Below are 60,948 nucleotides of genomic sequence, written 5' to 3'. Positions count from 1 at the left end.
CAATGATCTATCTATCTAGGAAAGTTTAGGGTTAGTTTGTTTATCTAAAACTCGGACTACGAAACACTAATGAACCGTTAACTTAAAGTTCTCAAGCTAACCGTCTAAGATCCCTACACCCCGTTACTCAACTGTCGCAGGCAACGACGCATAGATCAAAGCATTTAAAACAGGTTTGATTCTAATCCATGGAATTCCATAGGTAAGGGGTATGTGCTTCCTATGTCTCCCCATACATCTAAGCTAGGTCAAGCACACATGCAAGCTTTTGGAAAATCACACACACTTTAGATCATAGTTAGTTCATGAGGCTAACTTAAAGCATCAAGCAAAGACTTATAATTAAAGCATAGAATAAACAGGAATTTAAATCTAACAAACCCTAAAAATTGCCACCTAAACTAAGATCATCTGCCCCCTTTGATTATCCCTTTAAACCCAACTAGAAAACTACTCTAGCATGTTTAAGGGAATCATCAAAGCAAAGTTTAAACAATTCATAAACATAAAAGAATAAATAGAGAGAAAGGATTTAGATATTACTTCAATGATTGTCAAACAAAGTTGTAGAATCTTCTTCCTTTTGAAACAAAGTACAAAGCAAATAGAATAGAAAGAGTTGGTGGATCTTCAAAGCTTCAAAAGATGGAACGAGAGAGGGCTCTGTTCGTGGCTTCTTCTCTGGTCGTCGGCTCCTAGGGGCTGCTTTGAGGCACTTTGAAGGCACACTCTAAACCCTAGATTTAGAAGAGTATTTATAGAGTTTTGTCTAGGTTTAGGGTTTTGTAAGGGTAGAAACGTCTTTTCTTTTTAAGTGCATGGCAAGGGGCGGCGTATGAAGCTTCTAGAACGTGGTGAAGACTTGGACTGGGCCGCCGTGGTGGTTGCTGGTCAGGCCTCCAATAAAAAGCCCATTGGCTTGATGGTTCTCCTTACGTCGGTTTGTAACACGTCTCGATAAATCAGGCATAACTTCCTGATGAGTGAATGGATTGACTTGATTTCACTTCGAGGAGAAAGATGACTCTTTCAAATTTCCATAGACACCAAGTACGTCGAAATGTGAGTTCTGAAAGTTCTTCAAACGTTGCCCGTACTGTAAAGTTCTGAAACTTTCCTAAAACGTATTTTCCTTGTCTTTTGGTCCTTTTTGTTATAAAACCTGTAAAACCTTCTTGAAACCTAAAATACTTGATAATAGACAATAAAGCATTGGAATCATACTAAACTCTTCCTAAATGCATACTAAAACTATAGCTAAAATGGGTAAAATAATGATGTTATCAGTTGGTTTAATGATGAATGGTGGTTTGGTTGGTTTAATTAAGTAGTATGGGATGCTTTATTATATGTTGTTATTATTTAAAAAAAAAAGGTCGGGTTGTGTCAATTTCTATGGTGTTTTGCAACATATATTAGAAGTTGAATATCCAGGCCTTCTCAATCTGAGATGCGTACTTTTCAAGTGTAACTGGTATGATCCATCGCCCCGAGTAAGCGTGCGAGTAAATAATTGGGAGGTTGTCGTATGCAAAATTTGAACCTTTCATCCTAGCATCACAAGCACAGCAAGTGAGCTTTCTTTCCTATCCTCGTTTGAGGCCAAGACGTGAAATGTGGTTATCAGTCATCAAAGTTAATCCTCGAGACCGTATAATCGGGTTAGTTGATGATCAAGTCGTGTTGCAAAAAGAAAGAGTAGATGAAATTTTCATTCCAAACATATCAACAGAAGATGTTATCCACATTGATCCACAAAACCGACAAGTAGAAGATGTTGGTGATGTCTCTCAAGAAGAGGTTGAATTATACGAATTCGAAGAGCCCGATGTTGGAGTAGATTCTAATGATTATAACGTACTTTCTAGTAATTCAGAAAATGAATCTGATTGAGTAATTCTAGTTTTTGTTTCTTTTTTAGGACTAGGTAAATTTTTATTACCCGATGATAAAATAGATTCTAATGAGGATAATGAACTTTATAATGAATCATAAAATGAATCTGAATAATTATATAGATTTTACCTTTTTCTCCCATAATTATATAAATTTTATGATGGTATTGCTACGTAATTGCGAGGTCTAGATCATTTGTGAGGCAATTGAGAAAAAGTTGAAGGAGCGGATGTGTGATCAAGTGAGCCGGTGGAAGGGAAAGTGGAGGGATAATGGTGATAATGTAAAGCCGCGATGGATTGATCCTCAAGTTTGGGCTGAACTTGTTCAGTGTTGGCATGGTCCCAAATCAGAAGTAAAGAGTATCAATGGTCGTAATGTCTGATATCATGATCATGATGGCATTGACATACATAAACACCGCTCAGGCCAGACCTCTTTTAAAGCTCGTGCTAGAAAACTTGTAAGTTTCTGGATTCTAACAACTACTTCTGAATTCTAACAATTACTTCTTTACGACTCCTTTTTCTCAATAATAACCTTTGTCCTTTGTTTTAGTCTGAGCGGACTGGTGAAAGCACTCCAGATTACCTACATATCCTAGAAGAGACTCACAGAAAACCCGATGGGCGTTTTGTTGATGGAAAGTCGGAGTCCATCAACAATGATGTGTCATCAAAGATACAAGAGGTTGAGTCTTAACTTTGTTCAGGGGATAACATGGAGAGTTCTGCTTATGGTGGGTTGTCTATTCATAGCAAGAACAAAATTTATGCTGAGGTAAACTTCTAATTTCTTTGTGTTATTGCCTTATTGTGTTGTGTTTTTTGGATGTTATAAGTTTATGTCGAGGTAAGTTTGTCTTGTGTTTTTGTTGGATGTTATAAGTGTATTGTGTTAGTTTGTGTTGTTGTTTTCTGTTTGTCATATGATATGCTAAGGATTTGTCTAAATTTGTGTTTTTGGTGGTGCATTTGTAGGATATGCTACATTTGTGTTGTTGTGTCTGTTCTAGGATATGATAAGTTTGCATTGTTGAATGTGCTAAGGATTGGTCTAATTTTGTGTTGTTGAATGTGCATTTGTAGGATATGCTAAATTTGTGTTGTTATGTCTATTCTAGGATCCGAAGCTTGTATGTTAGTTGTTGGGTCTTTCTTTCATATGACTATGTATGACTATGAAAGTAATTGTTTGATTGTACTGCTGACAAGTTGCTCCAAAGAAGAAAAACAGAGTTTATGGAGTTGGTTCTTTGTAAAGTGAAGCATCTTCAGCCCATTATGGTCTCACCTCCGCCTACTGATGATCCGGTTGTTCAGAAGCTTGCTGTCGCTGAAGCTACTTGCAACTCAAGCCATTACTCTGGCAACTCAAGCCACTCAACTACAAGACAATACAGAAAAAATGCATAGCTATGATGCATACTTTGACTATCTTGCTGGGAAGGATCCTGAATTTGGGCTAAGTTTGGAAGGAGAACCCCGACAAGGACTGAACATGGCTGCAATCCAACCATACCAAAGACATGAGGCTCCAATCTTGTAACGCCTGGACCGCCACCTCTTAGTGGGCCCCATGTCCAATCCCAGTCCATAGGCCCACCTTTCTTAATGGGCCTCACGTCCTCTCACTAGGCCCGCGAGCTCATCCAAATCTGATGGCCGGTTTGCAACGTCTGGGAGGCTCTAAAGACTTGTTACCGTCCCTACAAATCACCACATGATTTTTCCCTGTGTTTTGTCTTCACTCGCACAGTTCCGACAGTCACTTCCCGGAAGTTCACCCATCCTGAGACTACTCCAGCTCAAGCACGCTTAACTCTAGAGTTCTCTCAGGACCCTTGACCAAAAAGATAAGTGCACTTTGGTGACATAGGTGGCCAAATCAATTCTTTTAAACCTCTCCGCAAGTCTCTGAAACTGGAGTGTCACAAATCCAACCATACCTAAGACAAGAGACGACACTGGTAATGTCACTGGCATCGGCATAGACACAGGAACCGGAACCGGAGTTCCCTCTATATCACAATCTTTTTAAGTTTTAATTTGTTTTTTAGAACATGGTTTCTGTCCGAGACAATTTTTTGTTTGTAATCAAAAATTTATAATCTATTTATATATATGTTTGACTTTTTTTTCTTTTCTATTTTGACTATGTTCTATTTATAAAAAATATTGTTAAAATATAAAAATATATATATCAAAATGAAAAATTTAAATATCAGAATAAAATAAAAAAGCCAAAATCTGAAGCAATTTTATGCTACAGATTTGCGATGAACGCAAAATTGCTACTACTTTACGCAGAAAACATGTTACTGGGCAATGTTTTTAAAACCAGACCGAAAGATGAACCGGAAGTCTTTCGGACCGGTTGAACCATGGGTCAACTAGTTTATTGGTTTGTTTACATTTTATAAATATAACATCTACTTTTTTATAAATATATGAACAAAACATACAAAATGAAGTACTAAACAACTAAAATTAAACTTTTAAATGTTTAGATAAAATAACTAGGTGATTTTTCTATAAATAACAAAATTAATTTTAATTTGGTTTGAGTTTGAAGTGTGAAAAAAATAAAATATTTTAATTTGATATTGACCGTTGGTCCGACCCGCCGGTTCAACCATCGGTTCATGAGTTTTTAGTGGGTTTTCCAATTTTTTACGGGTTTTAGTTGTCCGATTTTTAGAGGTAATCCAGACCGGAATGTCTACCAGATCGCGGTTGGACCGGTCCAACCGATCGGTCCTGTCCAGGTTTAAAAACATTGTTACTGGGTTTATGATATTATTAATAATTTACAATGGCAAAAATGTCGCAATAGTCTTGCAAATTTGCGAGGGATTTACTACGACAAACTTTGCAAAAAAGTTACGATGAATAATGTACATCGCAATTTGCGTGCTCGTTACGAGGGAAATATATTCGTCGTACATATTACTAGGGAAGTGCTACGTTTTTCAATTTGTGAGACACGAACGTTCCTCGCAAATCCGTCACTATTACCGTTTTGCGAGGGATGAGTGACAAATCTTGCCATCGCAATAGGCATGTTTTTTTTTGTAGTGTTCCTTCCCAATAATTAAAATCGTAATTCACATGCACATTACGAGTAGAATTGTTTTTATATTTTTTTAATTAGAATTGAGTATAGAATATAGTTTATAGATTGAAGAAAATAAAAATCAAATTCTGCAATTAAAACTGCAGAGGCATTGCTTGCTCGAGGGCATGCACCCGGCGCCTATTCCATTCTTGTGCTTCGAACAGCATAGATCAACACACAATTTGGCTTCACATGGTCCTTGTAATTGAATATATTCATGACATACTTCTTGTCCTTGCGTCTCCTTTACCACCAGCGGCCCTAAAACAAACATTTAAATATACTCAAATTTTCTGTTATAAAATAAAAGGAAATGATTAGAAGAATACTATCAAATAAAGGAGAAGACATGTGAAAATATGTAATACTAAGTTTTATTTTAAAGTATTAATCGACATAATATGTAAGCGTGAATCAAACCTAGAACGAAGAAGACCATGAAGATAGCAATAATTGAGGTTTTAGACATTTTTGTTTATATAATTGAATTGAAAACTTCAAAATTAAAAGTGATGAGTGTGATGGTTAAGTACACGTGAAGACCATATATATAAAAAATTAGATGCATTTGACTAAATGACTAAAAATTAATAGAAAAAAACAGATTTTGCAAATAAGTAAATATAATCTAAATTACTAAAATAAAAAGAAAATTAGATTCTGTAAATGACTAAAGATGAGAATAAATCATACGAAAGATTTTTGAAAATTGACTACAAGTGGTCAAAACATATAAGAATGTATCTTTAAAAAAAAAACAGATAAGAATGTCATTAAGCAGTCAACAAAGGTTAAATGCATAAGTCTCTTACGTACATTAATTCAAACTTTTTATGAGAAATCATTTTTAATTAAATTTTAAATAATAATGAAGGAAGGTAACCGATCAGTTTTTATTGTTTGTTTTGGACAAAAGAAGGTAGCCAGTCAGTTAAGGCCATCTATAGATACTCATTTTACAACGGTTCCTTAAAAAGAAATGAATGATTATTTTCTATTGTAATCCTAGAAAGAGTGGTGGATGTTATTTAGTAATTGTAGGCTACTAGATTCTGACCAGCACATACGTGTAGAGTTAATTTTAAAAAATAAGTTTGCTATTAGGTTAGCAATATATTACAAACTTGAGAGGTTATGTTTGAAAACATATTTTTTAGAAATATTATTTATTGTCATAATTTAAAATAAAAAGAACGAACGGATTTGTGTTTCTCTCATTAAGTAAAACACTTTTACAAGAAAGTAAGAGAAAGATGATAGTATCTTTATTTCAGGACAAAAATCCATTCATTTTCATAAAACTCTATAAATTAATACTCGGTAAATCAATAATCTTTATAAATTAATAAATTTCTCCAGTCCCAAATTTCAAAAGAATTTTTGACACAATTCGATAATATAATAAGATAATAACTTTTTGAAAATCTTTTGTAAATATATGGTCCCATTAATAATTATATAAAATTATCAAAATATATGTATATATATATACACATTAATTTTTGTTATAGCTCATTTCTAATATTTCTACTATATCAAAAATTCAAAACTTTTTGTTTTCTTTTCAAAACATGATATTTGTTATTTTTCTTGTAATTGACTGTATAAAAATATTATTTCTAACAATTAAATTTAATTTTAAATATATTTTTTTTCAAAGTTAGCAAATTAGAAAATTTTCTCTATAAATTAATATTCGAGAAAATAAAACTTCTATAAATTAATATATTTTTAATGTCCCAACATTATAAATTTATAAAATTTTTACTGTATGACATGTTTTTTCGTTTCATAAATGTGTGGTTTTAATAATATCTTATCCATATGAAATTATATATTTTTCCAACTGATGGAACAATAGGTAAGAGATTCGGATAAGTACGTGCGGGCCAAGTTATATTTGTAGATATAATAATTTATATATTATGATGAATTTTCTAATTTTTTACAGTTATAGATTATATTAAAGAAAATTTATTTGATAAATCAACTTAGTGTAATATTTTTTTTTAATCTGAGTGTAACATAACAACAACAAAACTTCACCTTTAGTGATACACTCAGACCATTAAACAGAAACCGGTTTAGGTTTCATGATTAAAAAAAACATAAAAATACATTACCCTTTCCTTTGGTCGACATTCTTAAATTGCCGATGATAGTCCAAGTGTCCAACCTTTGGTAACCTAAAGGCTAAATCACAATTGTTTAGTCGAAACTACATATAATCCTTGCTAACATAACATAATTTCAAAGTAGTGATAAAATTTAAATTACAGTACGTGGTTAGTTCCTATAATTTAGCCTTCCCAAAATTATATGTGTGTAGAATTTTATTTTGAAATTATTCTTAATGGCGCTTTATTAGAGAGATCATGTTTAGAAATATATGGTGATAGATATCAATGTTATGATTTGGAAAATCGGAAGATTGAATCATAATTAAAAAATATCTTTAATCGTACTCCTACATTCCTTACTTACAAGTATATGGTTGGCGAGATACACTCTATTAATCAGAATTAGTATATGAATAACCCGGGTCGTCTGCGATCCACGTGTGTAAGACATTTAAAGTTACCAATTTGCTCCTGTCATTTTTTGTCTTGTTCGCTTGTGCTTTTTTTTTAGAGGGTGTTATATGAAATTCTGAAATTTTTATTTTCTTTTTATCCTTAAACCCCATATGTTTTCAGTGAGTTAAGGTACATATGCTAAAAGACCAATTTATAGTTCCTTCAGAATAATTGTAATCATAATTCACATGCATATAAAAACTAGAAAATGTTGTTTTTATTAGAATTGAGAATAGCATATAGTTTATAGATCAGGAAAAAATATATCAAATTGTGCAACTAAACGTGCAGAGGCATTGCTTGCTCGATGGCATGCATGTTCCTTTTCCCTTCTTGTGCTTCGAACTGCATATATTAACACACAATTTGGCTTCACATGGTCCTTGTAATTGAATATATTCATGATACAGTTCTTGTCTCCTTTACCACCAGTGGCCCTAAAACAAATATTTAAATATAATCTCAAATTTTATGTTATAAAATAAAAGGCAATGATAAGAAGAATACTATCAAATAAAGGAGAAGACATGTAAAAATAGTTGTCAAAAAAAAAAAAAAGACATGCAAAAATATGTAATATGAAGTCTTATTTTAAAATATTAATCGGCATAATATGTAAGTGTGAATCAAACCTAGAACGAGAAAGACCATGAATATAGCAATAACTGGAGTTTTAGACATCTTTGTTGATATAATTGAATTGAAAACTTCAAAATTAACAGTTATGAGTGTGATGGTTAGGTACACATGAAGACCATATATATATAAAAAATAGATGCAAGTGACTAATTGACTAAAAACTAATAGAAAAACAGATTTTGCAAATGGCTAAATATAATCTAAATTACTAAAAATAAAAAGAAAATTAGATTCTGTAAATGACTAAAGATGAGAATAAATCATAGGAAAGATTTTTGAAAATTGACTACATGTGGTCAAAACATAAAAGAATGTATCTTTTTAAAACAAAAAACAGATAAGAATGTCATTAAGTAGTCAACAAAGGTTAAATGCATAAGTCTCTTAAGTACATTAATTCAAACTTTTTATAATAAATTAAATTTATTTGAATTTTAAATAATAATGATATAAGGTAACCAATCAGCTTTTATGGTTTGTTTTGGACAAAAGAAGGTAGCCAATCAGTTAAGGCCATCTATAGATACTCATTTAACAACTATTCCTTAAAAAGAAATGAATGGTTATCTTTCTACTGTAATTCTAGAAAAGAGTGGTGTATGTTATTTAGTAATTGTAGGTTATTAGGTTCTAGAAAAAAATAAGTTTGCTATTAAGTTAGCAATATATTACAACTTGAGAGGTTATGTTTGAAAACATATTTTTTAGAAATATTATTGATTTTCATAATTTAAAATCGTACCAATTTCGAATTTGATTTATTTTTAATTCGGTTAAGATAAAAAGAATGATCGGATTTGTGTTTTTCTCAATAAATAAAACACTTTTGAAAGAAAGTAAGAGAAAGATAATATCTGTATTTCATGACAGAAATTCATCCCTTTTCATAAAACTCTATAAAGTAATAAATTTCTCCAGTCCCAAATTCCAAAAGAATTTTTGACATAATTCGATAATATAATAAGATAATAGTTTTTTTGAAAATCCTTTGTAAATATATGGTCCCATTAATAGTTATATAAAATTATCAAAATATATGTATATATATACACATTTATTTTATTTATAGCTCATTTCTAATATTTTTACTGTATCAAAACTTTTAGTTTTCTTTTCAAAACATGATAATTGTTATTTTTCTTGTAATTGACTGTATAAAAATATTATTTATAACAATTAAATTCAATTTTTGAAACAACCCTTCCCGTTTTTTTTAATTAACAATAATAATTTTCTAGTGATCTCATACCCACTAGCACCCTAACAACAATCATCAACAGCGGATAATCAAACAACTCTATTAACAAAATAAAACCCAACAATGAAATAATCCAATAACCAATCAAGTAATAACAAATTTCAATATCCTACAATGTTCTATCAACTAAAACTCTATCAACCTAACAACAGCTAGACCACAATCAATCAAGCCTCTAGAACATAATCATCCTCATCGCCTTGATTCCACGATCACACTTTGCATTTACCTGCACCACAAACACAAATTGAGATACATTAGTATTGTCATTAACACTCAGTGATGCAATGCTCCCATCTACTGGGCTATACACACAAACAACTGAGATTCCAATGTTAAGGCAAACAAACAAAATACAAACAACACATCAAATCAGGAAAAACAAGTGTCGGATAAGATTGGTGTCGACCGACACTAGGTCGGTCTCGACCGACACTGATACGTCCATGGTGTCGACCGACACCTAACTGGTGTCGATCGACACCGCCTTCGTAGACGCGAACTACACGAAGCTGAACGATGAACCTCCATTTCAAATCGTCTCCAATCCGTACCAAACTCTCCCAAACGCTTGAAGAACCTATGGAAGCATGAAACCAACCAACCCAAGCAAGCAAAACACCACAAACAACAAAGAACAACCAAAACAAAAGAGATCTCAGGCTTAGATCAGCCATGGTCAAGCACTCACCTCTTTTCCAGGAAGATTTGATTGAAAAACGATAGAAACAACACCTTAAGAAGCTTCTCCTTCGTTCCCAGCAACAACACTCCCTTCCACAACAACAGATCTCACCAAAACAGCCAAGAACAAACCCAAAAATCTCTCAAAAGCACTCTCAAACGCTTTCTCTCCTTATTTCTCTTTTCTCACTAAACGGCGACCAAAAGCACTCAAAACCCTCGACTTGGGTCGTCCCCCCACTTATATATGTGGTTTGGGCAATCACATTAAACCAAACCAGTCCGAAATTGCAAATTAAAAAAATCTGGGCAAACCAGAAAAGCTCGTGTCGATCGACACTCCCGCTGGTGTTGATTAACACCCACCCCCAAAATGCACATTTTGTTTCGGGGATGTTACAATTTTAAATATTTTTGTTTTCAAAGTTACCAAATTAGAAAATTTTCTCTATAAATTAATTTTAACTTAACGATAAATTAAAATTCCTATAAATTAATATATTTTTAATGTCCAAACATTATTAATTTACAGAAGTTTTACTCTATGTCACGTTTTTTCGTTTCATAAAGTCATCCTCTATCCCAGCTGCAGTCTCCACCAGCTCTTCTCTCGTAGCGTAGCTCCTCACCCTACACTGAGTCCTCAGATCATCACGCAGAGCCAACAAGAACCTCCGCACTTGTGCCGACTTTGGCTCCAAAGCCCGGCCCGCATACCCCCCAAGCCGACTGAACTCTACGTCCAGCTCCCTCACAGTACGCTTACCCTGAGCTAACCCCAAGAACCGTGCCTCCATGCGATCAAGTGCCTCATGCGGAAAATACTTGGTGTTGAACTCTCGCACAAAGTCCATCCAAGTCATCTCACTCTCCACTCTTCGTGCCGTCACCGACCTCCACCAGACCCTCGCATCCCCAGAAAGGTAATACGCTGCCAAGTCTACCCGATAGTGGTTGGGACACCAAAGCAACTGGAAAAATATCTTCCATCCGCTCTCTCTACTCATCTGCCACACTCGGATCCGTGCCTCCAGGAAGAGATCCCGCACCCACCTGTCGTAGCTGCACCAACATCTGAACATATTGTGCATCCACTACCTCGGTCCCCGACTGCACACCTACCTGCACACCAGCCACATGCTGCACCGGTGGACCCTGCCCACCAACCACTGGCCGCACCACTAGAACCTGCCCACCAACCACCGGCGGCACTGCTGGAACCTGCCCACCAACCACTGGCGGCACTGCTGCTGGAAACCGCGCCAACACCTGAGCTATCAAGCCCATCAGGACATCCTCCCTACCTGGAGCACCCTCCACTACAACCCCCACCCCGGGGCAACACCGGTACCGACACCGAGCCTACCCGCCCTGCCGTTACCAACACCAGCCTGGTCTCCATACACTCTAGGATGAACCTATGACTCTGCCACCTCCTCACTAGCCATGCTCTTGGTCCCACTCACACTGGCCTCGGGAACCTGTCCCCGCCCACGACCACGCCCACGAAAACGCCCGCGACCACGCCCGCGACCAGCAGCACACTCACCTCTAACCATCTGTACCACCAAGAACAGAAGGCTAAGCAAACAAAACGACTCCTAACTACACAAAGAATACAACTCACCGTGGAATCTCATTGAAGACTCGAAGAGGATGATACTAGGACTCCATACTCACTCAAATTGACTAACTATTCATAATCAATTTCCATCACAAAATAACCACTTACAAACATCATGCACCAAGCAACATGAAAATAATTCCACCAATTAAGTTCCCTTAAACCACTTTAAACCATCCATTAACCCGCCCTAGAACCGTAAGGGCTCTGATACCAAATTGAAACAACCCGACCCATTTTTTTTAATAATAACAATATATAATTAAGCATCCCATATGACTTAATTAAACCAACCAACCACAATTCAACAGTAAACCAACCACAACCAATATGCACAGCGGAAACATACCAACAATATAGATCCAACATATCATCAATACAATAACATTCCTAACCATTCTATCCAATAAACTAACATCAATCTATCCAAGGTTCCCACATCAATAACATATCCATAACACCATAACCGAGACCCTAGATCCTCCTCCTCCTCATCGCCATGATTCCACATCACATACCTGCACACCACAAACAACAATTGAGATGCGTAAGTATTATCACAAATACTTAGTAAGGCAATCCTCCCATCTATTGGGCTATACACACAAGCAACTGAGAAACCAATGTTTAACAACCAACAAACAAACACAAACAAACGAGGAAAACAAGTATCAGCCGTCTGCTGAAAAGATTGGTGTCGACCGACACTCCTCCTGGTGTCGACCAACAACTACTTGGTGTCGATCGACACCGACTCCGCAGATCGTTCTGCTCGAAACCAAAAGTCGCAGAACCGCTTCCCAATCCTCCAAAACGTCTGAAACTCACCCAAAACTCGGAAACCAACAACCAACCACAAGAACACAAGAAAACAACACAAACAGCCACAAAACAAGCAAAACAAAGGATTCTCAAGCTTAGATCAGCCATGTTCATGCACTCACCTCTTTTGCAGAAAGTTTCTGACCCAAATTGACTAATCCAACACCTTAGAAAGCTTCTCCTTCGTTCCTTGCTCTAGATCTCCACTCCACAGGTACATATCTCTCAAAACCAGTTAAGAATCTCTCCAAAAAGCCTCAACTCCCAAGAACACTCTTTCTCTCTTTTCTCTCTACAAAGTATGAAACGACGACAAAATAACACTTCCCAAAACCCCTTTTCGTCGATTTCTCACTTAAATAGCCCGGTTCTAAGGTTTCCTCAAACCGAACCGGTCCAAATCGACGATAACGATAAACTCGCCAAACTAGAAATCAATTGTGTCAACCGACACTACCTTCGGTGTAGGCGACACCCATACCCAAAACTCACATTTTTGTTTACGGATGTTACACTCTTTCCTTTGGTCGACTTTCTTAAATTGCCGATGATAGTCCAATTGTCCAACCTTTGGTAACCTAAAGGCTAAATCACATGTAATAGACACTGTTTAGTCGAAACTACATATAATCCTTGCTAACATAACATAATTTCAAAGTAGTGATAAAATTTAAATTACAATATATGGTTAGTTCCTATAATTTAGCCTTTCCAAAATTATATGCGTGTAGAATTTTATTTTGAAATTATTCTTAATGGCACGATATTAGAGATATCATGTTTATAAATATATGGTGATATATATCAATGTTATGATTTGGAAAATCGGAAGATTGAATCATAATTAAAAAATATCTTTTATTGAATTCTTATTTTATGCAAACGAATTGATGGTTTTTTATAATGTCTGATGATATATTTCTATTGGTGATAGTTAAGGTAATTAGCTTTTTTTATAGGAATTTTAATTTAATCGTACTTCTACATTCCTTACTTATAGGAGTATATGGTTGGCGAGATACACTCTATAAATCAGAATCCAAATATGAATAACCCGGGTTGTCTATGATCCGCGTATGTAAGACATTTAAAGTTACCAAGTTGCCCCTGCTGTTTTTTGTCTTTTTCGCTTGTGCTTTTTTTTAAGAAGGTATTATATGAAATTCTGAAAATTTTGTTTTCTTTTTATCCCTAAACCCCATATTTTTTCAGTGAATTAAGGCACATATGCTAAAAGACCAATTTATAGTTCCTTCAGAATAATTGTAATAATAATTCACATGCATATAAAAACTAGAAAATATTGTTTCTATTAGAATCGAGAATCGCATATAGTTTATAGATCAGGAAAAATAAAATCAAATTGTGCAACTAAACGTGCAGAGGCATTGCTTGCTCGACGGCATGCACGTTCCTTTTCCCTTCTTGTGCTTCGAACTGCATACATTAACACACAATTTGGCTTCACATGGTCCTTGTAATTGAATATATTCATGACACAGTTCTTGTCCTTGCGTCTCCTTTACCACCAGCGGCCCTAAAACAAAAAATTTAAATATACTCTCAAATTTTCTGTTATAAAGTAAAAGGCAATGATAAGAAGAATACTATCAAATAAAGGAGAAGACATGTGAAAATACGTAATATGAAGTCTTATTTTAAAATATTAATCGACATAATATGTAAGTGTGAATCAAACCTAGAACGAGGAAGACCATGAAGATAGCAATAACGGGGGTTTTAGACATCTTAGTTGATATAATTGAATTGAAAACTTCAAAATTAACAGTTATGAGTGTGATGGTTAGGTACATGTGAAGACCATATATATAAAAAAATAGATGCATGTGACTAATTGACTAAAAATTAATAGAAAAACAGATTTTGCAAATGACTAAATATAATCTAAATTACTAAAAATAAAAAGAAAATTAGATTCTGAAAATGAATAAAGATGAGAATAAATCATAGGAAAGATTTTTGAAAATTGACTACATGTGGTCAAAACATATAAGAATGTAACTTAAAAAAACAGATAAGAATGTCATTAAGCAGTCAACAAAGGTTAAATACATAAGTCACTTAAATACATTAATTCAAACTTTTTATAATAATTTTTTTTATTTAAAATTTAAGTAATAATGAAATAATGTAACCGATCGGTTTTTATGGTTTGTTTTGGACAAAAGAAGGCAGCCAGTCAGTTAAGGCCATCTATAGATACTCATTTAACAATTGTTCCTTAAAAAGAAATAAATGATTATTTTTCTATTGTAAAGAGTGGTGGATGTTATTTAGTAATTGTATGTTACTAGATTCTGACCTGCACATACGTGCAGAGTTAATTTTTAAACATAAGTTTGCTATTAGGTTAGCAATATATTACGAAATTGAGAGGTTATGTTGAAAACATATTTTTTAGAAATATTATTGATTTTCATAATTTAAACATGATAATTATTATTTTTATTGTAACTGTATAAAAATATTATTTATAACAATTAAATTTAATTTTAAATATTTTTGTTTTTAGAGTTACCAAATTAGTAAATTTTATCTATAAATTAATAACTATTAATTTATCTATAAAATAAAACTTCTATAAATTAATATATTTTAAATGCCCCAACATTATTAATTTATAGAATTTTTATTGTATGTCAAGTTTTTTCGTTTCATAAATGTGTGGTTTTAATAATAATTTATCCATTTGAGATTATATATTTTTCCAATTGATAGAAAAATAGGTAAGAGATTCGGATATGTAAGTACGTGTGTGCCAAGATATATTTGTAAGTATAATTTTTTGTATATTATGATGAATTTTTAATTTTTTATAGTTATAGATTATATTAAAGAGAATTTATTTGATAAATTAACTGAGTGTAATCTTTTTTTTTTTTTTAATCTGAGTGTAACATAACAACAACAAAACTTCACCTTTAGTGATACACTCAGACCATTAAACAGAAACCGGTTTAGGTTTCATGATTAAAAAAAAACATTAAAGAACTTTACCTTTTTGCCTTTGGAATATGAAGTTGAGTCTGATCTTGGTACTCTCGCTAAAGTTTGTTGACATTCCTTTGGTCGACTTTTTTAAATTGCCGATGATAGTCCAAGTGTCCAACCTATGGTAATCTTAAAGGCTAAATCACAAGTAATAAACATAGTTTAGTCGAAACTACATATAATCCTTGCTAACATATGTGACACCACGGGCATATTGAGAGGACGCCAGGTCCATTAAATAAGGTAGACCTATAGACTGGCATTGGACGTGGGCCTCACTAAGAGGTGGCGGTCGGAGCGTTACAAATGGTATCAGAGCTCTTACGGTTCTAGGTTTGGGTTCACTAGGCTTTGTGTTGTAGATGTTCGGGATTTGCATGTCTTGATTGATTATGTGAGTTAGTCAATTGTGTGTGGTATGGTGTCTTAGAACTTCATTTTCGAACCTATAGTGTGATTCCACGGTGAGTTATGTTTTTGTGTTATGTTGAATTACGTGCTTAGCCTTCTGTTCATGGTAGTGCAGATGGTTAGAGAGGATGTTGTTGCGGATCGGGTCGTTTCAACATAACATAATTTCAATGTAGTGATAAAATTTAAATTACAGTACGTGGTTAGTTCCTATAATTTAGCCTTTCCAAAATTATATGTGTGTAGAATGTTATTTTGAAATTATTCTTAATGGCACGTTATTAGAAGATCATGTTTAGAAACATATGGTGATAGATATAATGTTAGTTATTATGATTTGGAAAATCGGAAGATTGAATCATAATTAAAAAATATCTTTTATTGAATTTTTATTTTCTGCAAACGAATTGATTGTTTTTTATAATGTCCGATGATATATTTCTATTGGTGATAGTTAAGGTAGTTAGCTTTTTTATAGAAATTTTAATTTAATCGTACTTCTACATTCCTTACTTATAGGAGTATATGGTTGGCGAGATACACTTTATTAATCAGAAATCCGAATATGAATAACCCAGGTTGTCCACGATCTGCGTGTGTAAGACATTTAAAGTTACCAATTTGCCCCTGCTATTTTTTGTCTCGTTTGCTTGTGCTTTTTTGAGAGTATTGTATGAAATTCTGAAAATTTTATTTTATTTTTATCCCTAAATCCCATATTTTTTCAATGAATTAAGGCACATATGCTAAAACACCAATTTATAGTTCCTTCAGAATAATTGTAATCATAATTCACATGCATATAAATATTAGAAAATATGTTCACAAAAAAAAAAAAAAAAAACTAGAAAATATTGTTTTTATTAGAATCGAGAATCGCATATAGTTTATAGATTAGGAAAAAAAATATCAAATTGTGCAACTAAACGTGCAGAGGCATTGCTTGCTCGACGGCATGCATGTTCCTTTTCCCTTCTTGTGCTTCGAACTGCATACATTAACACACAATTTGGCTTCACATGGTCCTTGTAATTGAATATATTCATGACACAGTTCTTGTCCTTGCGTCTCCTTTACCACCAGCGGCCCTAAAACAAAAAATTTAAATATAATCTCAAATTTTCTGTTATAAAATAAAAGGCAATGATAAGAAGAACACTATCAAATAAAGGAGAAGACATGTGAAAATACGTAATATGAAGTCTTATTTTAAAATATTAATCGACATAATATGTAAGTGTAAATCAAACCTAGAACGAGGAAGACCATGAAGATAGCAATAACGGGGGTTTTAGACATCTTTGTTGATATAATTGAATTGAAAACTTCAAAATTAACAGTTATGAGTGTGATGGTTAGGTACATGTGAAGACCATATATATAAAAAATTAGATGCATTTGACTAATTGACTAAAAATTAATAGAAAAACAGAATTTGTAAAGACTAAATATAATCTAAATTACTAAAAATAAAAAGAAAATTAGATTCTGAAAATGACTAAAGATGAGAATAAATCATAAGAAAGATTTTTGAAAATTGAATACATGTGGTCAAAACATATAAGAATGTATCTTTTAAAAAAATAACAGATAAGAATGTCATTAAGCAGTTGATGCATAAGTCACTTAAGTACATTAATTCAAACTTTTTATAATAAATTATTTTTATTTAAATTTAAAATAATAATGAAATAAGGTAGCCGATCAGTTTTTATGGTTTGTTTTAAACAAAAGAAGGCAACGTGACGTTAAGATCATCTATAGATACTCATTTAACAAATGTTCCTTAAAAAAAATGAATGGTTATTTTTCGTAATTCTAGAAAAGAGTGGTGGATGTTATTTATTAATTGTAGGTTACTAGATTCTGACCTGATCCCACTGGTCAAAAAAACTATGACCCCATCGGTCAAACAAAGTCCTGACCCCACTTGTCAACACTAATCCCCGGGATTGAACCACCATCAACCCCGTCATTTACATTCGGTCACCATGCCTATTCACACGTCCTAGACATTATTCGCTCCTAACTCATCCACTCTCAGGTCAAACCTTTGAGTTATACCGATCCCACTCTCAGACTACCATCCTCGGGCCATACCGTCTCACTCTTGGGTCGTCACCCTCAAGATCTCGGTACCAGGGGAACCACCATCCCCTCCGGAGAACCACCATCTCCCAGGAGAACCACCATCTCCTCTGCCGCTCTCAGGGCCCACCACCCCTCAAGCTATCAGTATGCAGGGGAACCACCATCTCCTCAGGAGAACCACCATCTCCTTATGAGTTGTTCAGGACCCACCGTCCCTATAGCAAACAAGTTTTGACGTCTCCAAGCATTTTCCGACTAGAATCACCTCTCGTGGTCCGCGTAAAACATCACAATGTCATACTAACCATCATATACATCTTCCCAAGTGCTACCACGACCACCACCAGATCACCCTGGAACACCCTACCCTCAAGGTATTTTCCGTACAGTTTCCAAAAATAGAAAAGCTCTAACTCCCATATCAACTTTCCATTTTTAGAAACTTTCTATTTATGGAATCTTTCCATTTCTAGAAATCCCGAACTATTTTCCTAGACAAGTCTATTTCCATTATTGAGCCTGTCCTAGAACCGTATACGCTCTGATACCAAACTGAAACGACTGCACCGAGATTCCCAATCCTCACATACGATCCACGGGAAAATATCTCACCGGAACCCCATAATTTCGATGAGACAACCGGCGTAGAAATCGCTTCTTACAAAAACTTCCACAAACACACCAAACCCCACCTCATCTAGTTACTGAGTCGCACAACCAACAACCCCTAACGACCGAGTAACAAGAGAGGTGGGAGGGAATATTTGATTCCGTCCAGCCACGGACAACACTTCCCCACAATTATTCCAACTCACTATCAACTCCTCTAGTGTCGAACGGCACCTCCACGTGGTGTCGAACGGCACCTGTCGCACCACTTGCAAACCAACACACACACCGACACTCACAGATTCACTTCCGTCAATCTCTCCTCATCCAAACCTAACTCCAGCTATCCTCCTAGGAACCCAAACACACAACAACATGCTGGTGTCGATCGACGCCACCTTGGTGTTGCTCGACACCCCAACTTTACCACTAAACCGTCTATACCAGACCACAATACATAAACTTGGTTAAAACACAAACCAACTGTTCATTTCACAAACTCACTGTTGGATATAAAGCTTATAGAACCACGAAGCTACCTACCAAAATTCAGCCAAATCGGACTCCGTTTCATCCTACAAACATTACCCCGAAGTAGCCCTCTCGAACCAGTTCGCGCTGTTCCTCTGCAGGTGTTGGTGTTGACTCACACGACAATGGTGTCGAACGACACCAACCCAGAAATCACGATCCGAGCCTCCCTTCAAGCCCCTTCTCGCCGCAGAACCCTGATCCTTCAAAACCATCTGTTCCCTAATCGATTAAACATCAAACAACAAGACTTGCCTGGATAACAACCATGAGAAAGCCTCCTTGACTCTCCTAATCCACCACCAAGTAATCACATACTTCTCCTTACACATGAAGAGGATGGATCTCATTTCTCCTCCCTTCCAAGTGAGAGCACCACAACTCTCTCTGCTTCTCTCCTCCTAGAACCACCAAAACAGATCCCTCTGCTCCTCTTAACCGTCCTCAAGGCTCCCTTTTTCTCTCAGGATCAAACTCACCATCTCTCTTTTTCTTTCTCCTTCTCTGTAAGTTTTCTCTGTAGCGGCTAAAAGTGTTGATCCCCCGAAACCCTCAGGTCTATTTCACACTTATATACCTCGGTTTGGGATCCCACTTAAAGCAAACCGTGCCAAAACGACGATTTAAAATAATTTCGTCGAACCAGAAATTGTTGGTGTCGATCGACACCCATCCCAAAAAAACCCATTAATTGGTTCGCGGATGTTACAGCCGGCAAGGGCATGGTTGCCAGGTACATAAGTTCACGAGAAGCCTTAATGGCAGGATAAACTAATCGTTGCGACGATGTTGGATTTGAAGTTCATTGGAGATGGACAGGGTTGCTAGATTCAAGATTTTGGTAAGCTTGCTGGAGGAAATAAGTCAAGTGGTTTGAGTTGGCGGCCTGCATATTGTTTGATACAGTGAATCAAAATATGCGAATGTATGGTACTTTTTTGTTTGATTACGCTCGTATTGATGATTTGCTGTAGAGAATTGCCAAGGGGAAAGCAATGTTGGAATAAGCTGTCTTGTGGAAGTTTCTCTTAGAGGCAAGCTACTAGAGGCTCTTGGACGAGCAAGAGGGGTTGATATTTGGGTGATGGTGAGTTGATGTCGGCATACTTGATTATTAGTCTAGTAGGGCTGAGGAAGTAAGAAGAGGATTTGTTGAGCAGGAGATTCATTCGTCTTTTCACTTCACCGTAGGGAGCGTCGGTGTTGTTCGTCAAGTAGAAGGAAGAGGTATGGGTTTATGAGTTTGTGGCGATGCTTTTCGGGTTGATAAACGCGCCAACAACGTTTATAAGATTGATGAACAACGTGTTTCAGGAGTTTTCTGGACTTAGTGATTGAATATCTTTGTGATTTTAACTTAATGATTAGCATTTAATCAATTTTAAATATGGTTACTTTCAAAATCGTAATATATTTTAGTTCTTATCACAATTATGGTCAGTACTAAATATGCAAAAAATTAGTCAGCTAGAAAAATTCCTAAGTTGGTAGGTTAAATAATAAGAAATTTAGAAATAGTTTATTTGTTTTCCAAAATAAATGATTGATATATTCAAAACTCATTAATTTAAATGTAAAAATCCTGAACTTGAGATAAATGCGGGATACATATGTCCAATATTTGGTTATCAAGACAAACATTAATGTAGACGATTAAATCTTATAAACTACATATTCGAGATTTAAGGAAACTGCAATATTCATAATTTTAACAAACTTAGACACCAAATTTTTTAAAATTTATCTTATTATCACAATTGATGTTTTTTATTGAGATTTATGAAAACTATTATATTGGTTATTTTGATTTATCATGTGTTTAACTAATTTATTTACTTTTCAATTAAAAAGAAACAAATAAAGAAAAAAAATAGGCCAACAAATGGGGTAACCAAAAAACAAAAGAATTCTGCTGAGCTTGTTAATTTAGAAAAAGTAAACAAATGAGGAACTAAATAAAATAAAACAAAAAACAATCTACTAATTTGACATAAGCTCCTTTATATTTAATCACGAAACCATTTGTATTTTTCGCAATAGTTGACGGAACTAAATAATCTGAAAAGTTTTGAAAATAAGGAAAGAATGAGAAAATATATATTCCTAACCCCAAGCCCGTGGATCATTTCTCAAGGTAAATTATATTTTTATAATCACGTTTTGGGATTCCAAAATTGAACTTTTAACTCCACAACGGACTAATCTTAGGTGGAGAAGATTATAAACTTACTACTAGATTGCATATGCATGCGGTGCATAATTCAAATCATGTGGTTTGTTTTCTTTTTAAACTCTAACAAAGGTAATTTAATACTTTACGTGAGTTGTTTCTCTTGTCTTTGTTCATTTGTTTTTATCGGAGTTCTATGTGATCAACGAAACTTTAACATTTATGTTTTGTCGCAGTCTAGTCGTAATAAAAAGTCGTGACTATTCAAAGTTCTTACATAAATTGAATACATGTTTGAATGAAAAGGACATAATTTAAGATTATTAAAAGCATTGAGTACTGTTTTTACGTAGCATATTTTCTGACGTCATTGATAATAGACAAATGAGAAATGAATGAATATGTAGAGTTACACCTCTCCTAAAACCTCCCTATTTTTCTCGAGCATTGCACATTTTCTTTCATAAATTATTCATTTTTTTTTTGTAATTTTACATTTATCGAAGTCCATAACTAACCACATTGGTATAAAGAAAAGTAACAAGTACAAAATACTTTTTTTGTTTTGTTTTTTGTTTTTATCATCTACATCTAGAATGCCTTTAATTTCGCACAATAAATGTGACAAAGAGATTTGGAATTGAAAGGTCAAAATCCACTTAAATTGCATGTCCCTTTTGCCCAATTGATTTACGCCATTGTATAACTCGTATTATTGTCTGTGTAACAAACAATTGACTAAAGAGATAATGAAATTACAAAAAAAGAAAAAGGAAAAAGAAAAATTATTGATAACGTTATAGTAAGAGATATTATTACAAAAAAAAAAAAAAAAAAAAAAAAGAACACTCATCATTTAGAAGTTAGAACTAGACACATGGCTAAGCGTTTTTAAAGCTGGACGCCAGGACCATTAGCACCTTGGAACCGTCGATACACGACTTGGTCAATCAGGCAGTCCCGTAGAACAAAAATATCGGGGAACTATGTCTTAACGTTCATTCTCGAAAGCTTCTGAGTGTGTTGCCTATGTATTATCCCGATCTTACGACAAAGAGGATCTTAAATATAAGCCTATCGAACTCTTTTAAGTGTCAATAATCTTTGTGATCACTCGAATTATCCGATCGAACTTGAACAAATAACGTCAAAACCTACTACTGTACATTTTCAGCATAATAAAGCAGTCTCGTAAATCTCAACCATTAAGTTTTGAAGCCTTTGACATTTTTTAACAGTGCTAAAATTAGCATTGTAATTTTTTGTAAAAGTAAAGCTTAGGCAACTTATATTGTTTGTCAACTTAATTTTCTAGAATTTGGAAATGTTAAATGCCATGGTTTGTCGACAAACTCAAAAGCAAAACTAAAGAAGCAAAAAAAGAAGAAGCTATTAAACTAGTAATTCCTCCATAAGTAATTAAGATATGTCACTATAAGAAAACAAAACACAGCCAAATCAAAGTGCCCAATCAGCTTCTACACTTTACACATCACACTTTCCCCTTACAACTAAGCATTGCATCAATGCATCTTCCACATTTCTTGCTTTCTTGTCAGTTGTCATCGTTTCTACTTTAACATTATAGCTTAACCACAAACTAATTTTTCCTCTTTTTAGAGAACTCTAGAAAGTAAAGGATCTAGTCAATAACAAAAAAAAAAAAAGAATAAAAAGACAAATAAAGCATGTAAATGATTTTCAAGATAGAGCAAAAAGTTATTAAAAGGATATCTAAATTATTAAATTAAAAACAAAAGCTGCAAAAGAAATAAACAAAAGCCTAGTCTTTATCTAAACATAATCATAGTTATAGAACTAACTGATACAACAACATTAAAAGGACCATTAAGCTAACATGCACGTGTAAAGCTTCGAATTACAAAACCACCCTTAAGACATACGAGGCGTATAAGCAGAGTTCAAGGTCCTTTTGGTAATTTGCCATCACATTACCAAGCAACCGTTTGGGTTCTCGTCGCTGAATAACTCAAACGAATCTGACGGTCGAGATGGATACGCGTTTTGATCGGACGGTTGATAACTATTGTGCATGTAAGCGTACGAATACGGTGGTGGAGGTGTATAATACGACGCAGCGTCTGCACTTAACGGAGGTTGAGCAACGTTATAACTTACGCCGTACATGACCTGCGGCGCATAGTAGTTTGGTGCAGGATAAAGATACATATCGTGACGTGGCGGATTGTTATTGGGTATTACGTTGATCTGATTGATTGAACGGTCGTGATCTTCTGTAGCGGGAGGAGGAAGTGATTGACTACGGGTAGGTCCACCGGTAGGATTGTTGGGAGCGCTCAAGTTTTGCCCTTTCTTTTTCTTCTTTTTACCAACTTTGCCATTACCAGCTCCACCGGTTTCTTCAACTTTCTTCTCCGCCGCCGGAGCCGGAGAATCCGCCGGTGGTGACGGAGATTCTTCCTTGACAGAATCTTTCTGTTTAACAACGTCTTTTTTCTCCTCTTTAACCGGAGCATTTTCACCGCCGTCACCGGAACCACACTCTTTGGCGTCGGTTTTTTCGGAAAGTTGTTTATCGCATTCCCCGGCGTCGGTTTTTTCCGGTTTATCAGTAACGGAAGAGGTAACTTCATCGGTTGTTATTTGCACTTTTTCTTCTTTCTTATTCTTCTTGTTCTTGTTCTTCTCTTTCGTGTCGACGGGTTTGGGTTTGCTTTCAACCGGGTCGGGTTTCTCCTCCGGCACTAGTTCGGCGTTTTTACCAGCCTTGTGAAGCTTCTTTAATAGAATCTCCGGTGAGACGATCCCTATTACTGTGACTTTATGTTGGCTCACATCAATGTCCACTTTATAAACACCTGTAACCAAAAATTACAAGTATAATTTATTGAAGAAGTACGTACGTATATAAAATAATGATTTTTATGTATGTATAGTTATGTACCGTCAATGCTAGTAAGGATCTTTTTCACTTTTCTTTTGCAGCCTTCACAGTGAATTGAAACTTTCAAGCTGCATGACTACAAGTACAAAAGTAACTCTAACTTTAAAACTTTGAATTGAACGCGTATAAGAACTTGTGGAAACTATAATACAGTTATCAGTTATGTGCATGTAAGGGTAAGAACAGACCTTGTATGGAAGTGGAAGAGGTGGTATGGTCGGAGGAGGAAGGTCTTGTTTGATTTGAGGGGATTGTTTTTGCTTCTGTTCTGTTTTCTTTGTTTCTAGTTTCATTTCTTCTGTTGCCATGACAGAACACAAAAGAAGCTAAGGTTGTGAGGTCTTTGAAGGGAAAGAGAAAGAGAGATAAAAGAGAGACAGGAGTGTGTGTTTGGGGAAGGCAAAAGATTATGGGGAATGCATTATGACTTTATTATAAAGGATGGGGATATGAGCTTTTTTTCGCTGGTTTATAAAATTTGTTTTACACTTTAAAAATTTGTAAAACGGTTCTCAAAGTTGCTATTGTTTTCAAACATAAACCACCAGTTTTTATAAAATGGTCTTCGCATCCAAAGTAACTCCCAATAATTTCAAAATGGAATGTGTATAGAAGCGAATTTATAACATTTACTTTAAGCAATTAGTGCTCCTAATATTTGAGCTGAGGTTCGAGGATTTAGAAAACAGTCATGTGGAAGCTTGACAAATATGAAGCGAAGTGGCAGTAGATGATCAGATTCAGATGCCTCAACCAGCCCTTGAACAAACATTGCTGGGACTTTACCACACTCCACATAAATCGTATCTACATGTTTATGTTTTTAATGTGAACCATAAAGTTATTAGAGCATGTTCGTTTCAAAGTTCATGTTCTAATGCACATTCAGGAAGATTCTGATTCAAATAGGAGTTATGAGAAACGAGTTCCAAAATAATAAGAAATTAGTCATGGATATGTAAATATGTAGCAGATTTCACCAGGGCATAATAAGAAAAGAAAAATTCTGGCTAAAAAGCTTTCTTCTTTTATACACACTTCTTTGAGAAGGTCCCAGCGTTAAGATCATCAAAAGTCCCTAAATATGATTCAGACTTCAGTCTTTAACGATTCTTCAATCACGCCTAAAGGGAAGTTTCAAAACAATTAGAGGAAGTTTAGGGAACTCGACAGTAGCCTGCTTCGAATCCTCTATTTTATCCACAGGCTTACTCTCCATCATTGCTTTATTCACAAGAAAGCTCGGTTCCGAATCCTCTATATGGTCTAGCGGTTTACTTGTTGTGGCCTCGTTTACAAGAAAGCCATTGTCTACCTCGTCTGGAGTTTTGTTACTCGCATTGGCTGAGTGCTTGATCTTTGCAGACCGTTCGCGTTTTCTCCGTTTAGATGTAGTAGTTTTCATGCTTTTTGGTGTAAGAAAGCCTGATTCAAGAGCTTCCAGAGCACGAGTCGTCAATGGCCGCTTTCTTGTACTTTGTCTTCTTGGAATGTCTGTGTTTGTCTGTAGGTTGTGCTCTTCTTCTTCTTGTTTTTCTAATGATGCACGTTCTTGAGTAGTTCCATTATCAGTTGACGGAGAATTCTTGTCTGAGGGCGACTTGGGAGGTTCTTGTTGTTGGGCAGGTTCCAGATCCTTCGAAGAGCATTTTTTGTCCGAACACAACCGATTTGATTCGTCTTGTTGTTGCTGTTGTTCTGATGGACTGATTTCATGAAGAGCTCTTTGTTCCTTTGATGAACAGAGCCCTTTTGGTTCTTGTTCTTGTGCTGGTGTACTTTCTGATTGCTCAGTCTTGAGGTCCATAGAATCAACAGATAACTTATAGTGGCAGTTAGTTGTCTGGTTTATTGCAGGTGGCTTCAACGCTAAACTTTCACTAGAACGTTTTATATCTTTCCTTACACCAGCACTGAGCCGCCTGCGTTTCGGCAAGACGAGAGAACTAACCGAATGAAGGTTGATAGATTCTGATAACAAGGCAAACCTCTTCTTAATCTTCTTTGACTGACCTTGTTGGACATTCTCCAAAGTCTCCTCCTTTACAACAGAATCATTCCCCTTAAGATACTCACACTTCACATCTTTATTAGTGCAAGATTGGTTATGTGATGATTCCCCAATGGCCCCTTTGGATACCTTGCAGGGATTCTCAGAAACCGGCAAATTTCTCCATCTTCTTATATCGGATACATGTCCACCTTGTTCCACACTTGTATCCACAATCAAGAATCTCATCGAGTCATCCACCGGTTTTAATTTTCGCCTCCTCTCCCACTTATGTTCATTAGCAAAAATGGCATGCTCCTGTATATCCAACGACTTCATTTGGAGTCTTCCCATAGAGGAATTTTTATCTCCTCGACAAACCTTCAATTGAGAAGCCAGAGATTCTGACTTCGGATCTCTTAATTCACACAACTTTCCTCCTGAAACCAACCGAGAAGTGTCCACAACAGTGAACTTCCTATGAGTAGAAGAAGAGTTTGGAGACCTGAGGTAACGATGTTTCTCTTTTTTTGATTGGTTGCAATCACTGATTCCATCGATAGTCCTGGTCTCTTCTGTCTCAGACTCAAGAAGCTCAGGCTCAGAAACCACCTTTTTGAGAATGTCACTGATAGAATCAAAGTAATGATCACGTTTTACAAGTTTCCGTCTTGAAAACTTCTTCACCCCAGGTACCATGAAGACGATGTAACCTCGGTCCTTTGGCTGCTCAGAATGCCACCCTCTATGTAGCAAACGCGGCCATACAGCGTCCCAGAAGATATCATTGCAACGAGCTTTGCTCAGACGGGAACCACCAGTAAGTTTTTCGATTATACCATCAACTGTGAGTGAACTGTACTCCCCTAAACCAGATATAGTTGCAGGAGAAACTGTAAACCATTGTTTTGCATTTACAGGTTCCGTTGTGAGAACTGTCAGGTCTTCCTTATGTTTACCAATTGCGACAGCCTCTACAAGAGACCGAAGACCCACTAGTTCCTTCACCACGCTAATATATTCCTCCAGAGATTTTTTCCCATCAGCAAATGACTTTGAGACCTGTTAATGGTTAACAACAACCCTGTTAAAGCGTAGTTATACACTTGGGGGATATATACTTTCAGAGTAAGAATTCGAAGAAAGAGACTCACATCCACAAGCTTCTGTTTGTTCGGTTCATCGCGAATGCATGGAACCAAACGGGACAATAACAGCTGTAACCTCCAATCTGAATAGAGCTTCTTCCCTTGTATGCATCTCTTTCTCCGCTTCTTAGACCATATTTTGTATTTAGCAGATTTGTAAAACTTTCCGTAGTAAAACGAAAGTATATCTCCTATTTCTTTGCGTTCTAACAACCTCTTCACCTGAGCAAAGTCCTTCCCAAATGTATACAGCCCAAGAACAAAGCCATCTACTTCCAACTCCTCCCAAGAACTGGATGACTTCCCAGGCACAGCTTCAAGATTCATCCGTTGCCTTGATACCAAGTTCCCGTCACTCCCACCTCTGCGGCTTCTTTTTCTTTTAAGAGATTTGAGAGATTCATTCATGTCGACATCATCATCTCTAAGTCCATGTTTATCTCTACATTTGGTGTCTATCCACATTACTTCAACAGGTAGTCCCACGAGAAAGGAACAAGAGGAATCTGAGTCTAGATGATTTGAGAGAAGTGCTGCACGTTGGGATTCAGACATCATAGGAGGTATCTCAACCTGATAATCATCTCCAACACGAATATCAACTTTTGGATCTCCACAGACATATTCAACGTCAGAAGAATCTTCCATAGGATTGTTTTCTTCATCCATCATAAGAACTGTCTGCATAAACAAAACCATATGTCACTTGAACCTTTTGAGGGTAATGGAAAAAGAAAAACTGCAAAGAAGTTATACAAAAGCTTCAAGAACATACTAAAGTAACAAGCAGAGAACAAAAGGCGACGACAGTCTCAGATCATCATGTCCATACAAGAGAAAGACTCATCTGAGACCAAATAAGAACACTAGACAACTAACGATAGCTAAGCATGAACACCAAATTAACAAAACGCAGCTAAATATTTCTGGTGAAAAGCACACAGAACAGATAAGCAAAAAGGTACATTGTAGATCAAACACTTAAACTCTCAACACGATTACAAGAAAGAGGAGACTAAAATCAAACCATAACTAGACATTCAAAGATGAATTACTAAAACGCTAAATCAAATACATCGGTTAAGAACCACAAGTTTGGGATCAAGAACTCAAGTACAAGGAGAAATTGCAGAACTCGATTCAGCCATAGACACACACAAAATTCCAAGTAACCGACATAAAAGTCATAAAAATCGATTTATTTCAAAGCCAAAACCCAGATTCAAGAACATGCTTATCAGAGACAACAAGGGTCTATCCCGCAAAGCATCAACAAAGACATGTAATTTCTCAACGATCCAGTTGTTTACAGGTAAACCCACGTAAAGGGATAAGACGAGTTGAAAGGAAAGGAGCATAAAGTTGAAATCTTTACGCACACACAAAACGTGAAAACACGAATTCTACAGGGGAAACAAAAGAAAAAGATGAATACTTTCATGTAAAAAGACCATCCTTTTTTTACACATATCTCTGATTTGCTATGCATTAACAGTAACGTTTTGACGAAACGTGAATTACCTAAAACGGGTACTAGTGAGGAGAAGGAAGGAGCAAGCAAGAGAGATTGTGGTTAACCTGAAGGAGATGTTTCAGCTTTGCATTGGAAGTGAGATTTTTCTCCGTGTGAGGAGGTAACGAAGACCGAACAAGTTTGGTTCTTTGTGGAGAGAAAGAGAGAGAGGAAGAGAGATCACTTGGCCGCTCTTTCAACACTTTAAGTCTTCGAGAGAGAACAAAGTAAGAAGCACAAAAAGAAAGAAATTTTATCACTTGGAAAAAAATAAACAAAATAAAACTCAACTATTCTGTGCATAACTCAAGCGTATTCACTATTCACGTCAACATTGTAGCAATTGAAGTCCGATCCAATGTTAAAAATATATATTTTACAATTTCTTTTTTTCTACATTCAAATCCTATATATTAAATTATCGAAAGTGATTTTTTCGAAATAGAACCAACTAGGTACCAACAAATTTATATCAAAAATACAAAGATCATGCACTTTTACACATTTTGTAAGGTTATCTGCATAGATATTATCTACTCGATAGATATATCGAATGTAAAGACTACAAAATCAGTTTCTATGATGTCTACAATCCTTTAATTCTGATGTAAATGTAGGTCAATTATCAATATTGAGGTAAGCTGGAATATCTAAACAATTTGTTAGAAAATTAGTCGTATCCATATCCAAGACCAATAAACACTTCATTGCCTAGAGAAGAGTATTCAGTTCAGCGTGTAGTGAAGAGAGGCTTCTATGCGAATCTTTTTACCCGTGGTGCAAGATCTTATCTTCATAGACACAATCCAACCATGTCCGCTCTTTTCTCCCTTGGCATGCCAAGACCCATCTATTAGAGAACACAAGGGAATCTTGTGGGATTGGGATTGCGGGTTCGCCTAACTTATGTACCCTCGAGTACCATGTCTCTACTATCAGTTCTCTTCCAAACTTCTTCATTTTAAGTGGTTTTCTCCAAAGTATCTTGCGGGATTTAGAGATATTTTTGAAAATTTTCTTATTCCTTGTCTTCCAAACATATCACATTATCAATGAAAATATATGCAAACTTTGCTATGTGTTCCAAAGTCTTTACCCCTCCCATATAAAAAATTAATGTTATTATATAGGAAGGATGAGGGAAACACCTAGGAGGGAATGGGATTGTCGTTAGAGCTCACAATTGTCTGGCTGACTGGCACTCGAAAAGCATATGATTTATAGTTTCTTCTCGTGCTTCACATCTAGGAAAAACTTTATCTCTACCTATACGGCGATAATATAAACGTCGACATGTTGTCAAACAACCTGTCAAACTTTATCACACGGAAATGTTGCTGTTTTCATGTAGTTTTTATCTTTCGTGCGCCTTTAGTATCCTAACACTATGCACATGAAGAAGGAGGTCATACATTGGGCGAGAGATAAGATCTTCGAAGATATCAGTCACTTGAGGTTTTTTAGGTTCGGTTTAATTCCCATAATATAGGTAACTTCTTTTGAAGGGAATAGTTCCCGAACATGATCCATTTTCTACTTTTTTAATCAAAGCAATCAAGGTGTTAACATAGATCAGTGAATACCATTTTTAAATGCATTAAGTATGTAATTTCATACTTTTTTTTTACACAATTGCAATTTTTTTAAGAGAAAGAAAGAATTCATAAGTTTACTTTAATAAAGTACTAATGAATACCTTCACATATGTGTAGATTTTGTTTATAAATTATTTTGTATCACATAATTTTCCATAAAATTTTTGTACCTTACATATACGGATAAATATGTTATATGAATATATGCATATTATTCATATATTTACTACAAAACAAAGTGTTGTTATATTTGCATTGTTATAACTAGGATGTCGACCCGTGCGGCAACGCACCGGAAATTGAAAACTTGAAATGACTAACATTGTTAATTCATGTTTCGAGTGAAAGGTTTATTGTAATCCTTTAACTATATAGTATGAAATTCAGGAATAATGCCTAAAATGAATCAACCATATCCTCAAACCACAAGGAAACCAAATTAATCAAATAATAATTTTGTTGCAAATACAAAAATCAATTCAATGACAATAGGTAGTTAATATTGCTCCTGAGACCTTCGTAGTTTCCTGTTTTGTTTGAAGAAAACAATGTTAACAAAATATATGAATTCAAGTTTGTCGAATCTTAGTTAGATAATCAATTTTGGAAATATTCACTTAAAGCAAAATTTAAGTTATTATTCTATCAAAATTTACAAAAAATAATAGTAGAAGCATGGTGAGAGAGCGCATAGCTATACAACCAACCAAATTGACTTAAAAGATAGATCTATGAAAAATTAAAAATCACAATCAATTACCTAGATTAATACTTGGAAGAGATGATCAATGCGGGTATAAGATGGAAAATGGTACCAAATAAAGGTTGGATAAATGAATTAATAAATAAAACAGTCCAGATTTTAACGAAGATGATTGAATCAACATCGATTAATAAATTGAAAAACAAAATATATATACTTAGGTTCACCCCTAGAGGTGAACCTTATTCACCCCTCATCTCTCAACCAATCAGAATGTTCCATCTAATATTTCATTTAAAAAAATAAATCAAAATTAAATTAAAAATCAAAACAAATTAAGAAAACAATTTCTGTATACTTTTATTTAAGGAAACTTAAATATTCACATGATTTAGATTTTACAATTAAACGAGATTATATATCGGTTTGGGTTTATAAGTGAGAATTAGGGTTTATATTTTACAATTAAAATGAAATTATACGTCGGTTTGGGTTTACAAATGAGGTGGTTAAGGTTTAGATTTTACAATTAGAACGAAATTATATGTCGGTTTGAGTTTACAAATGAGATGGTTAGGGTTTAGATTTTATAATTAGAACGAAATTATATGTCGGTTTGGGTTTATAAATGAGATGGTTAGGAATTTTAGATTTTATGATTAGAATGAAATTATATGTCGGTTTGGGTTTACAAATGTGATGGTTAGGGTTTATATTTTACAATTATGATGAAATTATATATCAGTTTGGGTTTATAAAAGAGTGGTTTAAGTTTTTAATTCTATAATAATGTATACAGATTTAATATCCTTATTCACTAAGGGGGTGAATGAAGAGGTTCACCCCTAGGGGTGAACCCATATATTGTCCAAAAAAAATATTTGAATTTTTAAAAACTCGGAGGTGTGAAACAATACTTAAAGAAATAAAAACTCTTTTTAAGGTCCATAAAAATTTATATATCACAAAGAGATGTGAAAACAAATATGTATGAAACAAAAAGGTGCAAAAAACTAAGAGGTGCGAAACAAAAAGATTCGAAAAACTAAGAGGTGAAAACATTGAAGGTTGAGGTACAACAAGGAGAAAGACAATTGTTGGATAGAAACATTACAACTTTTGAGATCATTAACAAATTTAAACCGTTAGATGAGATAATAAAAATAATTTAATCCGTTGGATTTAAACTGACCTAAAAGTGGATTAATAAAGAGAATTTGTTAGAATACCCTTTTTGGGATGAAAAATTCTTGGGTTCACCCCTAGGGTTGAACAACTCTCATTCACCCCCTCTTAATTAACCAATCAGAATACAACAATATGACATGTTATATCATATTAAAAAAATCAAAATTAAAATAAAAAGACAATACAAATTATGTAGATCTTTTATTAAGGAAATTATGTTGGTTTGGGTTATAATAGAAGATTATAGTTTAAATTTGTAATTTTAATTTTTTTATATCGGTTTGGGTTTATAAAGAATGGTTAGGATTTAGATTTTATAATTAAACAAAATTATATGTCGGTTTGGGTTTACAAAAGAGTGGTTAGGGTTTAGATTTTACAATTAAATGAAATTATATGTCGGTTTGGATTTATAAAAGAGTGTTTAGGGTTTAGATTTTACAATTAAACAAAATTATATGTCGGTTTGGGTTTATAAAAGAATGTTTAGGGTTTACATTTTACAAGTAAACAAAATTATATGTCGGTTTGGGTTTATAAAATAGTGGTTAGGGTTTAGATTTTACAATTAAACAAAATTATATGTCGGTTTGGGTTTATAAAAAATGGTTAGGGTTTATATGTAATAATTAAAACTGTAATATAATATTTAAATTAATAATTTTAAAATTGATTGATCTACATAATTTATTTCCTTAACTAAAATTTGTTTCCTTAATTTAAAGAGGCTGAATAAGAGTGGTTCACCCCTAGGGATGAACCCAAGAATTGTCCTTTTGGGATACCCTTTTTCAAAAATACCCATTTTTTTGAACATTTTCATTTTTACCCTCTTTTGCACAATTACAATATGTTAAATTAATTTTGCGATTTTTTTTTTAGGTTTGGGTTCTCTTTTTTACATTTAGGATATAATTTTGAAGGGTTAGGGACTTAGGGTTTAGAGCTTAGAATTTAGTTATTTTATATATAAAAAGGGTATTTTTAAAAATGGACAACATGAAAGAATATTTTTAAAAAGTGACATAGGAAAATGAGTATTTTTGAAAATCCCCCATTAATAAATTGAAAGAAAAAAATACTTAGATTTTAAAAACTCGGAGGTGTAAAACAATACTCAGAGAAATAAAAACTTTTTTCGAGGTCCATAAAAATCAATAAACACACACATATATATATATATATGACAAAGAGGTTTGAAAACAAGGAGATGTGAAACAAAAATGTGCGAAAAAACTAAGAGGAGTGAACAGAAATTTACCAAAACTAAGAGGTACAAACATTAAAAGCTGGAGGTCCGACGAAAAAAACGCAATTATTGGATCAAAACATAGCAACTTTTGAGATTATTAACAAATCTAAACGGTTAGATGAGAAAACAAAAACGTTCTCATCCATTGGGTTTAAATTGACTCCTAAAAATGGATTTACTATTATATATAGAAATGAGTTTTACATCACTACAGTAAGTAACTCTCGAAATCGAACAAACCTAGAGTTTTTAACAAAACTACAAGCAAGAGAAAAAAAAACCCTATATATATGTGAAGATTAGTAAAAAACATTATATGAAAATTTGTTTTAATCTAAAAATTGCATTTTTTTATAATCTTAAAATTATTTATTCTACAAATCTACGATATATAAAATCATTTCTACTACGAATCTACGATATTTAAATCTAAAATTAATTTTGAAGAAGGCACAACAAAATTGTTCATGGTCAAATTGTGGCTCCCTACCAAATCAAAGTTGTGTAGAATTTTGACACGACCCGAGGAACCGATGGTGAAGAGAATGCGATGAGGCTAAGAATTTATCTGCGCTATACGACTCGACCTGAGCACATGTCTCTCCACTATTGATTATATTTTTTAATATATATATATATATATATATATATATATATATATATATATATATTTGGATCAATTTATCCAATAACCAAATTTAATAATAAACTTAAGAATATATCACATTAATCAAAAAAAATTAAAAAAATAGGATTAGGAGTAGATAAAATTACCATTTTAGGATAGATAGTGTGGTGGTTGATGGTGAAGTTGACTGCTGGAGTTGACCGCCGGAGTTGACTGCCAGAGGTAGTCACTGGAGGAGATGATCGTTGGAGGTGATCGCTGAAGATGGTCACTGAAGGTGGTCGCCGGAGTTGACCGCTGGAGATAGTTGTCCGAGTTGATCGCCAGAAATGGTGGTGGTAGGAGTGATGGTAATTATGATGGTAGGAGATAATGGTAAGAGTAAAATGTATAATTAATACATACAATATAGTGTGTATAATTTTTATATGGTTAGTGGGTGAAATATAGTTTTTTTCTTTGTTATACACTGCAATTCCTCTATATTTTTGTGTCAATTAATTTTTTTAATATATTTTTTTGTTTGCTCTTTGTTGTTCATTTAATTAATGATATAATAAAATAAATTACTCAAACTTTTTTTAATTAACATCTTTTTAAGAAAATAATTGACCATGAACATTGGTGACTTCTCGTCTTCTCGGCCTAGACAGCGTGGCCGTGCCATTTGAGTTCACGAATCCATTTACATTTTTATACACCTCCAAACCTGATTTTTGTGTTCATAATGAGAACCACCGTTTTTAAAACTCGCCCAAAACTCTCATCTACCTATGCACAAGACAGAGTAAAACAACAGAAAATGACGACTGTTATTATAACTGAACTGATGCCACTATAGCCAAGTGACTATGATCTCTCTAATAGAGATTTGAAATAATGTCTGAAAATGTCAGTTTACATTTCTATCTCTCGATAACCCTTCGACTGTTTCTGAAATCTCCGATGTCTGTGTCTTTACCATCACTATGCCCATGCCGGTTTCCTCCTCTTCCTCCTTTGTTAGACCCCCTGAAACTACCTGAACAGCGTCCCCGGCTGCTCTTTCTATCAAACTCATCATCAAAACCGCCCCTTCTGCTTCCCATTCTTTCACCAAACCCGCCACTATCTTCTCTGTTCCCTCTTGATCTACTAGCCCGGGAACTTGACCCTCTGTAATCTTCATCGTCACTACCAAAGCTACTCCTTCTGCTTCCTGTTCTTCCCCCTCTCCCTCTTGATCTGTTAGCTGACGAGCCATTAGATCCCCTGTAGCTATCAGAGGCAAAATTATCATTGAAACCACCACGTCCACCTCTCATTCTTCCTCTGCTTCCTCTCGATCTATTACCAGAGAAGCTTAACCCTCTGAACTCTTGATCATCCATGTCATCATCAGATTCTGAAGCTGAATAGGAGCTTCGTTTTCCCTTGAACCCTCCTTTGCCACCGTTGTTTCTTTGTCCACGCCTTAGACTGGACCTGGGACCATCGTCCTCCAGATCAGAATCGAGCCCAAATTCTTCGTCTGACCCAAATGTAAGTTTTCTCAAAGGTGGACCTCTCTGGGTTGAAGCAACATGGCTTGATTTCCACCTGGGATTGGCGGATACCTCATCATCTGAACTGAAACCGAGCTCATCATCCCTAGAGAAACCTCCCTTACCGTTTCCTTGCTTCTTTCTACTGTTGTGAAGGTTTGAACTTCCTCCTCTGTGTGCATTGAAACCAGCCTTCTCCGGAAACTGTTCATCCTCTGAGAACTCGTCAGAAGCAAAAGAAGATCGAGCTCCTTCAACTGAGACCTCTCTCTCTCCAGATTCGTCTATTTCATAGCTATCAATGTCATCTTCATCGTCAAAGTCATCAAACCCAACTCCAGGTCTTCTGCTTCTGCCAAAATCAGAACTTTCTCGGGCTCCTGGAGGTAGATTACCAAATTCTTCTTCAGGATCTCTCATACCCTCCCGCAGAAGGCTTTCATTCTTTTTGCTGGAATCTGCATATTCAAACGCAGCAACTTCTGCTCCGTCTGATTCATCGTCATCAAAATCAAAGTTCCATGCATTTGAAACATCATCCCGCTTTACAACCCTGTCTGTTTGTTCTTCTGTGAACCGATGTGTATCTTGTGTTTTGTTTTCTAAGGTAGCATCCGCTGGACGCTTGCAATCACAATGGAAACATGCCATGTTTCTCCTATAGTTTAAGAAGTTGCACCTGCCATAACAGCATGCATTATGATCAGTTCCATGACATAAAACAGTATCCTTATTCTCAGAATCACATTTCCTCAAAAGCATAGCAACTTACTCAGGGCATTCCCATTCTCCTGGAAGGAGCTGTCGCTTTGGCCTCTTTGCATCACACTGTAAGCAAATCGTGTTCTTTGCGAAATTCATGAAATCGCACCTGAGACAAAAATGAAGTGGTACTAACATCTCAGGACAAATGTTAAACTTAAAATATACAACAAAAGATGCGCCTAGCTTCTGCCGAAATTAGTGTTCTTCAACCAAATTTTATAATCTAATTTTAAAATGCTGATAGGGTATATCATGAGGTCATCAGAAGAGAAAGGTGGGACTTACTTTGGGCACAGCCAATCTCCTTTCTTCATCTCAACGTCATCACGGCCAACACGTCGTTTAGGAGTTGGCGGTGGCTGCTTGACTTTAGGCGGGGCCCTCTTGATAACTGGTGGAGTAAGATTAGGATCTATTGGTACAGTGCTTAACTTGACAATCTCGTGCAGCAGTTTCCGCACCACAGTCTTAACAGACTTTTTCTTCAGGAGATTTTTGTTGGCCACTGTTCCGTTCAATGGGTCAAAACCATAGGTGAACAAAATGCGCATGAGATCAATGGTTCGAGCCTCATCCTCTTTGTTTGTTAACAAAAACGCCTTTTCGCATGAGTTCCTCAAGCTGCAGGAACTGCAGACCTAATATATGAATGAATGTTATCATCTGAAGAACCTATAGTAAACCAATTAGGAAATTAACCGGAAATCTCGCGAGGAAGAAAAAGAAAATTTATCAGTAAGATTAACAGAGGAGACTTTATGAAACCTAAGAAAATAGCCACAGCCCAATACTCCAACCAAACTAAAAGAAAATTTATTAAAAAATGAGAAGCTAATTTCTGAAGAACAGTAATGAAACCCTCTTCTATTATCCTTGAATCAACTATTAAAATGTAGAACCAATGATCGCAACGTTTTAAGCTCCCACACAAACAATGAGCCAAAGACTCGTAATCTATTCTTCATCCCACCTATTTGTACCTTCCCTTATTATTCATCCATGTCTCAAACATCTCACATTATATCAAAACCAAAGAGTAAGAGATGAATCGTAAGCAAAAATCAATGAGATGGCAATGGTATTGATAGCTAGGCATCTAGACGAATGATTGAACAAGTAGCAATAATCAATTTTGAAATTACTAAACCACGCAAGTTCATAAAAGCACAATTCTTGTATGTATAGCTTATTTAAAACTACTTACATCTCCTTCATCGAGATGGACACGCTTCCTCAGTAGTTTTCCTGAGAAAACCACCTTTCTATCAGTCGCTGGACATCCGTGGCCAACAAGGATTTGAATGTCATTTCTTGATAGTGACCTGAGGAAATATACTCAGGTAAGCACATTTAAATAGACTTCACCCTCCTCAGTATCTTAAATCTTAACAGCTAAACTGCTCAAACGCCACTAGCGAGTACAGAAACAATAGCAAAGTCATTAAAACTTAATCACTCTCGATCAAACTTATATATGAATCATACAATTCATATAGGACCAATAAAAAATGTTTAACTTGTTCGATTAGAATATGTACAAACCTTAGCATATCGAACCGGTCTTTTCCAAAATTGATACAAGCGTTCTGAACAGCTCTAAAATCCTGAAACAAGGCAACTCCAACCTTCTCTTCTTCACCTACTCCCACATTGGAAACATCCATCCCCAAACAACTCACCATCTCATCTTCATCTCTTTCTCTCCTATGATCAAAGTAATTCTGCTTCAAAAGCGTCTCCATCAACTCCATCCACTCCGGCCATGGATGCACAAGCTCCACCACACCCTTCTCCTTACTCACCACGCCAGAATTGATCTGACTCGGCTCAGCTACGAAACAAGAGACCAATCCCTCATTAGGCACAACGGATTCAACTTCTCTAGGATCCGGATCTTGTGGAGCAGAAGATGGTGTCTTTGGCTGATGGGTCTGTTTAGATTGACGCCAAGCACGAATACGCTCAAGGGTTTCGTCTTGCTCAGAGTGACGTTTCTCAATAGCATCAATTTGATCGAAGACGAAGCTAAGACGAGAAGAGAGAGAAGAGGGTTTGTGATTAGGTTCAAGGGTTGAGTCAGGCTTGCTCTGTGGAGAAGTAGAGAATGATTTTGCGAGAAATGGTTGGAAAAGTCGGCGGCTTTTAGGGTTTATGTGGAAGAGAGAGACGCGTCTGATGAGAAGAAGAGAGATTGAAGGAGCCATTTAGGTTGCAGAAGCAGCCATGGGAAAGGGTTTATGTCATTTCTCTTTGTTAAACCCATTAAGACTTGATGTTGCACAGACCGGTTTCGGTTAAGATTTGGTTTAAATACGGTTTGGATCGGTTTTGGAGTTTTGGTTTACTCATGTTCCATTTTTGGATTATTTTAGTATATCTTAAGGAAAAACAGAACCATAAAACATAAATTTTGTTTTGCCCAAAAAAAATACATAAATTATGTTATTAATCCCCTTTATGAAAAAGGCACATTTATATATATTTTTGTTAACTATTTTTTATTTCAATAAAACTTTCAAAACCAGTGCCAAATAAATTTTGAATTTATATTCGAGTTTTTTTTAAGTTTTATTCAAAAAAAAAATTATAATTATATGTAGTACAATTTTAGTTAGAAATTTAATGTAATTATAATTAAGTAATATGTTTTTAACACCAAAATATTTTATAATATTAGATTATTTGAGTAAGTTGATTATAAAATTGCAAATATTAATTACTATTCAGTTATGTCGAATGTAATTAGTCAATTACATCATGTGGAGATAATGATCCCATAAAGTTTTATATTCAAATTTTCAAACATGAGGTGTCAAACCTTATTTAAATCATCTCATTATATAATCTTAACATTTACATTTAATCTGCTGTCTATTATAAGGATCATAATTCATTCAATCGTATAACTCATTACATTTAACCCATTGTCAGCTAAAAATATTTTAAATATATATATATTTAAAAAAAATTAGAGTGTTTACAATATTTCTTTTGATATGTGAAATATTTCTGATATTCTTTAAAAATATCAAGTTAAAATATTTAGAAATGTTCCAAATTAAAATATTTTCAGTTTATTTTACTATATAAAATTAACAAAAGAAATATATGAAATTGGATATCAATATTAAAATTCCGACTTGTTACTTAATCAAAAACTTTGACCCGTTACAATTTTTTTTTCATAAATATAATTTATAATTGTTTTAAAAATTTCAAATCATGGTATATGCATTTTTTTTATTATTATATGGATGATATGATGGTTTATTTTTCTTTCACAAAATATAAAATCATATAAACTATAAAATTGAGAGGTGAAATATCTATATATAATAGCAAACCCATTTTTTAGGGGACTGCTAACGTCATCTTTTAATCTAACGGTGAAGGTTAGTTTTTTATTAATCTAAGGGTTGTGGTTCATTAAACAAAAGGATATGTATTTCTATTTCAACTTTTTATCCATGTACTCTTGCGAATCATCCCTTCTCCTTCTTCTCACAACCTTTTGTTGTGCCTCTTCACCCTGCTTCCTTCAAACATCACACTCCTTCCGTTAATCATCACACTCTTACGCTCTTATATATTGAGATTCTTACATATTCTGTTTATTCCTTTAAAATCTTCCTTTTGCATTTACCCACTGATTGCTTTTTCGTCCCGTAGTTGTGATTTCCCCTTAGAGATGCCACCATCACATATAATATTTGAAGTCTTTTTTAGTCTCCAGGTAATATGTCGCTTTCAGTTTTAGTTATAAACGGAGATCATAAGCAATAGAGCCAAATTCGTGATTGATTCCAATTTTGAAAACCCAATTTGACCCCAAACAAAAAAAATCGAAAACCTTGAATAATTTAGATAACGGCCGTAGATTTTCTCTGTTCATCGTTCTTATTGTCTTATATCTCTAAAATATAGATAAATTCTGATTTCTCTTTGTTACATGTCATCAAATATCTGAGTCTTGTAAACTTGGTCGATTCTATATATGTATATCCAGAGCCGGCCAGGAGTACAAGCAGGGCAAGCAGGTGCTTGCGGCCGTCAGATAATATAATAATTAATCGGCCTGTTTTTTTGAAAAGTTCTCTTGGTCTGATTGTAAAGCAGCAGGTTTTCAGTGACTTGCACCAAGGTTCAATTCCCAGCCTCTCTATTCCCCTTGTTATTCAACCATTATTTTTTAAAACAACATTTATTGTATTTAGACTTGGGGCCCATAAATAGTCAGCGCCGGCTCTGTGTATATCTCATTTATTAATGAGCCATTTGTGAAGTAGATATATGAATGATCTTTGATGTTTTGGAAAAAAAATTGACGCTTATATCAACAAATTGAAATTTTTTGATCTATTCCTATCATTGTTAAGTGTTAACTCTTTGTTCCTTAGAAGTTTTCTAGCCATTCTTTCATTTCTTTTCTGATTTTGTTCCATTGAAAATAAGAAGATTCTCCATATTTTTGTGAGGTTGATTTTTCTACTCAATGTGTGTGTTTTCTATATGTAGATTTTTCTTTAAACTGTTGAAGGAGAAACGGATGATGTTTCTGTTTAAACTGCTTATGTTCCTTGAAGTACTAATCTATTTTTTTTTCCTCAAACCTTAATAGAGGGAATTATCACCAAAGCATGTCTAAATAGAGGTGACATCAGAGGTGAGGGAAGATGTAAAAACAGATTAGGAGAGTACAAGTGCGAAGAGTAGAGAAAGTTGTTGAGGAGAGGAAAGAGTGGACCAAACATCCTAGAGATTGTGGGAACAGCTGGCGAGCAATGCCATGGTTGTGGCCAGTTTCGATGATGGTAGAGGAACAAAGCCATGGTTAATTAGTTGCAAAGGATAAATGTTGAGGATGTGGAAGCAGGAATTATCTTAATCATCCGATGGTTTGAGAATTATACTGCCATAATTAGGCATTCAAGAGAGATGAGCAGGGGAAAGATATATGTAACAAATTGAAGCAGCCAATATATATATAATATAAGTCCCAAAAGCAATGGTTCAGACGAGCAGATCAATTGCACATACGAGAAAAACCACTGAATCTATACTAATGAAAGATGGTCAACTCTCTCCATTTGAGTGACACGTCAAGAGTGAAGAGAGTGCTATCTGTTTATTCTCATTAAAAGTAAACATACTTAAACTTAAAAAGGAATATGAAACATCTGTAGTTTTTTTTTAATATCACAAGCAGTTTCAATATTTACATAAAAAAAATTAGAGAGGCTTAAAACATGTCCCAAAAAAATAGATGCATCACTAAAAGACAAAAAGACATCGGGAGTGACTCAAAGAGCCACTTCTTCCTCTTGGCATAAACCATGAATGTATATATGGTTTAGACGTTACAATTTTGTCAGTAGTTTGAAGAGTTGCAACTGTGATAGAGATATTGGTTATTATTGCAAAAAATTAATGAAAGTTTATCCCTAGGAGAAAAAATTTATATATATATAAAAGATTAGGGTTTTGTTTACTATCAAATGGAAGATAGGTGAATAAAACTATAGAATGTTGATTTAGAAAAATTCGGAGACAAGAGGAAGATGGTTGAAAATATTCATGACTGTTGGTTTTCATATTCTAATATTTAAAAGTTGTCAAAAAGAAAACTGAATGAAATTCTTATTAAAAACCAACTTCTATAATTATATTCAAGAAATTGAAGAGCTAACATAAAAAAAAGATGTCTATCTTAATTATATATATATTAAAAAGAGTTAGCGCAATTCTTGATAAAAGAAAATATTAGTGTTTCATAGTATTTAATTGAAAAGTTGAAGTATGAATATATATAAATACTTAAGTTTTTTTTTTGAATGAATTTAAAATTTATTCAACCAAAAAACTCTTTGTTACAAAATATGCATCCTTATATCAAACTTTCATTTAAAATATATTTTTTTGAAGTTTTAGACAAAAATTGTAGAATGTTTAAATCTCTCAAAACAAAGTTGTTCATGCATTTATCTAATAATTCAATTACAAAATGAGAACACTTATGTGAAGTATCATAACAATCAACGTCAAAATATATTTTTCAAGATTTCCACAATTTTTTTAAAAAACAAAAATAAACTCTACACGAAAAACAAATTAGTAGCAATTTTTTTTTAAAGCGGTAAGTCATAAGCCCGCGCATAGCGTAGGTATTCATCTAGTATATACTTAACGTTTGATTGAAAACGTAAAATTACTTCCTCAAATATCTTACATATTGTTTTTGAAATTGTTTATGTCATCTTCTTTTTACAAGAAAAAAAACTATAAAACAATGGTGAGATGTGTTTTTAATTCTAAGACACAACTTTGTAACTAAGATTTGTAAAAATGCTTCAGCTACATATATTTTAATTTTTTTTATTATTATCCTATGTTGGTGTATGTTTTATTTATTTGTTTCCTTTTTCTTCTTTTCATAAAAATTCTCTGCTACTATTTCATTGCAGGCGATTTGCAATGAGCAATTTCCATTTGTCATCGGCCCTCTCTACACAATAGTAAATTCGAGCACAAACACCGATCCTTATCTGTACATCCTTCTCATTCTGGTCTCTTAGGTCTAAATCCATATAATATTATGCTAATTTGCTGATTTTGGGTTTCTTATGTGTGTAAAATTGAGAATCATTCTCTTGCTGACGACAACCATCGTACCTTGGAATCTTAACCGAGTGTGAGTCTTTTGGAAGCAAAACGTGAGACCAACATGCCTATCAATGTCAAAAACATTTTATAACTGAATTATATTCGAATCTGCAGTATTCTATAACTGAATTTATATGAAAACATGATTTACTAAATTTATAACCTATTTCCAATTTGATGATAAAACTTCCTACTATATTAATTGAGAAGTACAAATATGAAACTAACCTTAAAATGTATAAAAAATTACATTCAATTGCCATTAGAAAAACTTAATTAAGCTTAGTTAATTAAAAAAATGAAGATAATTAATTAAAAAAAAAAAAAAAAACACTAACAGATCAAATATAAAAAAAAATCTAGAAAAAAAAAATATTTTCTCTCTCTCAAAAATTATGGACGAAAATTACTAAATATACTTTTTTAAAATATAAACCAATCAGAATTTCAAAAACTTAGATTTTATATCCAAGTACACAATATAATTATTTTAATAACTTAATTTAGAAGATTTTGTTAAGATTTCAAATTATGATTCTCGTATCATTTTTAGTTTCTTTTATTTACAAATTGTTTGAAATTTTCATATAATTCTTATGATTAGTAAAATGCAGAATTTTTTCTGCATATGTTGTGATTTGAATTTTTTTTAAACAAAGATATATTACTCAATCTAAAAAATTGTATGTTTTAATTTCCACATTGGCGGGTTGGTAAATATAAATTTATATAGATGATAAATTAATAATTTTTTTTTATTTACAATTATAATATTAAACTTACTACTTCATATTTCACAAAATAATGATGCAAATATAACCAACAAACAGTATAAAACTGTAATATACGTCAAAAAATAAAATACAATAATATTCTAAAATAATTAGTATTCAAAAAAACTAATAGATTTACAGAACAATTGAAATAAATATTATCTCAAACAAATTAACTTTAAAAAAAAATATTAACCTTAAATTTTATTCTTATATTAGAATTTTTTTTTTTAAATGTTGATCCGTGCTTAAAGCACGGAATATCTTCTAGTTTAAATTAAACAGATACAATCCTAGACAATATTATCATTGAAAGCAAAAAAATCCATGTGAAATTTTGAATTAAATTTAAAATTTAAAATTATAGAAGAAAAGCAAATCAAAATGAAACTTAGTTGAATCAATCTTAATATTTACTTTTGTTACAGAAAAAAACGGCCGAATTTACAGTTTGGGTCTGCATAACTATTACCAATTGACGGAGATTATATCAAAGGACGTTACCGACCGCATCCAAAGCCCTGACTACAAACCGCCTCACAAGCACCACACGCTCTCAGCTCGAGGGGCCTCTCTTCGCAGCTCCAATCCATAAAATTATATTGAACTTGGTTTTCTTGTTGGACTAACTTTTTCCTATCCTAATAGCAGGTCCTAAGTCTAGCCAAGCTCTACCAAACCTTTTTGTACATACTTTTTCTTTTGTAGTTGATTAATAAATTTAACATTGCAACAACACAAATATAGAGATTTTGAAATCTTATATAATAAAGTAGGCTTACACCTTCTATGTAAGCTCTATCTATCTACCACATGACATTTTTGAGTCTTCTATTTTTTTTTTCTTATGTTTAATCAAATTGTTACTAGGCCGTAAATGGTTAATGGGCCACAGAAATATCTCGATTGGGAAAACCGACGAAATCTCACAGTTTTGTCTTCTCCTCTTTCTCGCCTCTCTCTCTTCCCCACCCTTCCTCCTTATTTGTTCAATTACTTCTAGAAATCCTAATTAATCTCACCTCCTATTTCATGGCGTTTCGTTGACCAACAACGGAGATCTTAAATCAATCTTTCATTTGTAAAAAGATGTTAACATCGTAATATATATATATATATATATATATGTTAATTGTCATGTGGGAAATTGGAAAATCGTGATAGTTCATGTATTTTTTTATCACCTATAAAATAGTTTAAGTATTTTTTTGACAACGAAAAAAGTTCGGGTTTTTTTTGGCAAATATTAAATAAGTGATGTATTTTTTTTGCATTTTTCCCTTTTTTGTTTCATCTTTCTAATTTAAAAATATGAGCAATACACTCTTCTATTTTTCGTTATTATCATCTAATTTAAAAATATATAAGTTATTTTCATATTTAATTTGGTTGTGACATGTGACATATTGTCATGTATTTTTCTTTTAAATTTATTTTGTGGTCTTTTTTTTTAATATTTTTTACCTTATGTATATAGAACAAAATTATTTTCTAATGGTAAAAATAATTATTTAATTATTGGAAAACACCTAAATCATATATATATATATATATAAATAAGTAAGGTTTCACTCTCTCTTTATGGGTCCTTTTGGTATTAAAAACAAAACATATAATTTTTTTCTCCATTTAAACCTAAAATACAACATATATAACCATTTTCATATATAATCATGTTAAGTTTTGCTCAATGGTCAACCTCGTGGTTCCATTTCTCCAAAACGGGGTTTGAGACAGGGGGATCCGTTATCACCTTATTTGTTTATTTTTTGTACTGAGGTTCTAATTGCTAACATTAAGAAGGCTGAAAGGGAGAAGAAAATTTCAGGAATTAGGATCGCACGAGCTTCTCCCCCTATTTCTCATCTGCTTTTTGCAGATGATAGCCTGTTTTTTTGTAAAGCATACGAAGAGGAATGCTCAACGGTCATGTCTATCATAGGTAACTATGGTAACGCGTCTAGTCAGGAGGTAAATTTAGATAAATCCTCTATTATGTTTGGTAAAAAAGTGCCTGCGGAGGTTAAGAATAAGATAAAATCGGTGATTGGAATTTCCAAGGAAGGGGGTATGAGCTCCTATTTGGGAATTCCTGAGGGCCTCAGAGGTTCAAAAACACAAGTCTTCAGGTACGTTTGAGATAGGTTGGATGATCGGGTTAATGGTTGGACAGCAAAATTTTCATGTAAGGGAGGAAAGAAAATTTTACTGAAGTCGGTGGCATTGGCCTTACAAACACATGTTATGTCTTGCTTTAAACTTCCTCAAGGATTAACGACAAAGTTGACGAGTGCAATTTCAAATTTTTGGTGGAATTCTGATGGGAAAGATCGAGGGCTCCATTGGGTGGCTTGGGATAAAATGTGTAAAGATAAATGTGAAGGGGGTTTGAGACTTTTGGATTTGGACACTTTTAATGATGCATTGATGGCTAAACAGTATTGGCATTTAATACAGTTTCCGAACTCGTTGTTTGCTAAAGTGTTTAGAGGTCAATATTTTAGGAACAAGCATCCTTTGTTGGCTAAGAAACCTTATTCTCCCTCATTTGGGTGGAAAAGTATTTTCTCTACTAAAAGTTTAGTGGAAAGAGGTGCCCGATGGACGGTCGGGTCTAGGTTTAACATTTTGGTTTGGTGTGATCCTTGGATTCCTGATCAACATCCTCGTCCTGCAAATGGAAGGGGACGACATTTACACTCGAATTTAATGGTAAATCATTTGATTAACCCTCAGACTAAAGAGTGGCACCTTCCTATTCTCCAGGAATTCATGGATCCGGAGGATATTCATATTATTAAGAGTTTGCCGATTAGCAAAGTTAGTCAAGCCAGATCGGTTGGTATGGCATTATACAAATTCTGGTCGGTATTCAGTTAAGTCGGGCTATAGGATAGCCCAGGATATGAAGACCGTTATCGAATATGGTCCTAACTATAATGTCTTGAAAGCTCAGGCTTGGACTCTTCCGGTTCCACCAAAAATCAGGAATTTTTTTCTGGCAGTTAGCGTCTGGTTCTCTCCCGGTGATAGGGCGATTAGCTTCTAGGGGAATTCATTGTGACACAATTTGCAAGAGATGTGAACTAGCGGTGGAGACTATTAATCACACTTTCTTTTAGTGTCCTCATTCCCGTCTATTATTGGATTTGATTTTTGCTGGATTTTCCACGGATAAGTTTCCATACGGTTCAATGTATTCAAATTTGGACTTTATTTATGGTCAAGGGATAGTCCCTATGGTCTTAGGAGTTACGCATATTTCATTACCGTGGATTGTTTGGTGCTTATGGAAGGATATGAATAAGAAGGTCTTTCAAAGTGTACAATCAGATCCTTTAGATATTATTAATCAGGCTTTAAGGGAACAATTGTTGTGGGAGGAAGCCCAAGTAAGTTCAAGGATCGGTCATGTTCCACCGGAACCTTTGTTTACTCCTGAGCCGTTAACTCTTTGCCAGGTTGATGGTTCTTGGAAATTTACAGAGCCAAATTCAGGATTGGGATGGTGGTGTGGTGATGGTGAGAATCAGACTTTAGTTTATGAACCATTTTTACGGAGGAAGCAGTGGCAAAGGAAAATAGATTTGTAAGAGTTGAGACGAGCTGCAACTTAGATCGACTCAATAAACTCATTGGCTCATTGCTGCTTGAATTCGTAATGCTTCTCATTGTAGGCAATATGTGAAGATGCATCCTTCATCGTTCAGGCCCAGAGTCGTAATCTGATCAATCAAATCGAATATGAAATGACCTGACCCGTTTCTTTTTTAAATAATAAATAATACTAATAAATATAATATTAATAATAATAATAAATAACTACAACTAGTGATACCATATCCACTAGCCACCTAACCACAATCACAACCAACAGCGGAATAACAAATACCAATAACCAATAAATATCCAATAATAAACCAATAATCATAACATAGATAATATCCAAAATTCAACCAATATAAAGCATAGAACCAACAACCTAGCAATGTTTCTATGACCCAACTCTAGCAACCTAGCAATGCCAGACAACAACAAATCGAGTCCCTAGAACATCCTCCTCTTCATTGTCTTGATTCCACGATCACACTTTGCCTTTACTTGCACCACAAACACAAATTGAAATGCATGAGTATTTTATAACACTCAGTAAGGCAACCCTCCCATCTACTAGGCTACACACACAAGCAATAGAGACATCACTAACTATCAATAAACAATCAACAATCAACAATAACAAACCAGGACTCAACATCGATCGACACCAACATGCATCGACCGACACTAGTTGGCGGTTGCGTCGACCGACACAAGATCTGCATCGACCGACGCATGCTCGACATAGCACGAAAACCCTAGATATTACGCGCCGTCCTCGCATTTGCATCGACCAACACACAAAGTGCATCGACCGATGCAATGCCGAGCATCGTTTTCCCCCGAAGCTTCTCGCCGGATTCTCGTTCCTATAACCACAAAACTCGATCCCAAGCCACAAGAAAGCTTCCCAACGTCCCAAATAACAATCTAGCAAGCCTAATAACACATAACAGGCAAATCAGAGAGATTTCCAGCTTAGATAAGAAGACAAGAAAACACTTCCAGGAAGCTCCTACAATGATCCCAGCTACAGATCTCTACAGGAACAGCTTCCAGTCTCCCAAAAACCTCAAGAACACTCAAGAACACTTTTCTCTCTTTCTTTTCTCTCAAAAATGGCTAAACTCGCCGAATGAGACAAAAACACGACTTAAGGGTTTTCCCTAACCCAAAACGTAGCGTTTAACTTAACTCGTCCGCAGAAAACTGAACCTGCATCGACCGATGCACTATATGCATCGACCGATGCAATCTCCTAAACCGGGATTTCGGTTCGCGGATGTTACAATTCTCACCCACTAACATAGATTCGTCCTCGAATCTCGAACAACCATCAGCCAAGGACTCCCGTGCAACCGTCTCCACGGCCCGCACTCCTCCGCCCGATCTATGAAAGGTCACCTCTAGGCGATAGACTCACGCTCCAGACATTATTTGCTCTCGACTTTTGGACTTTCCTTTACCCGTAGGCCTAAACCTTGAGTTTTATTGGCTCCTCATCAGACCTAAGTCTGCATGCCATAATGTTGGCTCCTCATCGGGCCTAAGCCCGCATGCCATAATATATAAGGAAAAATCCAATACTTGTCTTTCGAGTTGCCATCCTATACTGTGCCCCAGGATCGTCATCCGAAGTCGATATACCAACCATACTCCCAAGCCACAAAGTCTCAGAATATGGCAGTACTAGGAGAACCTAAGTCCCCCAAGAGTCGCGAGAAAACAATTCTGAACACGTCCGAGTCCTATCCCTATCCAGGCTTCCTTCCCGTGGCTCACGTAAGACATCACAATGTCCTACCAACCACATATCCCCTCACTAGGATACCTCATGACCACACATGGATCATCTCTCTGCCACTAGGGCTGCCACAAAGGTCAAACAAATGTCCTAAACAGGACCGCCACCAAGTCAAGCAAATGTCCTAAACAGGACCGCTACCAAGGCCAAACAAATGTCCTAAACAGGACCGTCACAAAGACATCTGTCCCGAAGGATTGTCACAAAGACCATCTGTCCCGAATGACTGTCACAAAGACCATCTGTCCCGAAAGACCGTCACAAAGACCATCTGTCCTGAAGGACCGTCACAAAGACCATCTGTCCCGAAGGACCATCACAAAGACCATCTGTCCCGAAGGACCGCCTAAACAGGCACTCTGGCTAAACAGCCCGCCACAAAGGCCACACAATTGACGAAACAGCCCGCCACAAAGGCCAAACACGGCTAAACAGCCCGCCACAAAGGCCACACACGGCTAAACAGCCCGCCACAAAGGCCACACAATATCTCAAAGGACGGCCACACACGGGCACAATGACTCAAAAGTCCGCCACTAAGGCCACAAAAGTCCCTTCAAGGCTCACAACCATTAAAATCAACAAATTCTAAGTCACATAAAACTTTCCATTTTTAGCACTTTCACCTTTTGGAAACTTTCAACTTTTGGAAACTTCTATTCCAGGAAACTTTCCTCCAAAAACCCCGCCTCACGGAAACTTTGTACCCCGAGCACCACCTCATATTGTTACTTAGTCGCACAACCAACCACCCCAAGTGACCAAGTAGACAAAAGAGATGGGCTGGAATATTCCATTCCCGCTCCAGCCACGGATTTACAGATGGAACCAGGCTAGACAAGCTCAAGTCGCGGCTTGCTTCTTTAACCACTTCTTAAACTTTGCCTTTATCCTCGCCTCTGGCTCCCAAGTCTGCTCCTCAACACCATCACAGTCCCAAAGAACTCTCATCAAAGGAATCTTCTTCTTCCGAAGTTCCTTGATCCTCCTCTCGAGAACCCTCACCGGTCTCGCCTCCAAAGTCATGTTAGGCTGAAGATCCTCAGGAATCTTAGCTAACAACTGATCATCCTCACGGAGACACTTCCACAACATAGACACATGGAAAACCTTATGGAAAGCACGCATAAACTTACGTAACTCCAGTTTATATGCCACTAGTCCAACCCGCTCAATCACTCTGAATAGACCCATATACCTCAGACTAAACTTAGTCTCAGTCAATGACCTGTTCGGACCTCAAAACATGGCCATCTTGAGGTAAACTCTGTCTCCTACCTGAAACTCAAGATCTCTCCTCCTCCTATCGACATAACTCCTCTGCCGATCCTGAGCTTCCTTCATGTTCAGCTTGAGAACTCGAATCTTCTCTGAGGTCCCCTGAACAAAATCTTCCCCGAACAGGCTCCTCTCCCCCACCTGAGTCTAGCATAACGGTGTACAGCATGGCCTTCCATACAAAGCCTTATAAGGAGCCATCTTAATACTCGCCTGATAGCTGTTGTTGCAAGCAAACTCTACCAGGTTCAGGTGATCTCCCCAATGGCCACCCCAATCCAACACACAAATCCTCAGCATATCCTCTAGCGTCTGGATCGTCCACTCTGACTGTCCATCTGTCTGGGGATGATAAGCTGTACTCATATGCACCTTAGTGCCCATCTCTGCCTGAAATGCCTTCCAGAACACCGAAGTGAACTTAGAATCTCTATCAGACACGATACTCGCTGGCACCCCATGCAATCTGACTATCTCTGTCACATACTTCTTAGCCAAGACCGCTGCTCCATTACTCTTCTTAGTGGCCAGAAAATGTGCTGACTTAGTCAACCGGTCCACAATGACCCAAATAGAATCAAAAGTCCGAGACACTGGTAATCCCACCACGAAATCCATCGTGATCATATCCCACTTCCACTCAGGAATGGGTAGACTCTTCGGTAACCCGCCTGGAACCTGATGCTCAGCCTTTACTAGCTGACACACATCGCACCTCGCGAACCAACTAGCTACATCCTTCTTCATCTCGACCCAATGATAGTACCTCTTGAGATCACGGTACATCTGAGTCGCTCCTGGAGGAATAGAAAACTCGCTCGCATGAGCCTCTCCCAGGATCTCCTGTCTCAACTCCTCATCCTTGGGCACACAAATCCGACCGTGCACCAGGATAGTACCATTATCTGAGACCTGATACTCTGAATCAGCATCCTTTGAGGCATTCACCAGCCCCAAATCCTTCTCTTGTGCCAACCGCACCCTGCTCAGAAGATCTGCTCTATCAACTGCTTCCAAACCCACGATTCCTGAGACACCACACATAACTTCAAAGCACTGATCTCTCCTACTAGAGACTCCATCTCCAGCTCTTGAGCCGAAGCTACTCTCTTCCGACTCAGAGCATCTGCAATCGTGTTAGCCTTACCATGGTGATAGGCTATCTCCAAATCATAATCTCCCACCAACTCCATCCACCGCCTCTGCCTCAAGTTCAGCTCGGGATGAGTGAATATATACTTCAAGCTCTTATGATCTGTAAACACCTGTACCTTTGCACCGTAAAGATAAGATCTCCAAATCTTCAGGGCAAAAACTACAACATTCTCCAAATCATGAGTAGGATAGTTGCCCTCATGCTTCCGCAAGTGCCACGAAGCATAGGCAATCACCTTCCCATGCTGCATCAACACACAACCCAAACCAACTCTAGATGCATCAGTATAAACCACATAGGGTTCCCCCTGCTCAGGCAAAGCCAACACTGGCGTAGTAGTCAACATCTCCTTCAGGCTTGCAAAGCCTTCCTCATACTCCAGTGACCAAACAAAAGGAACATCCTTCCCTATCAACTTAGGCATAGGGTGTGCTCTACTCGCAAAACCCTGCACAAACCTCCTGTAGTAACCTGCCAGACCAAGGAAACTCCTGATCTCTGTGGCATTTTGCGGTCTAGGCCAACCCCTGATAGCCTGAATCTTCTCCGGATCTACAGAAACCCCATCTGCAGACACAATATGACCCAGAAAACCCATCTCACGCTGCCAAAAACTGCACTTGCTCAACTTAGCAAACAACTTCTGCTCCCGCAGCTTCTCCAGCACCACCAGCCGCACAATCCTGGCGCAACAGCCACACATTCATAACCGCTCCGGTCATAAAACCCTGACCCACTGATCAACACATCCAACACATTAACCACCATCACTCTCTCGAGTTTTACATTCAGTAGTTATGTTTATACTCATGTCCTAGGCATTGCTTACTCCAAACTCCTCCACCCTTAGGTCGCAGCCCTTGGGCCATACCGACCTCACTCTCAGACCACCGTCTTCGAGTTATATCGTCTCACTCTTGGACCATAATCCTCAAGATATCAGTTTCAGAGGAACTAATCATCCCCTCAGGAGAACATCATCCCCTCTGCCACTCTCGGAGCCCACAACCCCTCGAGCTATTGGTATTCTGGGAAAACCACCATCCCCTCAGGAGCAACAATCCTTAAAGACTATAAACATCTTTCGACCAAAGGTACTTCTCGTGGTACGAGTATAACATTACAATGTCACACCTGCCACTCAACTTCTAATATCCAACAGTACGCCAACAGATCCGCCAAGCGATCATCTCGACCCTGGGCTCCACCTGCTGCAACCCCACACCTGGGTTCCCAGCACCCCCGGCTAACCCCCTTTGGTCCCTCCTGATACGCTTGCGACCCTCTGATGTACCTCCTCGTGGAACTTTGGACCACACACTTGCTGGCCTCGGGACCCGCCCGACCATGACCACGACCATGTCCCCGTCCACGACCAACAACTCAAACACCTTTAGCCACTGCACTTCCAAGAACAGAGGCTAACAAGCAATCTTAACATAATAAAAAACATAAAAACACAACTCACCGTGGAATCACACTGTAGACTCGAAGAGGATGTTCTAGGACTCCATGCCACACACAATTGACTAACTCACATAATCAATCATGACATGCACTCCCAAACATCTACAGCACAAAGCCTAGTGAACCCAAACCTAGAACCGTAAGGGCTCTAATACCAAACTGAAACGACCCGACCCGTTTCTTTTTCTTTTTAAATAATAAATAATAATAATAAATATAATATTAAGAACAATAATGAATAACTACAACTAGTGGTCCCATACCCACTAGCCACCTAACCACAATCACAACCAACAGCGGAATAACAAATACCAATAACCAACAAATATCCAATAATAAACCAATAATCATAACATAGATAATATCCAAAATTCAACAACCATAAAGCATAGAACCAGCAACCTAGCAATGTTTCTTTGACCCAACTCTATCAACCTAGCAATGCCAGAGAACAACCAATCGAGTCTCTAGAACATCCTCCTCTTCATTGCCTTGATTCCACGATCACACTTTGCCTTTACCTGCACCACAAACACAAATTTCAATGCATGAGTATTTTATAAACACTCAGTAAGGAAATTCTCCCATCTACTGGGCTATACATACAAGCAATAGAGACATCTCTAACCATCAATAAACAATCAACAATCAACAATAACAACCCAGGACTTAGCATCGACCGACACCAACATGCATCGACCGACACCAACATGCATCGACCGACACCAACATGCATCGACCAACACTAGTTAGAGGTTGCGTCGACCGATGCAAGATCTGCATCGACCGACGCATGCTCGACATAGCACGAAAAACCTAGATTTTATGCGCCGTCCTCGCATTTGCATCGACCGACGCACAAAGTGCATAGACCGATGCAATGCCGAGCATCGTTTTCCCCTGAAGCTTCTCGCCGGATCCTCGTTCCTACAACCACAAAACTCGATCCCAAGCCACAAGAAAGCTTCCCAACGTCCCAAATAACAATCTAGCAAGCCTAACAACACGTAACAGGCAAATCAGAGAGATCTCCAGCTTAGATAAGCCATGGTCATACACTTACCTTTGCCAAGATGATTCTGAATCTTAAACAGACAAGAAAACACTTCAAGGAAGCTCCTACAACGATCCCAGCTACAGATCTCTACAGGAACAACTTCCAATCTCCCAAAAACCTCAAGAACACTCAAGAACACTTTTCTCTCTTTCTTTTCTCTCAAAAACGGCTAAACTCGCCGAATGAGACAAAAATACGACTTGAGGGTTTTCCCTAACCCAAAACGTAGCGTTTAACTTAACTCGTCCGCAGAAAACTGAACCTACATCGACCGATGCACTATATGCATCGACCGATGCAATCCCCTAAACCGGGATTTCGGTTCGCGAATGTTACAAAATAAACCCCTAATTCCACCAAATCATGAAGATCATGGAATACATGGCGAGAAAAAAAGAAAAAATCAACCATCGATTGATTAAACCCACAAACATAGTCGGACCATGTTATAAACGGCAACGAAGAAGAAGAAGAATAAATCATCGTTTTTCTCTTTTGTTTTGTCCACCTAGGAGTAAAAAAGCTGATGTGTATTAATTGTTATAATTTGATTGGATATTCATTTCAATTGATGTGTCAGCCTCTGCTTCAATATAAAAGCTGAGGTGTCATGATCTGGTGAAAAACATGGAAGTTTTATTGTATTGATACAGGTGTATAAACTTATAATATAAAGAAAAAGGGATTGTACAGTCCAAGAATGAGCTTCCAATGTTAATTAATCAAAAAAATTAGACAATAAGGTTAATTAATTAAACAATTAGGATTACATCATTACAAGAAATGTGAGTATTAATAGCACTTAAAGATAGCGTTTTTTTGTTTTTCGCAATAAAGAGATAGACACTACTTTTTAATAGCGGTTACATATTGGTTATGCTATTAAAAGTGTGGGGGATTAGAAAGTGTGATTTATTTTTGTTTTTTAACTGTACTTATTTTTAATTGCAGCTGATTGTCTTTTGTGTTATCTTATGTTTTAAGCGGGATTTTTTGTTCTCCGCGTGTTAAAAATTTTGGCCTCCACTTAGTACGAAAAAACTAAAACACTTAGGCAAAATATAAAAACTCTCTCTCTCTCTCACTGCACATCTTGGTCATCGCCGTGAAGTTTTTTTTTTGTTGTCGATCCCGTCGTTGTCTTCTCTTCGTCGGTTCTTGAGGTTTCCCGTGAATTCTTGTTTCTGGGTTTAGGTTGTATCGATTTAGGGTTCCTTCTAATAACCCATTTTTGAATAAATTTTTCTGGGTTTAGGTTTTTGTATATATTTAGGGTTCTTGTAATAACCCCATATTCGATTAAATTTTCTGGATTTTGTATCGATTTTAGGGAGCTTTGGTTTAGGTTTTACAACTGAAGATTTGAATTTCTTTGTTACACTTTCTGATTTTCGCAGGTAGCTCTTTGTGTCAGAATTCAAGGAGTCGAAGGTATTAAGGTTTTCCTTTTTTTTTTGTTGTTGTTTGTCTGAGTTTTCTTGTTGGTTATAGAATGTTCTTTGTGTGAATGTACTTTGTAAATTTTGTTCACAGATTCTACCCATCTTTTGTCGAAGAAGACTTTTTCTGAATCGTAAAATTGTGAATCCTTTCTCCCAGTGTTCATATATTGTTGTTCTGTAATGTTAGCTAGTTATTTGAGTGTCTGATCAATTGGTTTTATATATTTGGTGGAGGAGCTGAGTTACTATCGATAAGTCATGGGTTTGGCTATCTAGGTATGAAACTCTATATCATATTATTTTAATTTTAAATTATTGGTGTGTATGTGAGTTATATTGATAGTTGGACTTTTAACGCCCCGACCGCCACCTCTTAGTGGGTCTCATGTCCAATCCCAGTACATAGGTCCACCTTCCTTAATGGGCCTCACATCCTCTCACTAGGCCCGTGAGCCCATCCATATCCGACGAACGGTTTAGTTACGTCCAGGAGGTTTTAAAGACTTGTTATCGTCCCTACAAATCACCACATGATCTTTCCCTGTGTTTTGTCATCACTCGCACAGTTCCGACAGTCATTTGCCGGAAGGTCACCCATCCTGTGATTACTCCAGCTCAAGCATGCTTAACTCTGGAGCTCTCTCAGGACCCTTGACCGAAAAGATAAGTGCACTTTGGTGACATAGATGGCCAAATCAATTATTTAAAACCTCTCCGCATGTCCCTGAAACCGAGGTGTCACAATTCACCTCCACTAACAGATCACAACGTCCTCGTTGCGCACCATGACTGTCACCTTCGACGGTGTGAGCTTACTCAACTCCACACTCGTTTGGGTTCGGCTATGATACCACTTGTAACACCCCGACCGCCACCTCTTAGTTGGCCCATGTCCAATCCCTGTACATAGGCCCACCTTCTTTAATGGGCCTAACGTCCTCTCACTAGGCCCGTGAGCCCACCCATATCCGACGGCCGGTTTGCTACGTCTGGGAGGTTTTAAAGACTTGTTATCGTCCCTACAAATCACCACATGATCTTTCCCTGTGTTTTGTCATCACTCGCACAGTTCCGACAGTCATTTCCCGGAAGGTCACCCATCATGTGATTACTCCAGCTCAAGCATGCTTAACTCTGGAGCTCGCTCAGGACCCTTGACCAAAAAGATTAGTGCACTTTGGTGACATAGGTGGCCAAATTAATTCTTTTAAACCTCTCCAAATGTCCATGAAACCGGGGTGTCATAGGACTTCATTGTTTTACTTACAGGAATAGCAGTGAGTATGCTGAAGGGGCAAATAAGTTTGTGAATGCTTCATCAAAATCTTTGGATTATCCTGCTGAGATTTTATCTCTGTGCATCGATTGTCGTAATGTTAGTCACCAACCAGTAGATGCAGTAGTAGATCATTTAGTGATAAGAGGGATGAATCATAAATACAAGAGGAAAGCAGTGTGGAGTATACATGAAGACACAAGTGAAGATAAGAATGATGATGGTCAGATTTCTGGATTGGATGCTTTTGCGTTGTTTAGGACAGCTTTCAGTAATGATGGGGATAGTCAACAATAAGATAAGCCTAATGGATCTTAGTTTGACAATGGTGAAACTGTAGAAGATTCTGAATTTTGTAAGAAGTTGAATGAAGCTGAAACACCACTGTATTCGACATGTCACAATTACACCAAGGTCTCTACATTTATGGGCCTCTAGCGCATAAAGGTGAAGAGGGGGATGTCAGAAAACTTTTTTGACCAGCTTCTGACGATGGTCCAAGACATTCTGCCTAATGACAACATGCTTCCAAAGTCAACAAATGAAGGTTCATGAAGCTATTTGGATTTGGCAGAGCCGTGCCAAGAGTTATGGAGGCCGGAGGCACAAAAAAAATAAATTTACATAGCAAAAATATGTAAAATATTAACTCTGATAGAAATTTTGAAACAAAACTAAGGGAAGTAGCATTCCGAGCACAACGTTTGACTAATTGGCTCGGTTGCACTGAAAGGGTACCGGAAGGAAGAATGACAGCTAAACAACTTGGAGTTCCCAAAGAAGAAAGAGTGAAATCTCATTCCAAAAAAAGAGACAGACAAACCAGGCTTATTGATTGACAGAATAATACGTATATAATAAGATTCGAATTCCAGTTAGATATCAATCAAGAAAGCACCGCCAAAATACGCTTCGCCACATGTAGCCCCGTATGGACTCGCGAAGCAGGTCTCCGGTGTACAAGATTTGATCTAACTATTGAGTGAGGACTACTTCCCAATTTTGAGAAAAATACATATATAATAAGAAGACTGCTTTGTGGAGTGCCCGCTACGCGTCTCTAACTATCACTAAACTAAACAAAGTGTAATTGAATAAGAGAAAGAGATTCATTGGATAAGTTGAGAACAAAGTGGTTCACAGGTAGCTCAGCTTGTTAGAGCAAGGGACTGTAAATCCTTTTTGTGTCAATGGTTCGAATCCACAACCACTTCTATTTGAAGCGTTCCTCGGGCGATAGTAAACAATAAATGCTCGAGTTACTAAATACTCTACCCCTCTCTGATAAGGTAATAAACGAAAGAATCTCAAATTTATGAAAAATCTAGTTCGATGGCTGTTCTCTACAAACCACGAGGTTCGACTATTGTTGCTCCTGCTCGGTAGTTCTGTAGCAGGTTTTTTCGGACGTTTTCTAGGATCTGAAGGCGTTTCCCGTTTAGATCTTCTTTTCTTCTTTTTCCTCTTGGTTTTTACAATTTGTCTATTTAGCTCCTTTAGGCAGTATTTAGGAAAGAGGATGACACAATGGTGTTATCTAGCCCTTGTTTGTCAAATCTCCATCTTTCTGGTTCTTCTACGTAGCCATGTCTTGGCGGGTTTTTGGTACATTCTCCGCGGATGTCTTTACTGGATTTATGGGAACATTTTCAGTTACGGGTTCATCTCGAGGGATAGTTCCTCATGGTTACCAAGGCGATGCATCTTCATATTCAGAATGGTTCACATATACTTCTGATATGGAAGATTCGACCAGTTCCGGGCCTAGTAGCTCGTCGGTCAATCAACCGATTCAGAGGGAACAGGCTGGTCCATTCAATGCCTTACCTTCCCCAGGAGCTCAATAGGAGAATCACCTGGATCAACCATTTGGTGAAGGTGGGGAAAGGGGGGCTCGGGCACACGAACATGCCCGCATCTCTGCCGAGGTAGAGACTATCACAAACGCCTGCGAGAATTTGGAGGCGGCCATGGTACGAAAAGCCCACATTCTCTTACATGAACGCGGGGTAACTCTCGAAGATCCAGAAGATGTCAAGCGTGCTCTCCAGTTGGCTCTCCATGACGACTGGGAGCATGATATCGATGATCGTGAGAGGCATTTCACTATGCTCAGGCGCGACTTCGGAACAACTCGCTATGAAAGATGGAATCCTTTCATTGATGAGCTCAGGGGCTTGGGCAACCATCAGGTAAATGCCAGACATTATGTCGACTAGACTTAAAAAGCTATGAAACAAGTATGCAGTAGTTCAAAACTGGAATTGGCAAGAATAGTCGCTACTTTATCCAAGCTCTGGATTTAGTGCTTTTGTTCAGTTCATAAGGTAGATTTTTTTCTTCTAAAGTGGTATTCCTCGCCTCTTAATTCAAAAATGGAATTATGGAATTATCTCCCAGAGCTGCGGAACTAACGAATCTATTCGAAAGTCGAATTAGGAACTTTTACGCGAATTTTCAAGTGGATGAGATCGGTCGAGTGGTCTCAAATGGAGATGGGATTGCACAAGTTTATGGATTGAATGAGATTCAAGCTAGGGATAATCATTACCAATGGCACGTTGCGCGCCTAAGTGCGAAAAGACAGTGCAAGCTTTGTTATGCCGAAATGTTAAGTCAGCAACACTTTGGAAGTTTCTCTGTGATGAAGGTCTGTAGTTTCCAAAATATCTTTGGAGTAAAAAAATTTATACTGAAAAAAATTATACCACAAAACAATTTTAGTAATTATAAGAACTATAATTATGCCAAAATAAAAGTAAAGCAACATAAAATTTGTTTAAAATATATTTTAGGTGGTAATAAAGAGCATACTTTAACAAGAAAATAATTTTGGGTGTAAGAGCATATTTTTAATGGTAAAACATACAGTAAAATTTTACGTGGTTATTAATTATATGTTGTTTTAATGAATTCTTTGCATGCAAAATATTTTGTAATAAGTTGTGAAATATTCTTGAAATTTGACAATAATAATATTTGTAATGATGAGTATTTGGCAAAAGTTTTGGTGGGGTATAATTTAACTTTAGATTATTGTAATACTTGTTATAATATATTTAAAATATAAAAATATAAATAAATGTATGAAGGTAAATACAAATATGATTTTTTTCTCTAACTAAAATTATTAATATATTTACTTCAGGAAATAATAATTTTTTTATATTTTAAAAAAATAGTTTAGTGTTTAGGATTTATTTTTTTCAATAATTTTAAAACCCGCACATTGTGTGGACCCTTATCTAGTATATATATATATATATATATATCTAAGTTATGTTAGTTTTGTTTATCTTGAAACGACAATTTTAATAAAGACTGTAAATTCAAGTAATAAAATGTTGAGGTTTTTTTTCCCAATTAAAATAATTTTAATCAACCCAAAAAATAAAATAAAATGATTTAAAAGAAACAAAATAGTTCGACTTCCAAGATGTCAAAGCCAACCTTTTATGAAAGTTGTAAAAATATTCAATTTTCAAAAAAGAAAGAAGTCGATCTTTCACTAATTCATAAATTTGTTTTACATCTCCAAACCTGATTATTTGTTGGATTTAATTCTTTTGTGCCCTCATCTCAAAAATCATTTTCTCATATCTCCCTCTTATTATAACTAACTAGATTAGGATCCGTGCTAAAGCACGGGTTGAAATTCCTTTTGTTTATATTATAATTTAGAATAAAATATAATTTATATGATTATTTTCAAAAGTTTTTTTGGATAAAACATTATGAAATAAAATCACATGCTAAATATAATGAAA

The 60,948-nt window shown here is 35.9% G+C and overlaps 4 protein-coding genes and 2 long non-coding RNA genes across 12 annotated transcripts; 2 read left to right on the top strand and 4 right to left on the bottom strand.

The window, feature by feature from the left end:
* Nucleotides 1-5,013: 5,013 nt before the first annotated feature.
* Nucleotides 5,014-5,543, bottom strand: LOC147941239 (uncharacterized). Its single transcript, XR_015560711.1, has 2 exons — nucleotides 5,434-5,543; nucleotides 5,014-5,274 (listed from the first exon to the last, which is right to left on the bottom strand). It is a non-coding gene; the product is annotated as an uncharacterized LOC147941239 (long non-coding RNA).
* Nucleotides 5,544-23,159: 17,616 nt separating this feature from the next.
* On the bottom strand, nucleotides 23,160-24,954 carry LOC104701026 (heavy metal-associated isoprenylated plant protein 35). The gene is made up of 3 exons (XM_010416651.3): nucleotides 24,555-24,954; nucleotides 24,367-24,442; nucleotides 23,160-24,280 (listed from the first exon to the last, which is right to left on the bottom strand). The coding sequence occupies exons 1-3, from the start codon at nucleotides 24,672-24,674 to the stop codon at nucleotides 23,388-23,390; spliced, it is 1,089 nt and encodes a 362-aa protein (XP_010414953.1). The 5' UTR covers nucleotides 24,675-24,954; the 3' UTR covers nucleotides 23,160-23,387.
* A 324-nt stretch (nucleotides 24,955-25,278) lies between these two features.
* On the bottom strand, nucleotides 25,279-29,350 carry LOC104701024 (uncharacterized). Of its 5 annotated transcripts, none has more exons than XM_010416648.3 (3): nucleotides 29,026-29,350; nucleotides 27,511-28,185; nucleotides 25,279-27,418 (listed from the first exon to the last, which is right to left on the bottom strand). In XM_010416648.3, the coding sequence occupies exons 2-3, from the start codon at nucleotides 28,174-28,176 to the stop codon at nucleotides 25,481-25,483; spliced, it is 2,604 nt and encodes an 867-aa protein (XP_010414950.2). In that variant the 5' UTR covers nucleotides 28,177-28,185; nucleotides 29,026-29,350; the 3' UTR covers nucleotides 25,279-25,480. The 5 variants fall into 5 exon arrangements, with proteins under 5 accessions (XP_010414950.2, XP_010414949.2, XP_010414951.2 ...); XM_010416647.3 differs by having other exon boundaries at nucleotides 29,083-29,331; XM_010416649.3 differs by having other exon boundaries at nucleotides 27,511-28,181; nucleotides 29,083-29,287.
* Nucleotides 29,351-35,055: 5,705 nt separating this feature from the next.
* On the bottom strand, nucleotides 35,056-38,952 carry LOC104701023 (uncharacterized). 3 transcript variants are annotated; one of them, XM_087456342.1, is made up of 5 exons: nucleotides 38,214-38,952; nucleotides 37,876-37,993; nucleotides 36,957-37,309; nucleotides 36,679-36,777; nucleotides 35,056-36,585 (listed from the first exon to the last, which is right to left on the bottom strand). In XM_087456342.1, the coding sequence occupies exons 1-5, from the start codon at nucleotides 38,873-38,875 to the stop codon at nucleotides 35,289-35,291; spliced, it is 2,529 nt and encodes an 842-aa protein (XP_087312468.1). In that variant the 5' UTR covers nucleotides 38,876-38,952; the 3' UTR covers nucleotides 35,056-35,288. The 3 variants fall into 3 exon arrangements, with proteins under 3 accessions (XP_087312468.1, XP_087312470.1, XP_087312469.1); XM_087456344.1 differs by having other exon boundaries at nucleotides 36,957-37,343; nucleotides 38,214-38,896; XM_087456343.1 differs by having other exon boundaries at nucleotides 36,957-37,301; nucleotides 38,214-38,896.
* Nucleotides 38,953-40,140: 1,188 nt separating this feature from the next.
* Nucleotides 40,141-41,677, top strand: LOC147941238 (uncharacterized). The gene is made up of 2 exons (XR_015562761.1): nucleotides 40,141-40,404; nucleotides 41,290-41,677. It is a non-coding gene; the product is annotated as an uncharacterized LOC147941238 (long non-coding RNA).
* Nucleotides 41,678-53,227: 11,550 nt separating this feature from the next.
* LOC104704573 (putative mitochondrial protein AtMg01090) lies at nucleotides 53,228-59,400 on the top strand. The gene is given in 4 exon segments (XM_010420632.2): nucleotides 53,228-53,239; nucleotides 58,539-58,781; nucleotides 58,783-58,990; nucleotides 59,060-59,400. Coding segments are annotated over 4 exon segments (804 nt in total).
* Nucleotides 59,401-60,948: the final 1,548 nt, after the last annotated feature.

This window comes from Camelina sativa, chromosome 7 (genome assembly GCF_030686135.1).
Source record: "Camelina sativa cultivar CO46 ecotype springtype chromosome 7, ASM3068613v1".
NCBI lineage: Eukaryota > Viridiplantae > Streptophyta > Magnoliopsida > Brassicales > Brassicaceae > Camelina > Camelina sativa.
Note: the sequence above shows the minus strand (reverse complement) of the source record. Positions and strands in the feature narration are given on the sequence as shown.

Bases quoted from the DNA above. Each gene is read 5' to 3' on its own strand.
- LOC104701026 (XM_010416651.3), bottom strand. From the start codon at position 24,674: ATGGCAACAGAAGAAATGAAACTAGAAACAAAGAAAACAGAACAGAAG. The intron at 24,443-24,554 runs GTCTGTTCTTAC...TTGTACTTGTAG, and splicing joins CTCTTCCACTTCCATACAAG to TCATGCAGCTTGAAAGTTTC. The intron at 24,281-24,366 runs GTACATAACTAT...TTTTGGTTACAG, and splicing joins GATCCTTACTAGCATTGACG to GTGTTTATAAAGTGGACATT.
- LOC104701024 (XM_010416648.3), bottom strand. From the start codon at position 28,176: ATGATGGATGAAGAAAACAATCCTATGGAAGATTCTTCTGACGTTGAA. The intron at 27,419-27,510 runs GTGAGTCTCTTT...AACCATTAACAG, and splicing joins ACAAACAGAAGCTTGTGGAT to GTCTCAAAGTCATTTGCTGA.
- LOC104701023 (XM_087456342.1), bottom strand. From the start codon at position 38,875: ATGGCTCCTTCAATCTCTCTTCTTCTCATCAGACGCGTCTCTCTCTTC. The intron at 36,778-36,956 runs GTAAGTCCCACC...TTTTTGTCTCAG, and splicing joins GGAGATTGGCTGTGCCCAAA to GTGCGATTTCATGAATTTCG. The intron at 36,586-36,678 runs GTAAGTTGCTAT...CTGTTATGGCAG, and splicing joins GGAGAATGGGAATGCCCTGA to GTGCAACTTCTTAAACTATA.